Source organism: Hermetia illucens, chromosome 1, assembly GCF_905115235.1.
Source record: "Hermetia illucens chromosome 1, iHerIll2.2.curated.20191125, whole genome shotgun sequence".
In the NCBI taxonomy this organism is placed as follows: Eukaryota; Metazoa; Arthropoda; class Insecta; order Diptera; family Stratiomyidae; genus Hermetia; species Hermetia illucens.
In genome coordinates, this window is record NC_051849.1 from 166,612,402 (window position 1) to 166,684,490 (window position 72,089).

General features: G+C 42.3%; 1 protein-coding gene across 5 annotated transcripts; it reads left to right on the forward strand.

Moving 5' to 3' along the window:
- The first annotated feature begins 277 nt into the window (after positions 1-277).
- On the forward strand, positions 278-60,045 carry LOC119661408 (ATP-binding cassette sub-family G member 1). 5 transcript variants are annotated; one of them, XM_038070742.1, is made up of 12 exons: positions 278-846; positions 1,333-1,512; positions 24,483-24,786; positions 24,848-24,971; positions 44,393-44,582; positions 44,671-44,816; positions 44,876-45,114; positions 45,181-45,300; positions 45,443-45,585; positions 45,674-45,842; positions 52,020-52,276; positions 59,558-60,045. In XM_038070742.1, the coding sequence occupies exons 3-12, from the start codon at positions 24,702-24,704 to the stop codon at positions 59,900-59,902; spliced, it is 1,818 nt and encodes a 605-aa protein (XP_037926670.1). In that variant the 5' UTR covers positions 278-846; positions 1,333-1,512; positions 24,483-24,701; the 3' UTR covers positions 59,903-60,045. The 5 variants fall into 5 exon arrangements, with proteins under 5 accessions (XP_037926670.1, XP_037926666.1, XP_037926668.1 ...); XM_038070738.1 differs by having other exon boundaries at positions 278-941; positions 59,558-59,902; XM_038070740.1 differs by having other exon boundaries at positions 1,338-1,512; positions 59,558-59,902.
- The last annotated feature ends 12,044 nt before the right edge of the window (positions 60,046-72,089 follow it).

Genomic DNA, 72,089 nt, shown 5'->3' on the forward strand with positions numbered 1-72,089 from the left:
TTGAGATTGAATTGACATTTTTTGATAACGTCTGAACTCTACTTTGGGGTGCAGTTATTTAAAATTTAGGTAAACCTTTTGATAGTTTTGTAAGACTATACCTCCACTATTGAGTTTCTGAAATGATGACTATAAGACCTAGCCAATTGCAAGGAGAGCAGATGCTCTTCAAAGTGCCCCCACGCTTGGTAATACTGGCGAGAATGTCTTATATCTATACATGAAGAAAATAGATTAACTCAATTGACCACATACGGATCAAATCTATGAGTAGTATAACATTTTGTAATAAGCTGAGTAGAAGCTAAGTATTCTGTTCAATAGTAATTTGTTGACAGTTCTTGAAACATTTTTCAAAAAAGTTAGTGTTGCCAGGAAAGTCTAGTGATAGGTTTCGCCAAGTCGGCTCCTTTAGTCAAAAATTACGTTGAAAACTTCACTCGCGGCGGAATTATCTCTCTTCGATGGCTTAATGGCGTACTTAATTAAATATTTGCAAAAGTCGCGTTCAAACGAATTATATTGGGCTAGCTGCCTGTTGTATACGCGTTTGGTGACTAGGCCGGAGTGCTCTCCCCGGGGGCGCATTCGCTAGATATTGGGTGTGATATGAATTCTAAGAACCTACTATTAGCAGCAAAAGTGCAGCGATCGTAAATAAACTTCGTATTTTAAATTTTAATCTATTCATTGGTTTCGATACAACTGGTGGACTCTAACGCGATTGTCTGCGTAGATAAGGCTTTGGGGGGTGATTGTTGAACGAAATGGTCGACGTGCTAAACAGTGAATCTGTAGCTGAGCCAGTGTTTGCTTATCAATAGTAATACGAAGAAATGTGCAACGGTTGGTATTTTAGATGATAACGCACGATGTTATAATAGAAAGTGAAAATTCATATTTGCAATTATTTTTATTCTAATGAAACAAAGTTGATTCAGGTACCGGCTGCCTATGTACCCATTTCCATATAAAAACTGATTTCGCTAAATTTTCAAAGCGTACATTGACGCCTTTTTCCTGTCGATCTAGAGCTTACTGCTCTTCTTTTCTGCGGAGCCGTGAATGTAACTATGAAACAATATATCCGCGTTCGTTATAAATCGTTTGGATAGAAAACTGAAAAAAAATCAAAACTAAGGTGAAAACTTTAAATTCCACGGGTTTCTTTACACGGATGATAGTAAAAGTTGAGGGACCCAAGCGTCTGACCCTGTGAATAGCGACGTTTACTTTCTTGTCCATTGTTCCGAAAATATAATAAGATAAAAGATTGTTTTTTATTTAAGGACTGAAATTTATTTAATTGTGTCATATGTCAATATTTTTCAGAACAGTTGCCGGTTGTTGAATAAAAAATTACCCGCACTGACGAACCACTCACAGAAACACGAAACAAGGTGACCGAAAAGTAAAAGATTTGTAGTGAATCTGGGTGCAAGGTGATGAGATCAGTCTACGGTTTCCAATCGTGAGTGTAGAACGACACCTCACATCCGGAATTTGGCGAAAGTAATTGAGCAAGTTCATCCGTTTTACAGTGTATTTATGCAGAAATAAAATATCCTGTATTTTAACCCTATTGCCTCCGAGTTTCGGAATAGAATAGGACCTGAAACTCAATCGAAAATCGAGATAAAAGCGTTAACGGGTTGGCCGGTGAAAACAAGAAGGAAAAATATAAATGGCCTAATCGAGTGTCACGCGATAATTCATAGTACGTGATTACAACGGGAGAAGTAACCACTAACTCCGCGCTCGTCCCATACTCTCGCACGACTAATCGCATTGCCGCTCCATATTTTTCTTACCTCATGTGAAACAAATCTTAATCATTCCGACTTACTTCATATCATCATCATCAACGGCGCAACAACTGGTATTCGGTCTAGCCCTGCTTTAATAAGGAACTCCACACATACCGGTTTTGTGCCGAGGTCCACGAATTCGATATCGGCTGCCAACAACCGTGCGCGAATTTCATTATCGCAGCTCTTATTGGTTGTGATTTTTGACCCTAGATAGGAGAAATTATCAACGGTCTCAGAGTTGTAGTCTCTTATCTTTATTCTTCCCGTTTGACCAGTGCGGTTTGATATTGTTGGTTAGTTGGTTTTTGGTGCTGACATTGTCACCATATACTTCGTCTTGCCTTCATTGATGTGCAGCCCAAGATTTCGCCCAAATCGCCGCCTGCTCGATCTGGATGAAGGCAGTTTGTACGTCTTGGGTGGTTCTCCCCATGATGTCAATATCGTCATCATAGGCCAGTAGTTGGGTGGACTTAAAGAGGATCGTACCTCTTGCATTTACCTCAGCGTCCCGGATCACTTTCTCGAGGGCCAGGTTAAAGAGGACGCATGATATCCCCTTATTGTAGACCGTTGTTGATGTCGAATGGTCTTGAGAGTGATCCTGCTGCTTTTATCTGGCCTCGCACATTGGTCAGGGTCAGCCTAGTCAGTCTTATCAATTTCGTCGGGATACCGAATTCTCTCATGGCCGTGTACAGTTTTATCCTGGCTATGCTCTCATAGGCGGCTTTAAAGTCGATGAATAGATAGTGTAACTGATGTCCACATTCCAATAGTTTTTCCATCGCTTGCCGCACAGAGAAAATCTGATCTGTTGCTGATTTGCCTAGAGCGAAGCCTCTTTGGTATGGGTCAATGATGTTCTGGGCATATATGGCTATCCGGTCTAGCAAGATAGTGGAGAATATCTTATAGATGGTACTCAGCAACGTGATACCTCTATAATTGCTGTACTGTGTGATATCTCCCTTTTTATGTATGAGACAGATAATGCCTCTTTGCCAATCGTCAGGCATTGATCCGCTGTCCCACACCTTGAGCACAAGTTGATGAACCACTTGGTGTACTTGGTCACCTCCATATTTAACCAATTCGGCTGTAATTCCATCGGCTCCTGGCGACTTATGATTTTTAAACCCATGAATTACACGGACTGTTGTTTCTATACTTGGTGGTGACTGTATTTGTCCGTCTTCTTCCGTTGGCGGGACCTCCAACTCGCCGATGTTCTGGTTGTTCAGTAGTTTATCAAAGTACTCAACCCTTCGCTCCAATATGCCCATTCTGTCGGAAATCAGATTTCCCTCTTTGTCTCGGCAGGATGAGCATCGAGGCGTATAAGGCTTCATCCTGTTGACTTCTTGGTAAAACGCGCGCCTGGGGCGGTTGCTACCTGTACTTTTCTAGTTCACAGACTTGTTGCTTCCCCCAGGCTTCCTTTTTCCGTCTATGAAGTCACTTCTCCGATCGATGGAGTTCGTGATAAGTCTCTGGGCGTGTCCGCGTTCTTTGAGAATGCAATGCGGTCTGCAGCATTCTTCCGTTCCGTTGCTAGCTTACATTCATCGTCAAACCACCCATTCCGACCTTTCTTAGGGCTGGAGCCAAGTATCTTTGTGGCAGTATCAATGATAACGTTCTTCAGGTGGTTGTGAAGATCATTTGTTGATGCTTCATCTCCAGGACCTCTGTTGACTGCGGTTATTGCGGCATCCATTTCCCTCTTATAGGTTTCGCGGAGGGCTGTGTTGTGGATGACTTCAGTATTCACTCTCACCTGATTGTCAGAGGGGATTCTGGGTTGTGTTGTTATTCTAGCTAGGAGCACCACGCCAACGAGATAGTGGTCCGAGTCTATATTGGCCGCCCTATATGTTCATCAAGGCTGAGAGGTGGCGGCGTTCGATCAACACGTGGTCAATTTGGTTGAAAGTGGTCCCGTCTGGAGAGGCCCACGTATGTTTGTGGGCCGATTTCCGTAGAAACCAGGTACTTCCAACAACCATTTCGTGTGACACTGCTAATTGAATAATCCGCAGTCCGTTATCATTTGTATTTTGGTGTAAGCAATGGAAGCCAACTTATCGCCTGAATACGGGCTTTTTCCTACTTGGCTGTCAAAATCCCCAAGTATGATTTTGGTATCATATCTGGGATAGGCTTCGAGGGTTCGTTCTACTGCCTCGTAGAAAGTCTCCTTTTTCGACTCTGCAGTCTCCTCTGTAGGGGGTGAACGTTAATGAGGCTTATATTTCTAAATATGCCTCGCAAGCGCAGAGTGCATAGCCGTTCGCTTGTGTTTTCAAAACCGATAACAGCAGGTTTCATTTTTTGGCTGACTAAGAAACCTACTCCGAGCACATGGTTTACTGGATGGCCACTATAATATATGGTATGGCTTCTCCAGAAAAGCGGTCTCTGTCCAATGCGTCTCCTGGAACGCTGTTACATGAGCCCTATATTGGGACAGGGTATCGGCTAGCTGCTCATCAGCTTCATCTCTGTACAGGGAGCGCACATTCTATGAGAAAATGCACAAATTCTTATTCCTTTGTTGTTACCGGGTTCGTCGCTGTGTTATCAGTCCAGTCCGAGGCTGATGTTCTGGCTTCGTAACAAGTTGTTTTGCGTGTAGGGTTGTCAGCTCTACTCAACCCCCATCCTGTAGGACCAGTTGGTACAGTTTGTTCCATTTTTGACGCGGGAGACTCACTTTCATCCTTCTCCGTCTGCAACTTTTCGTTATGAAACAGCTCCCAGCGGTCACCACGTGGAGGTGGAGATAGAGTTTGGCAGTAGAGCTGTTGGTGTTGATTCAGCAGGCGTTTCGCAGGTCTTATGCTCCATTGTGGGAACCAATCCACGTCTCGCCCTGGGACCTATATTACTTTTTGACCAGCCAGACTTACTTCATATGGATGCTGAAAAGGTGTGTACTCTGAAACTGAGTCGTCGCATCTAAAATGATGAAAATATCGAGCGTAAGACGAAAACTTCCTCAAATCTTTTCTTCTGCTATTTTGCCGCATTGTGCGATTTTTATGGCAAGTGTGAATATCTCCTCTGTTTCGGTGTATGTGTAGATCGGGGCAAGGGTTGAGCTTCTCGGCACTCAGACAGTAATGGTCTATTGTCCTCAGCGCCCGATGGAATATCCCGGATTCCTTTATGTATGGCACCCAACATTGGGGTGTCTGTGTGCTTGGAGTGGGGGAGAGACAAAGCATCTGAGCACCCAGACCCTAGTGATCAATTGCACTCAATTCTCCCGTATAACGGAACATCCCGGATTCATTTATGTATCGTAAAATTTCCGTTAGTGGATGTGATGCTACCCGCTGCAGTTGTAGCACATCAGTATCAAAAATCTGATGTCTAATCCATCCATAGGAGAGGCACTTACGTTGAAAATGCTCCGTGGAATTCGCTTCCTTATTGCAGGATGGACACCTATCATCTTGAAGAATTCCTATTCTGAACATATGCCCAGCTAATGAATTATAACCTGTTAGATTGTCCACGATATTTCTGAAATAATAATAATAATAATTGTTGGCGCAACAATCCATGTTGGATCAGGGCCTTGAAGTGCGTTAGAACACTTCATTCAAGACCGTAACGGTACACTAGGAGACAATGTGGTCAGCAATGCGCTCGCCCGAGATTATTACCCCGATTTGACTCAGGTACTCATTCACAGCTGAGTCGACTGGTATCCGACGTCAAATCACGATACAAATTCCACTGCCACCAGTGAGAACCGCGACCTTCCGTACGACAGCCTTGCGCTCTAGCCACTCAGCTATCCGGACACTTTCTGAAAGTCTTATCGTTTTTAGACAAGTCAAACTTTGCCGTATGTCTGTTTGGTTCTGATAAGAGAAGTTTGGTGAAAATATTTTTTATAGAATTGCGGGGTCTTAGGTCCGCATCAACTTGATGCTGGACCGGACCAAACGAGGAGCAACTTACTCCCTCTTTTTTTTGGTCTACGGACCCCTTGTTTACTTTAAAAATATTTACGGTTTCTTACCAGGGCAGAGGCAAATCATCAGACGCTGCCTCACCTCTGCCCTGGGAGCAGCGTGATCGAAACAACTCGCAGATAATAAGTGCTCTGCCCTGGTAAGAAACCATAAAGCCGTCATCGCCTAGCATTTTTAAAGTTTGGTGAGTTTAGCATTTAGTGCGAAACATCCGAGATTTCGTTTCCCTTGAAACACAGTTCAATAGATTTCTACATTCCTGAACTATTTTTGAAGTGATCAAAAGACTTGTCTTGGGACAATATATAATAAAATGGTTGAAGACTTCAGTATATCCTGAAACGCATTCTTCTGGTTCGTCCCAGTTTTCTCTTCGTTTCAAGATAACTTTATATTTTCTACTAAATAGATGTATGGGGATCCGATAATCAGAATGCATTGCAAAAACTGGATCCAGTTCTCTCAATGACTCTTCCAATGTTCTGTGCCCTCCACGTCCATTAGTTCCCCATAGATCTAAACGAATTAGTCTATGAGCTGCTCTCATTGCAGTGCTCTGAATAAACAAATGCAAGGACTGTAAATTGAGTGATGTATTTCGAGCTTGTACGCCCCTATCTCTGGAAGCCCAAAACCATCCAGTTTCCTCCTTTTTGTAAATAATACCATTGTGGTTTTATTTGGATATATTGAAAGTCCACACCTTAGACACTATCAATCAAATCAGCGGCGCATTGTGTAGTTCTACACCTCGTTCCGAGATCCCGACCACAACCACGTCATCCGCATAAAGTTGACTGGGAATTGGTAGATTTTGCAGTTCGCATAGTAGTGTGTCGATCAACATACTCCACGGAAGCGGGGATAGCACACCTCCTTAAGGGCTTTTTCGTTGCTTCTGTTGATGTTAGGTGGCGATCAACACCCATTGCACACACAGGAATCTCTGCGTTAGCATTATGAAGATCCACTTAATTAACATTTTATCGACACCCCACTCTCTGGCGGCATCACACAGCTTTTGGGATGGCGCACAATCAAAAGTCCCTTTAATATGCAGAAACACCACCCATCGCGTACTCACCCTTCAGAGTTGCATCCTCTATCTTTGCAAGTAAAGAGTGGAGAGCAGACTCGCTGGCCTTTCCACGCTGGTAAGCAAGTTGGCTGTAATTTATTGGGTGCAATCTTAGCATCTTCTCGCGAATTTGACGCTAAACCAGTCTCTCCAGACGTCTCAGCGAAAATGATGTTAAGTTGATTTGCCTAAAGTTCTTTCGATTCAAATAGTCATCTTTCCCAGGCTATGAAGGTATGAAGATTACCTTAACTTTCTGCCAAAGGGAAGGCACGTAGCCCCGAACAAGACATATTTCTTAGAAGTTGCTTTAAGTGCTCTATGTCCTCTTTTAGCATCGCTGGATAGATATCATCCATGCCAGGTGCTTTGAAGTCTTTAAATGATGGTATACAAACTCTTGCCTTTTCATTAGTAACAACCGCTCTCGTAGTGTCCCAATTCCCCTTGCAACACCTTCGTGTTGAAAGGTTTGCAGAAACTGCCAATTCTCTTTCCTCCACCTCTGAGACTTGTTCTCTCGGGTGGTATACTTCCAAGAGAGTCTTTATAGACTCCCAATTTGGAATTTTTGAAAGTATAATACCATCGTGTTTTCTAAGAGAGTCCAACTTGGCAGACTCATCCTTATTAAGGACTCTGCACACCGTGAAAGTCTAATTTCACTTTTCAGTACCTCACAGTATGCTCTAAGGGAGCCTCGTTTCGAACCTTTTACGAGTGTCTTATATTCACGCTGCGAGTTTCGGAAATTTAACCAGCCTTCATTTTTATTGCTTTTGCAGGTACGATTTAGAACTTGCCTGGTTAATTTGCTGAGTCTTTCCAGTTTTCGGTTCCACCATAGAACCGTTTTGCCGCATTGTCCTCGGGAAATAGGACAAGCCTTTTTAAAGCACTCTAAAAGTGTCCAAAGTGTCGCCTAGGGAGCTCCACTTTGTTGCCAGGAAGTTCATTGAACATTGGCCAATCCGTTTTCATAAGAGTCCGTGTTTGTATTAGAGACTATTTGCCTGCAATAGTCAGACTAAATTCTAAATAATGGTGATCTGAGAGTGAGACTTCGTCCAGCACTCGCCAGTCTCTAATCGACTCTAGCAATTCTCCTCTAGAATTGAATATTGGGGTACATCGAGATTGAATTCACCATTTTTAAGGTTTCGCTTAAAATATTTATTTTTCACAGGTGGATATTTTCCAAAGACACTGATACTCATGTGCCAGCATATAGGAGTTTTACCCGCTAAAACCACCCCCTAACTCCTGTCCCGTTCCTCGCGGAACCACAGCAAAGTATTATATTTCGTTTCGAGGTGAACATGGCTCAAGCCTCCTCCTTTGCCTATCGATTGCATTACCAACCGCGACTTTCTCGCTTCCTCTGCCTCTCTTAATCTGCACTGAATCCGCTCTACCATGTCGTTCAATATTATTGATGTCGCTATCCCCCATAATAGCAACATTGAACGGAAATATGTAGAGAAGAAGGTGAACTATGTGCCACTCCTCGGGAAATCAAAGAAGTTTGACGTCTCGAGCGGGTGGTTGCATATTGTCAGCTACAGCTGTCCTGGGACTTTCACACAGTCTGGTTCAAACCATGCATAAATATCATTCTGCATACGTGCTCGATGTTGTGGGGAGTTCTCTACAGATTCTCCCATTGACATACCACTATCACCAGCGCTCCTTTAGTTTTTAAGAAGGTAGAATCCAAGCCTAAATACTTGGCACTTAGCGCTAGTATTAGGTAAAATCCGGCATCTACGAGATTGTGACAACTCGGAAAATAATAATCGTTGGCGCAACAATGCAATTGGATCAGGGCCTTAAAGTGTGTTAGAGCACTTCATTCAAGATCGTACGATACACTACGGGATTACAGAATCCTGTAAGAGGCAATGTGGTCAGCATTGCGGTCGCCCGAGATTATTACCCTGATTTGACTCAAGTAATCATTCACAGCTGAGTCGACTGGTATCCGACGTCAAATCACGATACAAATTCCACTGCACCCGTGAAATTTGAACCTTGAGCTTTCGTACGACAGCCTTTTGCTCTAACTACTCAGCATACGTCATCTTCTTGCTGAAGAAGTACAATTCGGCCATCAGGACCGCCAAGAGGCGGTCTTGGCTGGACTATTGTCAGAACATCGAAAGCACTAGTGAATCCGCGAGGCTCAGTAAGATTCTGTCCAAGGAACATAAGAGTCCATCCTTTCTTAAAGAGTCGGAAGGCTCCTGGACGGAATCTTCTAGCGAAACCTTGGAGCTGCTGGTTCAAACGCACTTTCCCTCCAGAGAGGAGGACTGTGAGTCAGAACCTTGCTTGGAGGGTTTGCGGCAACCCCAGCTGTGCGAGACTATCAAATCGGTAATTACCGAGGAAAGGATCGGCTGGGCTATAAACAGCTTCTCCGCATACAAATCTCCAGGCCCAGATGGCATAATGCCAGTCATGCTACAGAAGCAGCAGGAAGGCGTTGTGCCGTGGCTTGTTGAGATTTACCGGAGCTGCATCACTTGTGGATACGTACAGCAGTCCTGGATGCGCGCACGAGTGGTTTTCATACCGAAAGCGGGCAGGCGCGGTCATGAGTCCACGAAGAACTTTCGACCAATCAGCCTGACCTCTTTCGTGCTGAAGACCCTAGAACGCGTCCTGGACATTCACTTAAGGTCGATTATGGAGAGAACGCCTTTCTCTAAGTCCCAGCATGCCTACCTTAAAGGAAAATCTGCAGAAACCGACCTCCACGAGGTAATTGGAACGGTTGGGCGGTTGCTGCAGTACAAGCAGTATACCTTTGCTGCCTTCTTGGATATATAGGGAGCTTTCAACAACGTCAGTACCAACGCCATCAAGGAAGCCTTGACCGGTATTGGATTGGAGGGGTATCTCACGCATTGGATTATATCCATGTTGAGTACCAGGATAATCCAGTCGGATCTGGGAGGCAACCACTTGACCAAAGCTGTGAACAGAGGCACGCCCCAGGGTGGCGCCATCTCACCGGTGCTCTGGTTAATAGTAATGGACAAAATTTTACGTATATTGGACAGCCGCGGGGATCGTTGCGAAAGGTGTGCCTGTAGGCCGCAAGATACGGACTCAGCATAGACCCAACCAAAACGCAACTGATGCTATTCACCACCAAGACAAGGATACCTGACTTCCATCCACCACGGCTGAATGAACAAAGATTGGTTCTTTCCTCTAATGTAAAGTATCTGGGAGTAATCCTGGATCCTAAGCTAAATTGGAGGTTGAACATAGAACTGAGGGTTAAGAAGGCCTGTATAACCTTCTATGCCTGTAAGAGAACCTCCGGCCGAGGATGGTTCTCTGGATGTACACCGCTGTAGTGCATCAGATCCTGACGTACGGCTTTATTGTATGGTGGCAGGCTTTGAAGAAGAAATACAATAGAACGAAGCTTAATAGGATTCAAAGAACCGCGTGTGCAGGTGCTATGGGGGCTCTGCAGTACTGCCCGGCAGATGCTCTCAATGTACTCCTGTATCTCCTCCCCCTAGATCTGCACATCAAATATGTTGCAGCGTGCAGTGCCGTCAGACTACGTGAGTCCGGATGTTGGACAGCGAAGTCCTACGGCCACAGCAACATCCTAGATGAAATACCTCGGGAAATCTGGGCATCCCCCACGGACTATGTCACACGCAAGCTGAACTTCACCAGAAACTTTGCTGTGGAACTTCCAACCAGGGCAAAATGGAACACCGGCGGCGTTTTGCAAGACTATGACACGGTATTCTTTACGGACGGATCAAAGATGGCCTATGGAGTCGGCGCGGGGGTTTTCTCGAATACACACGGTGTATCCAAGTCGTATGGTCTCTCAGGTTTCGCCAGTGTATTCCAGGCGGAAGTACTGGCGATATTGGAAGTCTGTCGATGGCTGGAGCGTGATTTGAACCCCAAGCGTAACATAGCCATTCTGACCGACAGCCAAGCGGCCATCAAGGCCTTGTACTCAACGATGACATCTTCCCGCCTGGTGGGGCAGTGCAGAGCCGCGCTCAACCATCTGGGCGGCGCGCTCAAAGTCACTCTCTTCTGGGTTCCCGGGCATAGGAAAATAGAGGGGAATGAGCGGGCTGACGGATTGGCCAGGAAAGGCTTTGCTCTTGGCAGTCCCTCGGCAAATACAGTCTGTGTTCCGCTGGCGGATATCGGGGGCCTCGCACTACCTAGCAGCCGCGGGTCTAAGATGGCGAAAGCCTACAAGCTGTGCCAAGTCAAGGAGAATTTGGCCCGCTTATAACATAGCCCGATCACGAGAGTCCTGTGCCAGACGCGTGCAAATGCATTCAAGATTACGGCGGTCTGCACGGGGCACTGGCCCATAGGGGACCATGCCGCTAGGCTCGGTATACCCTACAACTCGCATTGTCGAAGCTGCGGAGAAGGAAGGGAAACCCTCATGCACTTTCTCTGCGATTGCCCAGCTCTGGCTCGAGTCAGGCTGCGGACACTGGGTAAAACATTCTTTGGGGACCTCAGAGAGATTTCTAGCTGCAGGGTCGGAGAGCTGCTTTCCTTCGTGAATACAACGGGCTGGCTCTGAAGATCCGAGCCGGCTGGACTTTGCTTCCCTGCTCCCATAACAACAGTCACGGTCTTAGGAGTTTATGGCATCAAAACGGCGCACCAAAGCGTTAATTGGGCTCCTCGGGGCGGCCACTGATACCTACCCTACCCTACCCCATCTTCTTGCGGGTTCGTATTTGTGTTTCTATGGAAGGAACCTTCTTCTTGCTGCTCTAGTATTTTTGTGCGTAGTGCTGCTGGGGGAGGTATTCGCTGCGTTGATCGGGGTTACCAGCTTGTTCTCACCTTCTGCTGAGAGTTTAGCTTTCTTACGTCTGATGGATATTGCCACGCGAGGTCGTGCTACTACGACACACCAATGTTAGGCAAGTTCCATCCACAAGATTCTGACAGACAGGATTTAGCCATTAACCTCGGTACTTATTGGCTCTCTGCGGTGCCTCCGTCTTTTGCTCTTTAGAAAATTTAGGTAATAATACTGCACACCGGCCACCGTAGTAGGGTTTTTAGTTTCTCCCATTATGGAAGTTGCTGTATTCTCCTTTATAACTGACTACGCCGTGGTCGTTAAGCGCAGCTTTTCTATTAAAGAAGACACTATGCCTTCCACAGATTTTTATGTGGGGAAGATTTTTATGTGGGTGAACCTGATAGATTCTTTAAAATCCACACCTGGATTATGGCTTGATTGCTTTCCGCTCAGAAAGTCAATATCCTTAGCATTCATATTCATGTTTTGGTCTCTTTTACTGTGGAGTGAACTGCTATAGACTGCCTAATAATGTCAATATTGTATCCATTGTAACTTCGGATATTTTGTCCCTATTATTGTCGCTATTTATTGCTCAATCTTGTTATCAACCTGCAGCCTTCTATTGTACACCTTAGCGCCTCGAATGCAAAGATATCAATTGGTATCCAGTATTTTCCACCTATATAATGGTTCCTACTCGCAAGGCTTTCCTCTATATCGGCATTGTATATGATAAGATCGATGCATACTCTATTTCTAAAAACAATTTTCTAGGTTTTTTTGGTTCCACGATATTGGGCTGTGTGCCATGTAGTAGGGTATTAATTTTGTAGCTAGCACAATTGATACGTTCGTTGAAAATCGGTCAATAATCTACCATCTAGATAGACTCGATCGTGTGCTTACCCATGCGTTTTGAATTTATTTCGTCCTGCGACTACTAACTATAATAGTACGGCCTCTACCTTATATTTCATCAATTTCATTCAATGGAATACCAGTCAAATTTTAATACGTTTAACTACTGATTCATATATCCACATCCACAGAGCCTAGAGAGAAAATAGTGCCCAGGGTGAAAATGATGCAAGAATGGATACCCCTATTTTCCAATTTGTGTCAATGATAACTGTGCCCCGAAACCCCGAGAAAACTTCGAGCCCGATAGAAATCCCCTGTTTCTATAAAACTGTACCATTTTCGAACATGCCTGAAAGCTGCTTTGTAATCCGGGTTAGTCTGATGCATATAACACGTCATAGTAATTTCTTCCGCTAATCCCATGAATAAATAGGACGGCGCAAAACAGCTCCCTATGCGGTCCACTTCCCTTTGAAGCAAAACCAGGAATTGTTCTATCCAGTATCGCTGGGAAACTCTGTTTTTCTATACGACAACGACAAAAGTGGAAAAAAGCCGAAGTGACCTTACTATAACTGTCTCCTTTATGGTCAGGTTGTCCATTCCTTTTCAACTATATAACTTCTTAACTATTAATTTTGCGTAGGCAACGTCTTATAATTAAACATTCTGTTTGTGAATACAAGGTCCCAATTATCCTGCATAAAAATACTGGCCACTTGGTATGAAGTACTTTGCTTCCCTTTTGCTTTGACGTCACTGCCCTTTATGTTCCTGCTCAAGGTTACTGTCTACCGCTTCACATGGTTACGTAAACCAATATCGTTTACTTCTCCGCATTGCTTTTCGCAACATTTGTAGTCAAGTTTTGTATATAATCTCCCTTAGAACAGAGTCAGCTTCGACGCCTTAACATTGAGATATGTCTGGCCCTACTCATAACCCTGGTAATATACTCACTTTTCTTTCGTTCACTCCCCAAGAACATCGAATCGGCCAACAAGGTGTTGTTTTTCTCAGGTACATAACAATCCTGTTTGTTCACTACGCTTAACAGTACAGCTTAGAATTAATTCTGTTCTGCAGTATGTATCAAGATTTTATTAAGCACTTTTTCCCTTAGGAAAACTGAAGGTTTTTCAGATCCTACTTCTATTTCCCTTATCGGTGACGTTCTTTATGTTGCCTTGGCCGTGGTTGAAAGGACAATAATACTTTTCCTCACACACCTCGACTACGCTAATGACATCAGCTTACTCTCTCCCCTACTTATAGATCTTGGCCAAGTGACTCTGGACATGAGGAAGGAGGAAAGTAGAGTGGGGCTGAAAATCAACCACGGTTTGATCATCGTACTCTTTCTATTTGCATTAATGGATAGAATATCTCATCTAGAAATGTAGGCATCTAAACCTGATCAGAAGACCGAAGTGACAGTGGGTAGGTCATACACCGTAAAAGGCCACAACTCTACTGCTGGTAATGCCATACAATAAAACCCACTATTTTACGATGGTCGAATGTGCCACGTTAGAGCTGTGCAGCACGAAATAATAGAGGAAGTAGGAAACTTCCCAGAATGTCGTGGCGGATTGAAGTCAGGAATCGGCATCAGTGGCGCGTGGGTATGGTTGATTCGCTTTTTCCTACAAGTGGGTTCATGTAAACATGTTTAATGAGACATGGGTTTTTATTGAGGAAGTAGACTTCCAGCTTAATAAAAACCTTGGGAGTTTCATTTATTTCACAATCTCCCAATTAACCAAAATTTCTCGTTTGACATAATTTGCAGTCAATAGGTCGTTATAGTTAAAATTAATTTTTATGAATATCACTTTAGTTACAAGCTCGTAGTTGCGTCAAGTTGCTAATTGTAAATGTAGATTCATAAAAAATTTAAACTGTAGTCATGTTTGTATGTACTTAAATAGGTACTCCAACGCCCGGAATATGCGTCATTAAACCATAGCTTTAGTTTCCAAGAAAAGGTAATTGAAGATGAAATGCTTGGTATTTCGGTTATAGAGGGTTTTGTCACCTACATCTTTGATTGACTTAAAACTCACGATCTTCCTACCGAAAGATCCGACATGCCGTTAGGCCTTGATTATCTAAGTTAACCTGTATGGGTTCATTTTTTTCGGTTACTAGACAGTTAGAAGGAAATGGTTTACACTGAATGCTCTAATTCTGTTAGTAATACTACACCTCTTGTACTCAGGGTTCATAGAATAAACTAAAGGGCATCTCTAAGTTGAGCACATGAAAAAGTACATGTGTACCAGTACAAGTTTCATATGCAAACATAATTTTAGAGTTAGCCAAGCTATGTGGATTATTTTTGAATTGAGCCCTGCTCCTTTCTAAATACAGCACACTTTGACCTTTCATCTTTTTCTTTTGTTATATTTTAACGTAAAAAGTAATCTGCTGACAGATGACTATGATTATATTCGGTAAAATTAAAGCTTACCAGTTTAGGAGATATATAAATAGATAAGAAAGCAATCAGCGAAATAAATTTAAGAAGTTAACGCTTCGTAACATCTACAAAGCCCTAATGGCTGGAATTTGAAGTGTCGCGGTTGCGAGGCATGCAATAGCAATAAAGAGTACAATAACGTATTTATCTGCGAAACATGTCTAGGACTTGGTCCAAAGTCACGGAATTTTTTAGTGTAAGCAGATAAACTTTGTAGCAATGTTGATTTTAATTGCTGTTTATACTAAGGTTCGGGGCACGTTACGTGTTAATTTAGGAAGTTTTATTTTTGTACGTTAGCTACATATGGGTACATATATTTAAACATAACACCAGTACGTTGGACTAATATTAGCGATGGTCTTTACACGTTCCAATATCTACCTGATTGAGAGGTTGAAATAATTCTATAATATGGTGTATTCAAATTGGGAACTGGAAGATGGGCGCTTCATTTATGGAGGGTTTCGTTATAAGTTGATAGAGTCATTTTTAGGCCCGTTCACTTGATGTCGGACCGGTCCAAATGGACAGCACCTGATTGTCTCTTTGGGCTTAGCACCCAAGCTGCAAAAAATAATAACCGAAGATGGCTTCAGGGGTTCGTACCAGGGCAGAGGCAACTCGTCAGATGCTACCTCACCTGTACTCGAGAAGCAGACCGGACCAAATAGGGAACCACTTACACCCCCTTTTCTTCGTTTACGAGTCCCTCGTTTCGAGTTTAGCACAAAAACTTAAAAAAATAATAACCTTTGACCAACCCATTGTAATTCGCAATCATATCGTGTTTTTTCGCCACACACGCTTAACGCCACTTAGGGCATGTTTACTGTCCTCCGATTGCTCTCACAAGCTAGTGGTTCTTCCCAGACCAGTGCTGCGTATAATACAGTAGTGCAAGCCACTGCGGTAACGAGTAATCTATGGATGTATGATGTTGAATATAATCTGTGCAAGCGACAGCCTAGTATTTTCCAATCTCTCACAGGCATAGACCAGCTATCTCTTAATTTTTGCGTCAATCATCACCCCTAGAAGCTTGATAACCGCTTCCAGCCAAAGTGATGGTGCAGCCGGCAGCAACTGAAAATCATCCGACAAACTGAACAAAGTGGATTTCTTCAGCTCGGGAAAGACAAGAGGACTCAACACTATTGTACGTCAGTCGTAATGGTGTACTGTTTAGGTCCCACATCCGTATCGTACTAAAGTGTCTTTTCGGAGAAGCAGCTTCCAGAGAGTTTACCCAAGTAACTGGAGACACTTGTTTTAGCCAAATAACATTCTATTAACGAGGATTACCTGCATCGACATAGCAGCGTAGCATATTTTCTTCATGTTTATAATTCACCTCCTCCAATCCAGCATTTTGCATCTGAAAAAGAACTGGCATTTTCTCGTATCGTGCTATCAGCTCGATTAGTGAAGCAGGTGTATAATAAGCCACCTGTTTATGCCCTAATGAATCTAACTTCCGGGAACTCCATCATTGGTTCGTTGGCTTGATTTCCACACTCCAATGTTACCGCTGAGTCAGTTGTTTCGGCCATAAGGTACACCGATTTTCTTTTCGTGGGTTCTACACTACCTCTCAATAATAGAGAATGATTTCTAACAATCTCATTTTTTCACTCCCTTCAAGGCTCCCCTAAATGCTGCTCTTTGCGTCATGCCGACATCCACTTCCCATTGCAAAGCATACATTCAAGATCAACTTTGAACTTTTTGAATATTGGAGAAGAACTCCACGTTTACTGCACCTTTTGGACCTATCATTACCGACGCATACCGCCACGCTGTGGCCAAATTCTAATCATCTGAAGCAGCACTTGAGGGACTCCTGCTCTCAGAATTGGTAACTGAATCAGCTTATTTAAACTTTACCAAATTTCCAACTTTCAAATTTACCAACCATTGCCTCATTATTGTACCAGAAAAGGTTAAACAATAGAAGTTTGGAAATAAGCAAATTTTCAAAAGAAAAAAAACCCTTAAAAAACAAGCTGCCTTTCCATTGGTTAGGTAAAACTGTCTTGCGCATAATGAACGGCTAGACAAATCTAACCCGTGTGTTTTCGACCCCAACTTTCTCTGTTTTACTGCGAATTCCCCCACTGGTGATTAACCCTGTCTAAGGAAACAGCGTATTCATTACAGGAAACAGCATACTCATTATTTCCTGTATCTAGATCGCATAGCTAATTGGCGACGTTTTTCCCTAAGATTAACCATAACTACCTCTACAGAAGGGATCGATGACTCAGAGCAAATGAATTTGGTCCCATTTACAGCCTTTTTGCAGCTTTCTCTTCGAGATTTTATATGCATCCTGTTGCTTTTGAGGGGCTGTCGTTCTATCGCGGTCCCTCATTGCCCTCTTCGTGTTCAGGTATTCAGCTCTGAGTGAGTCTGTACTCTTCTTCCACAAGTAGATAGGCTCTCTATGCTTCTTACCTACCTCTTTTGTTATAGAGGCATTACAGGATTTGCTTAGGCTTTTTCTCATGTCTGGGCACATTTGTTCTGCGCTTCTAATTAGTCTGCAGTATTCCTTTAAGGGTGTTCATAAAGATTTTGACGCCAAAGGTTTTTGAGTTTCACTATCTTCTTAGCCTTGCACCATTGCGTTTTGTTATACCTTTTACTTTGTTTTTTATGAGCTCGTTCTTTACTTGCCTAAGATGACGGAATCTATTGTGTTTGGAGTGAAATCTCAGTGATGTGGATGCCTCAATTAACCCTTCTCCTCTCAAATTTGTTATTGTTGATCACTTACAAAAATAATTGGTGATCCATTTTTGGGCATTGCTATTCTCTAGCACCACGTCAAATTCCCTATGCTTGTGCTATACCTGGAACATCATAACTAAAAATGCCTTCTTTTGGGGTTACCAGGAAATTATGGAGAGAGTACTTTCATCTTTGCTTTAGGTTTATATGATGCAGATGAGTGGCTTCTTACAATGTATCTTCCTTCCTTCACCTGCTTCTTTACAGAGTATAGAAACTTGCTCTTTCCCGAAATAATCTTTTTCGCGGTATCCTTTGCAGCAGTTTGGATATAACCCGACTGCTTTTACAGGCTTCAGGGAGGTGGCCATACTCGCGGCATTTTAAGTGCCTCCAGTGTTAACTTTTTTCGGGGCGAGGCAACCAACTCTTCCCTTGCAGCATTCCAACTTGCAGCATTTCATTTCCCTATTCCGCAAGCAAACTAATTGTGCCTGTTTGTGTTTCGCTGTACGTCTTTTTAATTTCTCTTATAATAGTTCGTTTAATCATCATCATCAGCTTACTTTTCAAGTTCATGGACTTGTTGTTTCTCCCAGGCTTCCTTTTTCCGTCTGTGAAATCGTTTCTTCGCTCGACGGAGCTCTTGTTAGATGTCTACGTGTACCCGTGTTCTTTGAGAATGCAACTTTACTCGGTATACGGCATTCTTCCATTCCGCTGCTAGCTTACATTCATCGTCAAACCAGCCGTTCCGACTTTTCTTGTGGCTGGGGCCAAGTATTAATGATAACGCTCTTCAGTTGATTGTGAAGATCATTTGTTGATGCTTCATCTCCAGGACATCTGTTAGCTGCGGTTATTGCGGGATCCATTTCTCCCTTCTAGGTGTTACGGAGGGTTGTGCTATGAATGGTTCACCTGATTGTCAGAGGCGATTTTAGCTGGTGTTGTAATTCGAGCTCGCAGCACTATGCCAACGAGATAGTGATGTGAGAATCTATAATGTCCCCCCCCCCCTCCCTATATGTTCTGACATTCATCAAGGCTGGCAGGTGGCGGTGTTCAATCAGCGTGTGGTCAATTTGGCCGAAAGTGGTCCCGTCTGGAGAGGCCCACGTATGTTTGTGTGTTTGTGGACTGCTTTCCGCGCAAACCATGTACTTCCAACAACCATTTCGTGGGGTACAGCTAACTGAATCCACAATCCATTATCATTGGTTATCAGCATTCAGTCTGTACAGGGAGCGTACTTTCCATGAGAAATGCGGAAATCGTTACTCCTTTTTTGTTGCCGGATTATTAGTTCTAAAGCCTATCCTGTCCGAGTCTCCTTTTGTGGCTTCGTAACATAGGTTTTCAGTGTAGAGTTGTCAACTTGGAGTACCAGTTGGTACAATTTGCCCCATTTTTAGGGGCGGGAGACTCGCCTTCATCCTTCTCCGTCTGCAGTTTTTCATTTAGAAAGAACTCCCAGCGATTACCACGTGGAAGTAGGGTTTGGTAGTAGAGCTGTTGGTATTGGTTCAGTAGTTCCTTTACATCGAACTAATTCTCCAGCTTGATATGAAGGTAATCTTTGATAGCGGCCACATCTCTACTACCCTAGTGCCTCTTGAGTATGGTACTTGTGAGTTTCCTTCTTCCTCAGAACATTTTTGATTTGGCTTTTCATGTCCAATGTTCGCTGTTCTGCAAGCTCTTTGAGTTGGAATATGTAGTAGACTGTCTTTCTGGATCCTTATCAGATTGACATCATCCATAACACTAAACATCTTGAGACCTACCGTTCCGAAATACATAGAAGCTGTTTGGTCTAGACCATCGTTTTATTAGGGGCACCTCTAGGCAGGGTATGTCATGTCGTCTTTTTCTACCTGAGATATTGCACCGAGTTTTAACGCCTTTGCCATACGAATCAGGTGACCCGCAGATCGCAACCTATGAATAATAATAATCGTTGGCGCAACAATTCAATTGGATCAGGGCCTTGAACGGTGTTAAAGCACTTCATTTAAGACCGTAACCGTACACTACAGTACACTGTAGGAGGCAACATGGTCAGCACTGTGCTCGCCCGAGATTATTACCCTGATTTGACTCAGGTATTCGTTCACAGCTGAGTCAACTGGTGTCCAACGTCAAATCACGATACAAATTCCACCGCCACCAGTGAGATTTAAACCGCGACCTTCCGTAGGACAGTCTTGTGCTCTAACCACTCAGTTATCCGGACACACCAACCAAACGGAGGTGTAATCGTTCAGAATCATCATCCTCATATAATGACAGTCGCTCCTATATTTCCAAATTGGGCGGCTTAAGTGCATCTTTCACCTTTTCAAGTGTAGCTGATGGGACAGGTGCACTGAGCAGGTCTTGAAATATCGGACCCATCGGCCCCCCCGGCCTCCAATGGGATTTCATATTGTGTTAATGTAAAATATAATCTTGGGCCGGAATCCTACTATGATTCTTGCCTGGTGACCGTTAAAAGCCAACTAAACTACACCAAAGATAAAGAAAAGGCGATAACGCGCAAGTTGACTTAAAGAATTGGGTGTTATGGTTCACATTATGAATCCGTTCATGCCGACGGAATGTCGTTAGAGAGATTCAAGAACGAAGTTAAGATTGTCAGTCTCCTAATTCGGTCTGGCCCTTAAGCGGTTAGCAGTTTCGTTCTGGAGGAAACACTTGTTGCGTTTGATAGGCTAGCATCATCGGATGTATGTTACGCAGTTTAGCTACTGAACTAGATTATACAGCATGCTCCTCGCGTTATTCAGGTGATTAGGATTCGATCATGAGGTGACTGTCTGCAAGGAGAAAGACCATGTGTATGTTCACGGCTCGCCGATTGGCCATGTTGCAACAACGAGGTGTACTGCCAGAATTGGATTTCCGGCAGAGCGTATGCTTCTCTCGGCGTTGTGTCCCATATACTTCGCAACGGTGGTAAAGGCTGATGTTTTGAGAAACCTGGGCCGTCAATGGCGTTGTCAAGACTTGCCTGTGTACATGCGAGTGTTCAATGCTAGTGGGTTGCCCAAGGCAGCTGTTCTAATAAATGATATACATCCATGTAGGTTGGGTTTGAGTCTAGAGTCTCACTAATCAATGGGACGTATGTGTCTTTGGGGTATTTTGCGTAAGCATCGACTGTCCACTTATAGACGGCTTGGAGCAGTATATCGCGCACCTGGATGAGATGTTTCTAAAGGGTCTAAAACTGATATTAGTTTTTTGCCGATGTTGACCAACTTAGGCTCGCTTTCAGGGGTGGTGTAACGTCTTATGAAGATTTTTTGAGGTAGTCTAAGCGAAAAGTCTGGAGACACTTCGTCGGTGAACATATTGGTGACCCTTGGGGAGGATCTGCCAGATATGCCAACCAAAAGAAGTCACTCTTAACATGAATTATTTCCAATATCCGGATATTAGGTACCCCGGGCAATCGCACTGAGGAAGTAGAGCGATTCCTCCCCTTCATTGTTGTGATATCCAGGAGAGTACAAGGATCAGGTCCAGTCTTATGTCCAGTTTGAATTTTGCTCTGTTTTCCATTGTGTTAACAAACACGCCCTTACAATGTTCTTAGATTTCAAAGATGCATTTCATTGCCTTGTCTTCTGTGTTATCGAAATTATGAGTGTGGCTGTCAGGAATTAGTTCCATGGAGGAGCTGCTTCCGTGGTAGGAAAGAATCCATCCAAGGCGTCTAGGCAAATGTGGAGAGCGGCTGCCCACAGCCATCTATCGCAGCTGCTTTTGTATGGAACCTGATGGATGAACTGCTGACTGGGCTTAATACACAGATTGAATGCGTTTCTTACGCGGATGATCTCCGCATTCTGATCGGCGGATACATCCTACTTCAACTTGAACAGGGAGTACCGAATACATGCGTATCGTTAATTTGTGGTCCATTTAAGTCGTTGTCAAGATTTTTATGAAGTTAATCGTCTTAATATATATGCATCTTACGTCTTACGCTATTAATTAAATTGAAATTGCTTGAAATTCGGAGAGAAATTAACATACCAGGGAATTACAATTGCGGAACGTATGTAGTTTTTTCCACACCTGATAGAACGCGCTAAACAAAATTGGTGTATATGTTGGCTTGTGTAAAATGGTATTGGTCAGGTTTAAGGATATGAGAACTGTCAGATTCATATATGTTGGACTCCTTGTTGTGTGTTTTTTTGTACGTTGGGTCAGTTTGTGATGACGGAGGAAGCTACTCTACGCCTGTCAACGAGTAGCGTTGTTCGCGTGTCTTCCTGTACGTTGCACGGTTTCATCTGATACTGTACGTTGCACGGTTTCATCTGATACCATCCAAGTATTATTGGATGTTCCTTCTTTAGATCTAGAGATAGTTCGGTGCATCAAGAACCTCAAGAGGCGCACCTTTAAAGTAAAACGATCTTTTTTGTAGTAATGTAGTGGAGGTGTTAGGACAGGGCAGATTTGATAGAATGGAAGTAGTGAAGTCAGATAATATATGCGTATGTGAAATGTGTGTCTGCCAGAGGGAGCTTTATCGTAGACTTTACGCTCGAAGTGGACTTACCCCACTTGAAAGAAATTCTTTTCTCTTGGAGCTTTGCCTCAAGTTGGGGTTGTGTTCTGTCTGTCCTGGGTACAGTTGATTCCGCAACATGCCAAATGGGTGTTTGATGTTACCTAGTCGTTGCTAGCACTGATAAGCTTCGATGTGCTAATGCATATTTTATAATTTAATTTCGAATGTTGTTAACCCCGCTGCGCCACACATGCCCAGAAGCTGTCCTCCGACCGTAACAGTTGGTTGCATTTGCATGCATATCGTGAGCAGAACTGTTTGTGGGCTCAATAAGTGGAGTTGTACTGTCCAATTTGGAGGCCATACCCCTTAATTGGGCAAAGGTGTTGGATAGGTTTAACATCCACTGGTATGGGTGCTTGCTTGCCTTCAGTATAAACCAGCACCGCTCTTCTATTGACGGCAGGGCACTGATCGCCAAACCAAATCAGTTAGTTAATTATATTATAGAGAATATAGCCCCCAGCTCTTTTTCAATCTGTGAGTCTCTTCATATGCAATGAGTAGGATGATTTTATGACATATTTTATAACCAATGGAAGAGTGGTGTAGATTTTTTGTTGGAATATGGTCATGTGTCATGTGTGTTCGGATAGCTGAGTGGTTAGAGCACAAGGCTGTCGTACGGAAGGTCGCGGTTCAAATCTCGCTGGTGGCAGAGGGATTTGTATCGTGATTTGACGTCGGATACCAGTCGACTCAGCTGTGAATGAGTACCTGAGTCAAATCAGGGTAATAATCTCGGTCGAGCGCAATGCTGACCACATTGTTTCCTACAGTCTACTGTAGTGTACCGTTACGGTCTTGAATGAAGTGCTCTAACACACTTCAAGACCCTGATCTAATATGGATTGTTGCGTCAACGATTATTATTATTATTATGGTCATGTGGGGTATGAACTGAAAGGTCCTAATCAGTATTTTTCAGGACTACCCTAACTTTCGCTATCAACTGGCATTCAAGGCAACTATGACCCCGAATGTAGGTACCATAACCAGTGCAACAGATCTCGTTCTCAGAACCTATATAACCGAAAAATGTAAAAAAAAGTGACAGTGGTACACATATACGAAATCTAGCACTCAAAACACAATCCATTGCAATATTTGCTCAAATAATAGCATATAATCGTATTTTAGAAATTTACCCGAAAACTCATAAAGTTTATTCCAGAAGTACAAAATCTGGCATCATCAGTAATAGTTATATTATAAGACATAATTCTGGAAAGTTTGAGGGCAACCTAAAAGTTATTAACGCACGCAAAACTCCTGTATTTCGACTTGAATCGTTGTTTTTATAGCGCCAATTCATTTATTGATTGATTTGAAGTCTGTTACGGACGCAATTCTTGTGGATGACAAATTCTATATCCCATTCTCGCTTTCCTGAGTTTTTAGTTTTTACAGTGTAGTTCTTAAGCTGTAGCGGCATAAATAATTTATCTGGCGAAATTTGCGTGGGACAATAATCTACTTGCGGCCATTTGGCTTGAAAATTTTGTTTCTGGACTGATAACTTTGCGTGCGAGATGGTCCCATAGTATCATATTGGAACCATCTTTAGCTACGTCGCGATCCTATTGTTTAAAGTTAATTTAACATAGATTATAATTTCCCTCGATCCATTCCCTTCGGAGGCATGGCTTTAAATTTGGTAATAAGGACGTAGTGCCCAAAAAGGTTGATAGTCGCTTCAACACCGGAGGAGAATATAGCGTATATCAAGTGCCTACAAGGAGTGGTTCCAATCTTCAAATACAATCTCTTTTTGTCCGATTATTTGTAGTTAATTTCCGAGATACGTAGCTTTGAGGGTACATGTGCACAGAACAAGAATCAGTTTTCGATTACATCGCTAAGCTAAATGATGCATGTAGTTCGTACAAAAAAGAGGACCTTTCTGCCTTAGTTCGTGTGGGCCTATCACACTATATTTATTTGTAAGATAAGCTTAAACGCATCTAGCTCGGGCCTAACCAGACCATACGACTACCAAGTTGTTGTTAAAGATTTAAAAGAAGTAATGCTTCGCGGCCCCTCACATATATCTCACAGAGATCAGGTTTTGTAGGTCTTTTATAAATTATCTTCTTTCCGACGTTTCAGATACGAGCCCAGTGTGCAAGTGAACACAGCGAAGAAATGGTGAATTAGAAGTAACAAGTAACCAGTGAGAGAAAGTAACGGCCATGTTGTGATACCACATAGTGCAATAAACTATCGCCAACGTACAGTCACTTTCGTGAAGTAATGTGCATTGGATACCACAGATTCTTGGAGTAAATATTAAAAATTATAAAGCAAAATTAATAATCGAATTTGATAATGAGTGATTCGGCGACCGATCTACTACTAACCAACCAACAGATCACGTTGGAGTGTAGAAATGTGACTTACCGGCCCAAATCAAGTGAGGCTTTTTGTTTGAAAGTGGCTTTTGTTTATAATAAAAACTTGACTACTTTCCATAGAAAGTCTCAAAGAAGACATACTGAAAGATGTTTGTGGAAAATTTATACCAGGTCGACTTACGGCTATCCTTGGACCATCTGGCGCCGGAAAAACGACATTTTTGAATGTTTTATCTGGTTTCAAGTAAGTATTCTTCTATATTTCAGATTGAGATAAAACAAAAGCAACGTGTAAATTTGGTACATGTTTTTATTAATCTTTTGTGCAACATCTGAGTTAATAATTATCAGCGGATTAAATTCCGTGTCGGAGAAATTCATAAATTTAAATTTCCTTTTTATCTTGCTTTCGGCGTACTTTACAGGTGTTCAGATAAGTAACCAGATTTGAAAATAAAGTTTGTTTTATCTCGCTTGATAAAGGCATACTAGACTAATTATCAATATTCCAAGTATTCATTGAGGATTGAATACAATTTATGTACACTTGGGTAAATGGAAACTGCAATAAATAAAGTCTTGCGATTATAAATCATTAACTACTAATAATTAAACCTATGAACCACAGAATATATAATTTAAATGAAGGCTGTGAAAAATGTGTTCATGGAATACAAAAGCCTTCTATTATATTCGGAATATTTGCTGAGGAATATTCGTAAACGCAATAAATAAATTAAATGTGTGAGGTTAGCCGCCGTATATTTACATAACAAGCTGGTCCCAAACTCAAATAAAGGGTCTGAGGCGGGTGCTGAGTATCCTCAGTAAAATAAAAATAAACTGATGACATCAGGAAAAGAGATAAATGGAATTTAGTTGCTAAGTCCTATCCGATCTCACTTGGCGGCAGGTTCCACGTTAAGCGAACTAAAAAAAAACACATTCAATGTCGCTAAAAAAGTATGATACTGTTCATTAAAGACTCTTGGAAAAATTCTAGGAGGTCCACCTGGGTCGATGCAAAAGGTTGGCTCCAAGACTGTCAAAAAATGAGCCAGGGTTCTTGACGAATCTCATAAGGACGTACGCATAGCCTCCCTGAGAACGCTTTTATCCTGATTCCTTTCTAGACTGCGTAGGCACCACAAACAGGTCGATTCGAGAAAGATGTCTTCTGTCAACTACAGCATCGACTACACAAAGATCTGTAATGTCCCTGCCTATGATTAGTCATGTTGGGGAAAAGGCACACGGCAACTGATGCCATGGGAGAAAAGAGTTTAAAACGTGCAATGAGAATGACGAACGTAACTCAATTTGGCAGCCACTTTTATTTGTGAACGCGGTTTTTAAGCGATTGTCTCAACTTCCTCTTTTTTAATAGGGGGAAAAATAAACACAATTTCGCTATAATCTCAAAAATGCTGCCGTTTTCTAACCGCGTGATGTCACCAAAGCTGTTCCCTATGAGACCATCTCAGCAAACGTCGGTCGTTGGTTGCCGCGTTGCAAATGAAGTCTCCATTGAAACAAGACGAGGAACGCACTGCTCCACCGCGAATCGTATAGTGGCAATTTCCCGAAAAAAAGAAAGAATGGTCTCCTTGAGCGACTGCTGTCCATTACATGGCATCAAGCTGAAACTGTGATCTACAAAGCGGTTTATACAACCCTGAAAATTGAAGGTTGGTGAAAATGAACCCCTCTATTTAAATTTGTCGTTGATAAAACGCGTACCAGCCCGCATAAAAGTTGAAGAGGCAATTGAAAGCATTTATCGTTCAAGAAATCGTTAACCCAGCCGGTTTGCAAGAACTGCAGAACTGCTAACGCAATATGCGCTACGCCGTAAGTCATGGAAAAACAGGGTTCCATTGCCTCTGTCGATGTTCTTCAAGTAAGCGACCATTCCGCATTTCTTTTTATTATTCTCATTGATACTGCGACAAGGGATATCCAACAAAACAGGGTTTCTGATGATCGGCTCCAAATTAAACTGCATTATGTCGAGAACTGAGTGACTTGAACATCCTGGATCAATGTCATCAGCCATTGGTACGTCGCATTATGAAATTGCTTCATGCACGAACGCAACTTGGACAAAATGGCGTCCCATAACTGACGTTCTTTATGATAAGCGCAACAACGAATGTCTCAAGTTCAAAATTTACCCTAGTGTCCCTCGTTGGTCCTGAGTGCTAGTTGACTACCAAAGGCAATGAATGGAACTTCACAGAAGTGCTGAATCAGTGGCATAAGACGTCGTAATCACATTTGAAATGAGGACATTCGGAGACGGGAAAAGACGTGTCTTCGATGCCATGGACATGTAATTCGCGCTAACCAGAATTCACTAGCTAAGATTGATCTGAACATTGAAGCTGATGGGAAACGATGAAAACACCGATCATAATAACGATAGCTATGAGGAATTCCGAAGCAAAAATATGGCACCAAGATGCAATAACTGCAAACGGGTACAGGGGGTAAATACTGGATATGCAGCAAACAGTGGAGATTGTCCACAATACAAAGCGTCCATAGAATGGAGGATCTCACGAACTAATTACAAATGCTGAGAATCCATCAGCTTAATATGCACAGGTCGAGAACTGTGTCGAACGAGGTGGCAAATTTGGTACGAGGGAACAAAATCGATATGATACTGACCCAAGAGCCATATGAATATGGGGGGAAAGTTTGCTGCTCAAGCAGCACCACCGCGGTTTTTGCAATCGAAAGCAAGAATAGCAAGCCCCGAACTACGATTCTGTTAAAAAAAGATCGCATAACGGCTCTCAAATTGAGCCACATAAGTGACTCACACTGTATGGTGGTGCAGGCCACTGTGAGTGTGAGCATGCTTTTAATATAGCAGGAGATATTAGGTAAAGCTTGAGAATGCATTAGGTATGATTGGCCAGTTATTATCGGCATGGATGCCAATGCAAGCTCACCTATGTGGGACCCGATTTAGGCCAGGAAAACGCAAAACGACCGGACAGCGGCTAGATGAAGGCAAAAGGAAGAAGTTATTACGAACTGAGGCTTGATTTTTCTCAATCAAATGATTGAGCTTCCAACCTACAGGGGGAATATACCGGGAAATAAATCATATATTGATATCACGCTGGCTACACCAGCTTCAAGGCTGGTGAAAAATTGGAGGATGGTAGATAGCCTCACATCCAGCGGTCATAGGCTGATTAAAATCGCTCTTCGCTGGAGTGAAACCGAACTTGGAAAACTCAAAGGAAACCCTCGGTTTAATACCAAAAAAGCAAACAGGGAAAAGTTCAAGTGAATTGAGGAGTGCGGAGGATCGTGTTCGCAATGAAAACTTTGCAACGAGCACTGAAGAGCTTGCAGCCACGCATAATAAACGCAAGTGAAAAGCCATCAATTGGAAGCAAACGTGAGATGGCAAAACACCAGGCTTAAATGAGAAAATCGCAAGATTAAAGAGAAAGTTCAATAGGACAAGGAGAAAGCAGCAAAACGGTAGAAATGTAGCCAATTGGAATGAGAAACTGAGAGACTTTGTTAGTGCTCTTAGGTACTCAATCAGGAGCAAGATAGAAGACCCCGGTGGAAATAAAGCGAAAGCTGAGAGACCGTTCGGAATGGTAAGGCGTCAGGGGCCAACCAACTCGAGGTGGAAATCGTAAAGAGGTCGGCAATTCATAAGGGTATTCTTCCCAGACGTTGCGAGGAGACTGAAAATGAAGTGGCCAATCATTTTACAAGCCAATTCCTTATAGGACACGCTGACTTCAAATGGAAGTTAACGCAATTCCAGCTCAGCACAAACAGGCGTTGTCACTTCGAAACACAGGAAACGGGACTTCACATGCTATATGAATGTCCGGTACACGAGGATGAAAGGCAGAGGCTGGTAAATGCAAGCATGGTTCAACTTGAAACATGGCTAGTGCAGCCGGAGGACCTTGTTGGGCAGAAGCTCTTTCCTGCATTTGAGAATTTTTTCAGGGAGGTGGTGAAAACCAAAAAAGCTTCTAGTGCTTTTACCCTAGGATACGACGAAAGAACATAGAGAAACATTTGGAGGATTGGGCATCAGAAACGATCACCTTGCGCACCGAGGGCACCGATAAATAAAATCGGGAACGTAACTCAACTCCCGGAATATTTTAATCACAACGTTTTCCTTGTGATTACAATATTCAACTTGCCATAAGCATCTTAATTAAACTTGAGAAATTGAAAGTTTTAATCATGTAACTTCTCTCTCTCTCTGGAGAGTGTAATTAGGTTAGGACTAGAAGTCAAACTTTTAAGGAGATTTGGATAAATCGAACTTGGATTTTACAAGGAGCCATAACAGAAAATGCATATATAGCTTGGAAATATAGAAATTACCAGGCAATCACCGTCATTGGCGACAGGACAAATTGTAACACGTGGTGCATAGGTCAACTTTTAAGAAACGCTTGGGCTAATATCTTGGGGAAAGCCTTTGGTATAAGCTAAACATTTAAGACGATTTGCGGGGAATCCAAATGCAGGGCAATAGTTTGATCTTAATTTTAAAATGGGAAAAACACAGGACACAAACCCAATTTTAGGGAACCGAAAATCATTAGGTTTTCTATCTAACGAGGAATAGCTGAACTCGCAATTAAAATATTAGGTTAAGGCAACTAAGCGGGTTTCCGTGCCATTAATCTGCGGCAACGTTCCCGTTGTGCTGCGAATTGTATGCGGTTGGCCGCTGGTGTTTGAATTTTAGGAGCTCCTAGAAGAGAGTAGATTCGAACTTCGCCCGGGCCACCATCAAAGGTACCCTTTTTCGAGATTAAGTGAAGATGTCGAAGCTTAAAAGCGGATCTACGAATGTTGGGCAATGAAAACTCGTATCGTCGCTGCATTTAGTTTGAACTTCGATACCGCAATAAATCTCTGAAAGTGCAGCATCGCGTGCGCCTTGACAAAATGTAATTTATTACTATGCTGGTCAGGAAGGCGGAAGCTAATACAAATAATAATTTTACTGCTATGTAAAGCACCTTGAAGGAAATTGCAAGTGATCAAAAGTTTCCCGATAATCCGATCTGCAACAATAACTAGGATCACGAAGAGCTTAAAACGTAGCAAGACCATTTCACCAACCTTCTCAATCGTATAACTTCCGCTGTAGTTTCACTTCTTCTGGATGAAATCACTATTCGTCTTAACAAACGGGTACGCACTGCTTCCCCAAACAATAGTGCAATCATCTGCCCCGTCAATATAAGGATAGACCTAGAAGTATGTGGCATAGAACATTGGAAGAGGAATGCATGCTTCTCGGAGAAGGAGAGGAGGGAATTGTAGCAGCTTGTACTCGTATAGTTGGCATGCTAGCGCAGCAATTTAAGAATCCCCTAAAGTAAAGTAAAGTCGCTGAGCATGCCGCTTTCTAGGTGGAGTTACTATCCGGAGCTCCTGCAGTTTCCACAGAGCAGCTACCACACGATTGGGGATAAAAGCGGAGGATCTTTAAGATACCGAAAAAGGCAAGTTGGACAAATATAGAGGTTTTTGCATGTTCCCTCCTGTTACAAGGATTGTTTTTGTCTGCAGAAGATGGGAAACAATTGATCACGATATCTGCATGATCTCTCTCCGAGTCAGGAACTTTAACCTTGAAGAAAGAGGCAAGAATAGTCGGATTGAAGGTAAATACCAACAAAAATAAGGTTCTCAGTCTGACTGGTTACCGAATCCTTCGTAGTTGTAAAACATCGGACATGTTGAACAATTTGTAAATGTGTGTAGCGTTGTTTCTTCAGGCGGATGTTACACGACGTATTAAGAGTCCTAGATCCGCCTTCGTTGTTTTGTCTAAGACTTGGAAACATACTTTAACACCACGGAGTTTTTATGATAGGATATGAATTCTCCACAATTACTTAAAGAGTCCAAGCCTTCGACAGTAGACGTTTTGATTAAAAATAGAAAGTAGCTGTGGGTAGGTCACACGTTGAGAAAGGGAGATAACTTCAATGCTGGCTATACCCTGCAGTGAAGTCTGTGTATTGGCAATTCGATATCCATTATGCACGACCTGACGGTCACGGTATCGCTCATAGATTTCGTCGATATGTAGTCTACGGAATCGTCCATCCTCATGTAGGGGGCCAAAAATTCTTGCCACCATATATTTTGTCTTGTTTTTATTGATGTGCAACCCAAGATCTCGCGCCAATTGCCGCCTGTTCGATCTGGATGAAGACAGTTTGTACGTCTCGGGTCGTTCTTCCCATGATGTGGATTTCGTCAGCATAGGCCAATAGTTGGGTGGAGTTAAAGGGGATCGTACCCCTCGCATTTACCTTAACATCACGGATCACTTTCTCCAGGACCAGGTTAAAGAGGACGCATGATAGCGCATCCCGTTGTCGTAGACCGTTGTTGACGTCGAATGGTCTTGAGAGTGATTCTGCTGCTTTTATCTGGCCTCGCACATTGGTCAGGGCCAGCCTAGTCAGTCTTATCAATTTCGTCGGGATACCGAATTCTCTCAAGGCTGTGTACAATTGTACTCTGGCTATGCTGTTATAGGCGGCTTTAAATTCGATGAATAGATGGTGCAACTGATGTCCATATTCCAACAGTTTTTCCATCGCTTGCCACAGAGAGGAAATCTGATTTGCCTTGAGTGAAGCCTCTTTGTTATGGGTCAATGATGTTCTGAGCGGATGGGGCTATCCGGCCTAGCAACATACCGGAGAATATCTTATAGATGATACTCAGCAACGTGATACCTCTATAGCTGCTACACTTCATGATATCTCCCTTTTTATGTATGAGATAGATAATCCCTCTTTGCCAGTCGTCAGACATTGATTCGCTGTCCCACGCCTTGAGCATAAGTTGATAAACCACTCGGTGTAATTGGTTGCCTCCATATTTAACCAATTCGGCCGTAATTCCATCGACTGTTTCTTCTATACTTTATGGTGGCAGTATATGTCCGTCGTCTTCAATTGGCGGGACCTCCAACTCGCCAATGTTCTGGTTGTTCATCAAAGTACTCAACCCATCGCTCCAATATGCCCATTCTATCGGAAATCAGATTTCCCTCTTTGTCTCGGCAGGATGAACATCGAGATGTATAAGGCTTCATCCTGCTGACTTGTTGGTAAAACTTCCGCGCCTGGTGCGTTCTTTTCTAGTTCATAGACTTGTTGATTCTCCCAGGCTTCCTTTTTCCGTCTGTGAAGTCGCTTCTCCGCTCGACGGAGTTCGTGATAATTCTCTTCGCGTGCCCGCGTTCTTTGAGAATGCAATATTACTCGGTATGCAGCATTCTTCCGTTCCATTGCTAGCTTACATTCATCGGCAAACCAGCCGTTCCGACTCCTCTTGCGGCTGGGGCTAAGTATGTTTGTGGCCGTATCAATGCAACGCTCTTCAGGTGGTTGTGAAGATCATTTGTTGATGCTTCATCTCCAGGCCCTCAGTAGACTGCGGTTATTGCGGCATGCGCGGAGGGCTGTGTTGTGGATGGCTTTAGTGTTAACTCTCATCTGATTGTCAGAGGAGATTCTGGGTGGTGTTGTTATTCGAGCTCGGAGCACCATTCCAACTAGATAGTGATCCGAGTATATATTGGCCCCCCTATATGTTCTGACATTCATCATGTATGTTTGTGGACCACTTTCCACGCAAACCAGGTACTTCGAACAACCATTTCGATGCTGTTAACTGAATAACCCGCAGTCCGTTATCATTGGGAGTGGAAGCCGACATATCGCCTGAATACGGGCTCCGTCCCTACTTGATTGTTAAAATCCCCCAGGGACAGGCTTCGAGGGTTCATTCTACTGCCTCATAGAAGGTACCCTTCTCCGACTCTGCAGTCTCTTCTGTAGGGGCGTGAACATTAATGTACTACTAATACTAAATTTGCCTCGCAAGCGCAGAGTGCATAGCCGTTCGCTTATGTTTTCAAAGTCGATAACAGCAGGTTTCATTAGCTGACTAAGAAACGCACTCCGAGCACATGGTTTATTGGATGGCCGCTATAATATATGGTGTAGCGACTCTTCTCCAGGAAACCGATCCTTGTCCAACCCATCTCCTGCAACGCTGTTACATCAGCCATATATTGTGATGTGTATCTGTTTGGCAGTTCCATCCGTGCACAGGAAGCGCACATTCCATGAGAAAATGCGGAAATCGTTATTCAGTTGTCGTTGTCGAGTTTGTCGTTGTGTTATCCGTCCAGCCCAAGCCTCCTGTTGTTGCTTCGTAACAAGTCGTTTTCCATGTAGGGTTGTCAGCTCTATCCAACCCCCAAACTGGAAGACTAGTTGATACAATTTGTCCCGTTTTTAGGCGTGGGAGACTCACCTTCATCCTTCTCCGTCTGCAGCTTTTCGTTAAGAAGGAGCTCCCAGCGTTCACCACGTGGAGGTGGAGATAGGATTTGGTAGTAGAGCTGTTGGTATTGGTTCAGCAGACGTTTACCGGGTTTTATCCTCCATCGTGAGTACCAATCCCCGTTTCGCCCTGGGATCTATACTACGCTTTGACCACCAGGCATGTCAATTGCAAAACAATGAGTGTAGTGATTATGAAACTGAAGCACAGTCTCATTGAGACCTGAGACTGTATTGATGCCCTATGCTCCAGAAAAACGTGAATATTAGGAATGCTACTCATTTCCCTTGAGAATTCTGGATGTATCCTTGTTACTAGTCTCGACAGTTTTTCTGGAATACGAAAGACAAAGTCCTAAGGGCTAAATCTTTCAGTTGAGCATGGCTCAACCAGACTCTGGGGGAACGCGAGTCGCAGAAATGACCGTCAGGGTGAAAATCATTCTCGCGAATATTTGTTGCATTCTGATATTCCAACGCGCTGGTTGCGAAAATGTTATTCCTGATGTGACCTTTTCTATAGAGTCCTTAGTGTCAGCAATGCAACGGTATAGGATCAGAGGTATAAGCCCTGTTAACACCCACATGCGGACCGGAATACCTTTTTGCTAATTTAAACAGACCCAAAGGACGGGGTCTCCATACACACAATGGAGAGGTGTGTTTTCTTCACCGAATATAAGCATATGGACTGTCAGATGAAAGTACTTTTCGAAGCAACTGCGGCGTAGAATCTTCTTGCTTTTAAATATACTTACAAAAGGAATACACCAAATTTCTTATTCCTGAAGCGCTGGGCTTTCAGTTTTCCACCTATTTATAAATACAACTCCAGAATGGAATGAAAGAGGTGAAAATTTGGGATAAAGAGATCACAAGAAAAAGGGTTTATTGCAAGAAGGAAGAAGATTCAAACAATTAGGTATGCTATGTAGAAGGATTTTCCAAGCTCCCGAACCTGGAAAGATACTTTCAGGTGGATGTGCTTGTTGTGCATTTTTAAGGTTTTGTGTGAAACAAAACCTTATTAGAATCGAGTCGATGTCTGTCTGTCTGTCACACCCGATTTATTCGGAAACGGCTGAACCGATTGTCGCGAAAATTGGTAGGATCGTGTTTACATGCAGCAAGTGGCGCCATTTTGTGTTAAGTTTAAGGGGTGTGAATGGAGGATGCAAATTTTTTTTATAAAATGTCGCCATGTGGGGTATCAAACGAAAGGGAGTGGGGCTCAAAATATGACCCTTGGCAATACCACAACGAAGTAAGTTCATATGAATGGGGTGGAAAAGAATTATTTTGTTTTATTTTTCTAGTCATTTGTATATGAATATCAATTACTCCAAACAGACATGTTTGTATGGAGATATATAGTATATCCGTGCTAATGAAATTTGAGGGCAGTGTCTAATTCAGATAGATATATTTGTACATTAAACCACCAGCATTCAATATACGTACTATATATGTACATATGTATGCTTTTGAACACGAAGTAAATCGGAAATATGGGTACGATCAATTTATATAGCATACGTGCATATGTATGTACAGTATTCGGAAATAGCCAGTTTGTTTGTTTACGACGAACATAATATCTATGGCTGTAATATGTACGTATGCCTCGTAGTTTGGAAAAATATAAAGGAATATGTTGGATTTGTAACTATCATATATACAGACAGAAAAATGTGCGTTTAAGTTTCTTACATAAGATGAACACAAAACCTTTATATCCGAAGCGCGAGCTTCCGGTATTCTGACTTGTTTAAATTTTACACGAGAAGGTTGTCATTATGCCAGTACTAAGATTTTTTATTCTTGCATTAATTCTGCTTGCCTGGAGTTGCATAAATTAACATTATTTGGTTGTATTGATAGTAACCTGGCTTCTAAACAGAAGCTTATAGATAAATCTGATGGGACATTTTTCGGAGCTAGTCTTTGAAATTCGTACATGTAATGCACACGCGGCATGCACTTCCGTGAATATATGTATATGTACGGATCATCAACTCTCAAGTGTGTCTCAGACAGCCTAATTGCATCAAGGTGACTTTGATCGTTGATCTACCATGAACCCATGGCTAACGTAGTTACCATGTAAATAAAAGTTTTGTAAAACGTCGGTTGTACTTACAGTTTTTAAACAAGCCGTAAAACTTTGTTGCCTTTTCGTACGAATAAAATTACTCCGACTTTATTGCTGTTTCCTACTTAAAATAATTATGAGCTACGTTTTTGCTGTTTATTAGAGTTCACTTACAGAATGGAAAAGTTGTTTAACCTTGGAATAGGAAATTAATACCAATGTAAAATGGAAGAGAGCAATAGTCAAAAATGAAGAATTTCCGGTAAGAGCTGAATTTTCAATTAAAAATTTACACTAATATGAGAAAAGAAAATATAATTTCATCTATGACAAACTGCATACCTTTTGCATATTGGCGCTTTTCTTAAGACTTTTCGATTTACTCATATCAGCGGAAAAACTTTAAAAATGAAAGAGAAGTATGCTAGTTTCATTTATTTTTATTATTACAAAATTTGCTAATACTTATTATCATCATCAATGGTGTCACAATTTCCTTTTGGAAAGGTCTCCTTCGTTCATTCAAATTAAATTACCCGCCCACCGCAGCCCGTTGAGACTGATTTTATTCATGACTAAACATTCATAACATCCTCAAAGATCTTTCATTATATAAGAGCCGGTATCGTCAAGGTTTATGTAGCGGCCAGAAATTCTGTGGAGGATTACTCTCTCGATCGCGCATCAGAATTGCCTGAGAACTTTTGCCTCCTCTATGCAATTTTGGTAACGCTTTTCTCTCGATCAGAATGATCATGACACGCTTGGGGCCCGGACAACGCCCCAGCTATCGAGAGGCTTCTAGTATCGTCAATACCTCCGCTTGAAATACACTGACGAATTCTAGAAGACCGTACAACTTTGCGACACCGACCGTATCCGACTACACAGACACATCTTTGGTCCGTCGGTGAAAAGCACTGTGTTATGATAGTTATGAAACTGTGTTATGTTATGAAACTATGTAATGCATCGGCGGTTTTCCCTTTTGCTCTAATTGGAAAATTGACAGCAAATTCTTCTTACCTGTTTCTTACCTGTGGCATACTCCATTGAAAATGCTCAAAGCTCCCGAAAAACTTCGTACAAGATATTACTATGGCCGCAGGGCTTCGATTTCCAATATCCGGACAACTATAATGTGACAGCATTGCTGGCGGAGCAGGAGTAGTTCAGGTCATATATCCGGCAGAATTATAGAGAACCAGTAGGGCATCCTCGGACACCGACAACGGCTATAAAGGCCGTAGAAGGCTATAAAATTCTACTGAATCCTCAGTTCTCCTGAGTCTCCAATTTAACTTGGAATTCAGGATCACAACCACACATTGTTTGAAAATGTTAACCTTTGCCAATTTAGAAGCGGAACGTGGAATTCGAGTATCCTTGCCTTGATCGCAAATACCACCTGCTCCATTTTGGTTGGATTTATGTCGAGTCCGCATTTTGCAGCTTACAGGCACACCTTTTCCAAATGCTATCCATGATTTCACTCACAACAGAAGGGAATATCTCTAATATCAAATCACCAAGTCGTCAGCTCACCCCGCTCGTGTCCACTATCCGTAGAAATTGATCCACCACTATTAACCAGAGCATCGAATAGATGGCGCCATCCTGGGGAATGCTTCTGCTCACAGTTCTAGCCAAGCGGCTACCCTCTAGATGCTCTAGACTCTCCAGCTCTATTCTGGTTAGAGCCTCTTTGATGGCTTTGGCACTAACGTTGTTGAGTGCTATTTGCAGGATATATTGCCTGATTCCTTCGCGGACTCATAGCCACGTGTCACCAGTTTCGAGTAAATGCAGCTGCGGTTGTTTATAGCCCAGCTGATTATAAACATCGGCAATTACAAATTCGGTAATCTCACAAGATTAGGGTTGCATAGGGTAGGTAGGTTAGTAGGTATCAGTGGCCGCTCCGAGGAGTACAATTAGTGCTGTGGTGCGCCGTTTTGATACCCGCAAACTCCTAAGAACATAACTGTTGTTATGAGAGCAAGGATGCTGAGTCCAGCTGACTCACATCTTTACAGCCAGCCCGTTGTATTCCTGAAGAAAAGCAGCTCTCGCACCCTGCAGTGTTTATAGCTCAGACAACTTTATCCTCGATAATTTCTGATTTGGTAGTCTCACACGGCTGGGGGGTTCGCATACCCTTTAAGCAAGTCTGGAATATTTTCACCTTTGTGGTCCTGATTCCGAACCGCACTTTATTGTCTACCTTTTCCAGTACCTTCAGGGACTCTCCGTTTATACGGAGCAGGAAGGGTTGGCTGTTCCTCTGGGGCTCCTCCTTCTTGATAACTACCTAGTCGTCCATGGGAATTTTGGGGTTTTGAAGACAGGGGAATTAGACGAGCTTGTTCTTATCCATGCGAATCTTCGGCAACCAGATGGGAGCGACCGGTATTTTGGGGATCTCGTCGTAGAGGATTACTTTAAACGCACGAACTGAGAAAGTCCCTGAAGAATTGGTCCTCGCAAGCTATAACATGGAGCCCATCGGTCACCTGAGAGGCATCAGAGTAGGGGATGGATCCCGTGTGTTCGCCTTTGGAGTCTAGGAGATGTTCAGTGACCATCTTCGATAGCTTGGCCTCAATGCTCGCACATCGCCGGCGCTAGTTTTCCGGTAGTGGAACTGCCATCTGCTAGTGCCACACGTAAGCGGCTTCTGACCACGTCGCTAAAGGATTTCGCAGTTCGCGGTTCGTCGGCTAGCTGTTGTAGCTTACTTTTCTACAGAGATTGCTTAGCGTCCGCGCTCTTCCACACTCTCGCTTCTGCTCTTGTTCGATCTAGTATTGAGGTCGATTGCATTTGAGAGTGGTGAGCTTCGCCTTCTGATTGCCTACCAGGCGTTTGCTGTTGTATTCCTCAAAAATCGCCTGGTATTTAGCGAGGTCCTTTTCATTCCGCTTGTCGGCTGTACCGGCCTCTTTATGCTTAGCAATCTTGCTGTTGTTGGGTGGCAATAGAGCCTATTTCAGTTTACAAAAACTGCTCCGTTCGAAACGTCTCACCATAGAATCAAAGCTCTTACTGTACAAGATTATGATCTTGCCAATCCTTACGTATTTCTCGGAAACTTGAGTTCTTAGCAAGAAAATTGCGAATTCTTGGCCGCGTTCGAGAGGAGAATCCTCCGAAGAATTTTTGACCCCCTACATGAGGATGGACGATTCCGTAGCCTACATAGCGACGGAATCTGTGCGAGATACCACGACAGTCTGTTTGTGGATAAAATCCAGACGTTGCAGCCCGCAAAGTTGATAAGAGTAGTAGGAAAAGAAGACGAGGCAGACCCTGCCTGAGATGGGACGGTGGCGTAGGTCAGGACGCCCGACAACTTTTAGGGATATCGAATCGCAAAGCTGGGGTGTCTGGAGTTCCTTGTTAAGGCAGACCTAGACCGGATACCGGCTGTTGGGCCGCTGATGATGATGAATCTTGCTGAGAATATACATGGCCTCCTGGTGCTGGCTCTTGAACGAAACACCAATGGACCTTCGCTTCTTAGCCGGTTGCCGGTAATAGACGTTTTTGCCAGTCTTTGCTTTTGAGCGATCCCCCAACGTCGACGATTTCGGGTTAGGAGCACTACGGCTGGTACTCACTACACCGAGCTTGACGGCAGTGGATTCCAGGCTGAAAACCATTAGTCTTCATGTTGAAAAATATTTCAAATTTATATGCAACTGGAAAATTACGTTTTTCATTAAATCTATTTTTTCCAGCTCTACTTTAGGCATTTCATCCATCAAATTTAGATAGATCCTCTTTGTTAAGATTTCTTTACCAATTGCATTATCCTTACGGGGTTTACGGGGTCAAGAAGTCCATAGATTTTGTCGGTCTTCAATAATATCATTAAGAATTGTTTAAACAGTGTGAATTGAATCGATTTACGGGGACGGGAATATTTATCAGTGCCAATTGAGATGCTTCCGAATTTTATTCGATTTTCAACCTCTAAAAACCATCAAGGACGTTCCATGTAATGTGTAACTTTTAACAAATTTTGAATCTGGTCTCCTCGTAATTAATTTTAACAAAAAACAATGTGTAGACCTTTGATTTTTGGCTGATGAGACAAAACACAAATGATTTCATTATAAACAGCAGACAAATAACCATTAACAATTTGAAAATGATAAAAATTTTTTTATATTTTTGTTTTGAATGAAATGATATACAAGGGCAAAGCAATGTAACATTAAATCATTCTACACCGTATGCAACGAACTTGCTTCATTTTTTATTTATTTTTGGCCAGAACTTCTGGGAAGTGAAAGCCCTACTAATCGACACAGAGTATACTGAGGTTCTTGGTTCTGATACTATACTTTTTACTACTAAACAATTTGTCCTTAAACCAAGAGTCATTTGATTATTTTCGTAAGGATTTTTATCAAGTATATCGAAGCCTATGTAGGGCACAGCGCGGCAAAGAAAGCTACAGGTCATTGACTTCAGGAATTTCTGAAAAGCTTGAAATCTTGCTCCACTGCTTCTCGCCATGAAACTCTAGGCGCCCCAAGATAGTAGATTCCAATAATCTTCAAAGCCATTGGGGTTATTTGCGTTCAGGTTGACATGTTTATATTCCACCTTCAATTGCAGGTAATTATCTAGTGGCAAACCGCAATTGAAGCGAACCGCGTGTTAAGCTTCCACACAGCTGTACACCTTTAATATCGAGAACAATCCAGGGGCCCTGTAAAATTTTTCCATGTCTTCTGGCATAAGTTTCGAGGGATTTATATAGAACCAAACCCCGACTCCTCGAAACTGGTACTGTATAGAGCAAGGTCGAGATCACACTCTAGCTACAAGCAGCCTACAAGTGTACCATAGTCCTCCCACTTTTGGTTTTATCCTGACCAGAGTTATACTTTCCGCAGGAGCCCTGTGGCAATCACACTGCACGTGCTGTTTATAAATGAGATTCGCGTCTATTATTATTCTCAAGTACTTGGTGGTTGCCTTCGAAGGAATGTTATGATTCCCAGTTTCCCCCTCCGCAAGTGCTAGACCAGAGCCCTTCAGCTAAGCTTCAAAAGCACCGATTGCATCTCATGAGTATAACTCAGTATTTTCTAGATATTTTGCGGCCACAACCACTTCTAAATCATTGGCATAACCCGGGGTGGTTTCCTCCAGAGCGGGAAGATGAACTACATTGTTGTATATACATGATGTTTAAGATCAATGAGTTCAGTATGGAGGCTTTTTGAGATGTCCATCGAGACAACATACTCCTGGGATCCGTTATCAGTGTCATACCAGAGCCTTCATTCTTGTTATCGACAATAGCAACGTAATAGGTGGGAGCAACAAGCTTCTGTTGCTTCCTGAGTAGAGAAAATGAGAGTTCTCGATCATGCACGCTTCAAATGCTTATATAAAGATCTGCGGTCTGCAATTCACGGTGAGCTTAAAGGTCTTATTCGGTATGCCATCCAGACTCGCTTCTTTATTGTCGACTATTCTTGAGGAGATCGTCGTCCTTGGGTATTGTGGAAATTGCCGTCCCATCCAGAGGACGCTTGAAGTTGTCAGTCTCGTCTTGCTGAGCTAATGACCCTTGGATGATTTTCAACGCTTTCGGGTAAAATACAGAATCTGTGGAGATGAATGAACATCCTCTGAATCATCCTATCACGTATAAAATCGTGATGAGATGATTCAGTGTTTAGAGTTCTTTAAATGATTTTCAACTTGCCGAGGTCCGCCAATTTGATATCCCTAAAAGTTGTCTGGCGTCCTGACCTACGCCATCGCTCCATCTCAGCCAGGGTCTGCCTCGTCTCCTTTTCTCCCATAGATATTGCCCTTATAGACTGCGCGGGCTGGATCCTCCTCCTCCATACAGAGTAAGTGCCCCGCCCACCTTAACCTATTGAGCTCATAGATTTCGTCGTTATGTAAGCCACGGGCTCGTCCATCCTCATATAGGGGGCCAAAATTTCTTCTGAGGATTCTTCTCTCGAACGTAGCCAAGAGTTCGCAATTTTTCTTGTTAAGAATCCAAACCTTCGAGGAATACATGAGGACTGGCAAGACCATTGCCTTGTAGTAAGAGCTTTGACCCTATGGTGAGACGTTTCGAGCGTCCTTTGAGAATGCAACATTCCTTAGTATGCGGCATTCTTCCGATCCGTTGCTAGCTTACATTCATCGTCAAAACAGCCGTTCCGATTCTTTTTGCAGCGGGGGCCAAGTATGCTTATGGCCGTATTTATGATAACGTTCGTCAGGTGATTATGAGGATCATTTATTGATGCTTCATCTCCATGATCTCTGTCGACTGCGGTTATTGCGGCATCCATTTCCCTCTTATAGGTATTACGGGGGGCAGTGTTGTGGATGGCTTCAGTGTTAACTCTCACCTGATTGTCAGAGGGGATTCTGGGTAGTGTTGTTATTCAAGCTCGGAACACCATGCCAACGACATAGTGATCCGAGTCTATATTGGCCCCCTATATATTCTGACATTCATCAAGGCTGAGAGGTGGCGGCGTTCGATCAACACGTGGTCAATCGGTTGAAAGTGGTCTCATCTGGAGAGCCCCACGTATGTTTGTGGACCGCTTTCCGCGCAAACCAGGTTCTTCCAGCAACCGTTTCGTGTGACACTGCTAATTGAATAATCCGCAGTCCGTTATCGTTTGTATTTTTATGTAAGCTATGAGAGCCAACGTATCACCTGAATACGGGCTCCGTCCCTACTTGCCAGGCACCGAGAGTTTCTTCCACTGCCTCGTAGAAGGTATCCTTCTCCGACTCTGCAGTCTCCTATGTAGAGGCGTGAACGCTAATGAGGCTTATATTTCTAATTTTGCCGCGCAAGCCCAGAGTGCATAGCTGTTCGATTTTGTCTTCAAAGCCGATAACAGCAGGTATCATTTTTTGGCTGACTAAGAAACCTACTCCGAACACATAGTTTACTGGATGGCCGCTATAACATATAATGTAGCAACTCTTCTCCAGGAAACCGGTCCCTGTCCAACGCATCTCCTTTAACGCTATTACATCAGCCGTATATTGGGACAGGGTATCGACTAGCTGCTCATCAGCTTCATCTCTGTACAGGGAGCGCATGTTCCATGAAAAAATGCGCAAATAATTATTCCTTTGTCGTTGCTGGGTTTGCCGTTGTGTTATCCGTTCAGTCCGAGGCTCCTGTTGTAGCTTCGTAACAAGTTGTTTTCCGTGTGGGGTTGTCAGCCCTACCCAATCGCCAATCTGGAGGACCAGTTGGTACAATTTGTCCCGTTTTTAGGCGCGGGAACTCGCCTTCATCCTTCCCCGTCTGCAGCTTTTCGTTAAGAAATAAGCGGTCACCACGTGGAGGTGGAGGTAGGGTTTGGTAGCTGTCGGTATTGGTTCAGCAAGCGTTTTCTAGGTTTTATGCTCCATCCTGGGTAATGCATGTTTCGCCCTAGGACCTATACTACCCTTTGATCACCAGAAGACCTTTGGCTATCGCAAATGGGAGCGAGCGGGACTTCCAATAATATAAGCTGGACACGAAGTAAGATGATGAAACTCAGGAGAGTACTCCTCCCCCTTTGACCACATTTATGGCAATGTGCTTTTGTACTTTAGAAAGCCGAGTGGTGGCAAACGCGAATCCGATGTCGGGTTGTTTTTGACGGCTGCCGCAAGGAGCGTTCTTTTGTCTTGGGAGTCGATTTATGACAGACTTCTGACTGCAAAATTCCAGTCCAAGCATCACAATTGTAGAATGCTATGCACCAACGGAAACTTTCGATATAGTAGGGAAGGATGCTTTTTATGAGCAATCACACACAGTTCTGGGGTGGCTCCCTATAGGTAACAAGAGAAAGCTGACGTTGGCCTTGAAAGGAATTACCTGATGGTCTCTAACGTTCACTTATACGCTGCATCCGCCAGTTCTTGCAGGGTTAATTAACGTTTGGATCTTTAAAAATAATCATAGCATTCATGGTACTTTGTTTGTATAAACAACATGAACGGTGGGGCTACCGAAAAGTTTAAAATAAGTAACCCGCGTCATCAGGGAGGAAACGGGCATTTAAACTTTGCATTACATCCCCAATTATCCACTTCACTTCAAGTTTATGCAACTGTGAAGACCAGTACATGACATCCACATGTCGGCTGTCGAGCAGTATCGAGTACAGCAGCAATCGTAAATCCATCACCAAAATTATCCATCAAAACCTTACGTAGAATTATGGCTTAGGAGCAAACTACCATCCGTATTATAAGTTCACTCCGCAGAGACTTCTGGAGAGTTTGGGACAACACTGTTGCTGTCGATCACAGTCTCGATTGCAAAGGACTCGATTAGTTCGCTCCTGCAGGAAGAACCAACGAAATTTAACAGAAGATGCGGCAGTCCCAATTATAATTTTAGCGAGAGTATTAGTCTTAAATCTTGATCTTGCTGTAGTCCGAAAAATCTTGTGCGGTAATAGTCTAGACTAGCGGGCTATACTATCTGGAATTGACCACCTACCTGTCTCTGCAATTTAAAACCACCATCCCATAACTACCGAAAAAGTCGCAACAATCGGGGATCCAGCAATACATTTCGGCTTGGCGGCGCATATTTTACTTTTCTTGGTCACTCGAAACTTGTTATTTTCACAAAAGTGAGCGTGAACCAAAAATTTGTGTTTGTGTTATTTGTTTAGCTTTTCAATGTTTTGCTAAGTTTCCTTGGCAACCTCAAAGATACTAAAAGAAGATACATTTAGACCTAGTATTTATAGAATTAATTGGGTCAGGTACCTTTATTAAGCTACATTTCTGTGGATTATCAGTTCATCCAGATTGTGCCCTTCTCTGTGTCTAAAGTAGACTAGAATGCTGCAATATATGTTGTCGATACCCTCCTGGTTTTTATTCACCGTGTTGTTGGATAGGGAGATATGAGGGGCCTCAAAGATCTTCCTTGTTTTGAAGTGGGATTCCTTGGCTAGTTTTTTAGTCCCATCAAAAAAATGGTCCATAGTTCTGGTTTAGACAGTGATGAGCCATGCTCTTTTTTACCTTTTCATGTTCCTAAAGTCTGACTTGTGCCCATTTCCTATTCTGTATTTTATAGTTGTTCTCGCACATCAGAACGGTTCATTAACTAATATACAATATATATATTTGCTAACGAAATATATTTTCACATTTTAGAGATACTGGGGTGGGCGGATCAATCTTGACAAATGGCACTTCACGAAGACTGACGGAGTTTCGCAAGATATCATCATATATCCCACAACAGTTTGCGATGTTAGATAAATTAACTGTTGTCGAAACTCTGGAAGCTTCAGCAGATTTCAAATTAGGGTTAAGGACAAAGAAAAGTTTCAAAGAAAAAATTGTAAGTACAATATATTCATATCATCTTTTCATCGCACAATTTCCATTTTAACCGTGTTCATTAATCAGTTTTGCATGACACTTTTAAGATATCCGAGATTATAAATCTATTGAATTTGGAGAAATGCACTCATACTCTTGTGGAGGGACTGTCTGGTGGTGAAAAGAAGCGCCTCTCGATCGGTATCGAACTCGTTACTAATCCACCGATTATGTTTTTTGATGAACCAACTAGGTAGGGTTACGAATTCAATATTCACCGCCAGGTAACATATCAAGAGTATTTGATTCCAGTGGCTTAGATAGTGTATCCTCACTACAAGTTATTACGTATCTTCAGAGCCTTGCACATTCCGGAAGGACCATTGTCTGTGTAGTCCATCAACCAAGCTCACGACTGCTCAATTTATTTGATGACCTCTTGGTGCTTTCTGCCGGTGAGGTCATTTACAATGGATCTCAGCATGATATGGTGAAATGTTTCCAAAATGATGGGTTCTCATGTCCAAACTATTACAATCCAGCCGATTATGGTAAGGTTTTCATTCAAGATTTTCTGCTTATTCAGGCCAATTTCACAGCCATTTTCTTTTTTGCAGCTATTGAAGTAGCCAGTAGAGAGCATGGTTCAGACCTCAGCTCCCTAATTGCATCGAACAAATCGAAATTCTGTGATGACTCAAATATTCAACTAGACGTAAAGGTCGAAGAAAACTCAAGTAAATTTTTATTAAATATTCCTTGTTGTAAGATAAGATTTCTTTTTATAAGTTGGAGTATAGATTCATTTTGATTAATTATTAAAAACCGCTTTATCAGAACAAAAGTCTGTGTGGCTAATGAAACTTTTTTTCATTACAGTTGTTCTAAATGGCTTCACTAAAACAGAAAAATGCAAAAATTATAAAGATAAGGGTGGTTACGCTAAAGCTTACCCGGCTACATTTGCTGAACAGTTTGCGATAATCACGAGAAGGTCAATGCGCTCAATGGTCAGAGATATGGTAACAGTGATTGATAATCTTTGATTGCATTTTCTACCTGTAAGCAGGTATCCAGATAAGAATTCTAGTAATAAAACTTCACTTGCAGCTAACTGTCCAAATGCGGGTTATAGCACACGTCTTCATCGCCGTTCTTCTGGGGGTGGTTTTCTATAATGTTGGCAATGATGCGGCGAAAGTTTTGAGCAATGTGTCCTGTTTGTTTTTCATGCTGATGTTTATATATTTTGCCAACTCCATGCCAATTGTGTTGACGTGTAAGTAAGAGTCATATTTTATGATTATCAAATTACCTGGGTAGGTCATCTAAAAGCTATGGGTCAAAGATATAAGGAAAAAATTGATCATTATATGGGAACAAATTACAAAAAATTATTTCGTTTACATTGCTATCGAGGTTAGCTCGCCAAATCTTTTATTCAATTATCTGTAATAAATACTTTGCAGTATTAGGTCCGATTTCACAGATAGGTTGAGGAATATGCTTAACTCTGGATGAAAATTTATCGCTACTCAATACTGATGAATCTTTGAGACTTGTGCTTAGTTAATAATAATAAAGATGATAAGGATCGTAAGCAATAAATTCTCGAGCCAGAAAATTGAAGACAATGTAGCAATCTATGAAAGCTTCGGAGCCTCAATGGTTAAACACTGCGAGAAAAAGAACGAAACATTCATGTAAATTTTCGCGGTTGATTGTCAGTTTTTTAAAGTTGTGTGTGAAACCAAACTTTATTAAAATTGGCCTACAGTCTCTCTGTCGGTTTGCCCACTTATCTTTTTTTTTCGGTGTAAATCTTCAAAGGATACTGATAAATATGTTCCAGCGTGTGAGATTTGTACTCATCAAAACTGCTTCTTAACTCCTGTTTTTTTTCTCCCGGAACCGTGTTATCTGTATCAACATCTTGATGCTGGGAATCAATTTGTATGGGCCCATCAACCATATTCCGCATTTTTCCAACGTTGTTGCCACTTACTCAACGATGCCTCCCTTTCGGCGTTTTCACGTGCTGATCAGAGGAAGAACCGGGCCCATCTTAGATGCGCGTCATCTCGTCGGCCTCTTCCTCTGAGATGGTTTTAGAACCACAACACATTGTTAAGACAGTTCTCATATAAATTGCGCTCAACTTTCGACGCTCTAGCTATAAGCAGGCTACGGTGCATCCCCGGCCCTCAACATTTGTCATCATCCTGGCCAAGACCATGCTGAATTCAAGCTCGCATCTATCATCACTTCAAAGTATTTCATTGCTGCTTTTGAAGTGATGGAACAATGGAAACCCACCATTCTGGCGCGGGCAGTCGTTTCCTTTTGCCACTTCGTGATAATCTGAGCCTCTGTTTTATTCACCGCGAGGGCAAGATCAATATCTTTCAGCCACTTCTTTATAGCAGTGATTGTTACGGATGAAGACAACTCTACATCTTCAAGATGTTTTGTAAGAACAATCACCTCTGTGTCGTCGGCATAACCCACTATTGTAACCCTGCTAACAATTGGAATGCCATTATACATGATGTTTTACAATATTGGTCCCAGCACAGGGTCTTTTGGAACACACGAGGAAGCAATGTATTCCCTAGGTTCATTGTCTGCGTCAGCAAGCGCAATTATGTAACTGGGTACATCAATTGCCGTAAAAGCCTTTTTATAAGGTTCAAATTCATTTTGCTCATCAAGGGCAGTCACTAGGCAGCACTTGCTGCTACTACTACTACTACCTTTCCATGCAACTCAGTTTCAGCTAAGTCAGTGGCCAGTTTGTTTGCGTGGATGGTTGATCTGGCCGTATCAAAGCTCAATTTTTAGCCCGATTAGCCTTCCAGACTCTATACAGCCAAGAGCAATCGGTTATACATTATTCGTCTTTGGCGTTTCCATATCTCAGAAGAGACACCCATTACCAATTCTATCTTTCGTCTGCCTATCGTTTATTTGTCTGCCACAAGCACTTTTCTCAGATACGACAAATTATGGGAAGGTGGCAATCGTAAACCTCCATACATGCTGTGAACAAGAAGATATGATAAGCATCAAAAATCACAACGTGGGACATCACACTTTTAGTGGGACAACCCACTAAAATCACCTCTGCTCACCCGCTACACTGTGCGGAACTACCTATGGGCATTACACCGTGCGGTTGAAGACCTACCGTGTTACTTCTATGTTGACAATTTTCGTCTCAGACATTGAGTAGAAAAGAGAGAATGGTCATATCCAAAGCGGTGTAAATACCGGCGATTTCAACCATGCTCTTGGGTCTAGTGATATTGGACATTTCCTTAGTTGTGCATAGTCCAAAGCTAGGTTACGAGCAGTATGTGGGTCCACTCGTCTCTGTAAGAATAATAGCAACATTCCTACCCCCTCTAATTGGACATGTTCTCCCCTGTTGCCGTCACTCTACGACATTATGGTCACAGCGTCCTTTTCTCTTTCGCATCTCCTCAGCCAAAGTGTCAATAGGTACCATTCCCACAACTACGAATGCTACTTCGTCTATCGTTATGAAAGGTGATGATGGCAGAATATTTTCTGGTCGGGTCGCAGATGGTTCGCCACTTTTTGATAGCAGTACCAGCATCTGATTTTCAATCACTCGGCAGATGTCCTCTTCAAAACAGGTATTTAAAGTGGAAATCTTGTCTGACTTTCATCCACTGCTTTTAAAGCCACGTTTGGTATCTCGTTCAACCCTTTTCGCATGCATATTCTGATTTGTATAGACTTTTCATAAGCGTACACCAACCCAGGATTTCGAACAACCCTATTGCGTTAATGAAAAGACCGATAGTTTGCGGGAATATTTCGAGTGGATTGCAACGAAAAAGCTGAATGTTCAAATTACCATCCGATCTGATTGACATCGTTCATATAACCGGAAACCCAGCCAGGTTTTCAAGAACTGCGGAACTTCAGAACCTATACAAGCTGCACAGTTAGTCATGTATAATAGAAACACTGCGAGAAGAATTGCCATCTGTGCATTGCATTTATGGATCTAAAGAAGACGTCTGACTGTATGCAAAGCGAACTCATCTGATATGCTCTGTGGCAATACCTGGTACTAGAGGAACTCGTGCGCTGCGTTAACTTGCTCTACGGGAAATTCAGAAATTAAAGTTCGGAGTGTAGCAAAAACAGCTTCTTGTATCTGTCGATGTTTATCAAGGAAGCGCCTGCTCGCATTCCTCCTTATTCTTGTCGTGGACACTGACATATGGACAACCAGCGTGTAGGTCTCTACACACTGCTCTATGCCGATGATATTTTCCTAGGAAACACATGTGAACATATAATTAGCTCTGAGGAAAACCTACTTACCAAGATTGTTTTAAATATCGAAATCCATAGGAAACGAGCAAAAGGCCAACCGAAAAAACGTTGGTTTGGTTCGCTGGAAGATGATCAGAGAGCTTCTTGCTTCCATCATGTTAAGGTGCATGGCCGAGCAAAATGGCGCCACCGTTCAAGACGAGTCAACTCCATTTCTAAATGGCACAAAGACTGAAAAAGAGCTCTTGTTCGAACGCAATAATGCATTTATCTTGCACTGGAAACAGAGGGGTAATTATCTGTCGTAATAAAACTGGATACTGTTTGCCTTCAGCTTAGCCATTACCGCTCTCTGGATCCTTCCCCGCGGCTTGTTCTGTTCGGTCTCACAAGTTAGTTCCCACAACTCTCGCTTGCAACCAGCGGCAGTGGCGTGATTTCGTCATTTAATCAGGGTTCCTGTAGTTATTAAGCATTATTTCCGGGCCTTGGCATGAAGGCATCGCAGGCTGCAATCACGTTGCTAACAACTAGGCCAGATATCTCTTCCGCTGGCGTGGAATTTTCCTTAAATACGTGGACATTTCCACTTCAAACATCTTCGAACACTACTGCTTCGTCTGACATTACCTTATGTCTCTTGGATACTCGATTCTCATACTATTCATTATATCAAAGGCTGTAGCTTAAGGGTCGCTATGTGTGTAGTGTTTATTAATTCACCAGGTCACTTTTCCCATCAATACACTGCTTATGTAAGTAATATCCACCCCTGAGCCTATCTTTCTTTTGCGGAAGGTGTAAATACTTCCGATATTAGCAACTGCAATGTCCAGCGAAGAAAAGGCTTCCAGCAATATTAATCTTCTCTTATTTGCAACTTTCTTTCTCATATCGGCAAACCATCCATTGTAGTCGCCGCAACGACAATGAGGGATCGTGTGCTTGCTTTTAATACTGGTTTATGCAATATTTACCCTTATTCCACGCTTGTCGCGCTCAGCGAAGCAAAGCAACTACATATCTGCTCCATTAATTTTAGCTCTTACAAATCCACTAACTGTTGTTGCAGTTATTTTTTCGAATGGGTATTTTCCTGCGATTCAGATCGTGTACTTCCCACTTCTGTCGATGGCCCATACCGCGTTGTCTTTTGGTCGCTCACGCTAATAACCGCTACCTTCACATCAAGCTCTTGAAGTGACTGGCAAAAAATTAATATGTGGCCTGACAGTGGTTAAGGCAGTGTATATTTTCTACTTTCTGCAACGTGGCCCTTATCATCAAATGCGACATCGTGCTTGCTTCTGCAAAATTTAGCTATATGACTGCATTGCTGGCATCGAAAACAGCAGGAGATATATACTCTTGAATCCTCCAAACGGAACATCGGATCTTGACTTCCACTTCCCAGCAACTTCCTCTCGGTAGCAATCGCGTCTGGGCGCAGCATCTTTCGTTTTACCTGTCCCTTCAGTTTCTTAATTGTTTAAACATTTGCTCCAATTTTTGGGACTCCACTTGAATTGAAATCCGGACACTGTGTTTGCTTTGCTGAGTTGCGTTGCTGCGTTTCTGCTCGTTTTTGGTGTTGGAACCTTTTCGCAATTTCTTCGTCGCAACTTTGCTCCTCCCTATCCCCTGTACAGCTTTCCGTTTTGGGCTTGTGCAAGTGGCTCGTTCTATACTTATGGTATAGGTACCTGGTGTGATGCGGTAACATTAGGAATTTCTAACAATCGAGCTTGAGTCGCTTATAACTTTTTTACAACAGTGTTTGACGTTTCGGGCCACTGACTTCATGCAATGGAGGATGTTGTGTTTCGATCTGACGAAGTATTCAGGATATTATCCATCCCCTTCAAGCAGTTTTCCACCTTGAGTATTTTCATTAGCACTGCATCAATTCTCATGTTTGGCATGCATTACTTCTTTCTATGCACGGCACAGCAGGTCTTTCAGCACGGACCTTGATGAAGAGCTTTGCATTTTACCACTTCGCCTAAAGAAATCTAAGTTCATCATATTTTGCTTATCACAGTTCGGTGGATGATCAACTAGAGCAACTTTAATATCCTCTCCGCCCTCTAATGTAAGTGGTTATTCGTACGTTACATCCACATTTATCATTTGCCCCAAATACAGACATAGGGTCGCATTTACCGTCCACAGCCGTGATCCATAGGAACTCTTATTCCTCCAGGCGCCTTTTCCTTTCTTTAAAATGCCTGTCTCCCTAGCAAGTGGAAAAAGGTCGCTAAAAGTTCCGTAGATTTTCAGAAATAGTTCCACTTGAATGTCTGTTGAGTAATCTGAACTAACTCAGGTGTTTCTTCTGATTTAAATTTCAAGAAAGAGGCGCGTTGTATTCTGAAGCTCGCATGAAACGTCCAATTACGACTAACTACAACTACCTGCTGGTGAATAGGAACATCACTGATGGGAGAGTTGGAAACTCCTCACAGATCTCTGTCTATCTGTCTGGCTGCCTTCCCATCTGTCTAGTTATATCTATGTATTGGCACAAAATTGGTAGAACCCTTTTCAGTGAATAGAAATTCCAAAAAGTGTGTAAATTTCTTTTCACCATATATATATATATGTATGTAGTTATGTCGGGTAGTAAACGAAGGCTCTCGGTTAGTAATTTCCAAATCCTTAATTTTGATGTCAAAAATAAATGTACATGGGGAATGTGGGGGCTGGAAACTGATCATTCGTTTCACGAGCACATTATCAGAAATGTCAGTGTGGTCCCCCTGTTAAGTACATCCTTTCATACCTGGAGCGATTCATTTCCGGGCTTTGGCTTGTTTTTAGTTATTGCGACTTATAAGAAATTGATCTTTATGGTTATACTGACATAGTTTCAAGAATAGTGGAAGAATCCTATGCAAAGTGTGTAGAATAAACGTAAGAAAACAGTTTATGGATTTTTCTTCCTAACTTGTATTCGTCCAATCGTATTTACTTGGAAAATTAAATTTCATTATGTTTGGGTGTGGTAAAGTCTATTTATTATACATATTAAAGATATGTTTCATCTAGCTATCACTGTAAGTATAGTCACTCCCTTGAAAGATGGCCTACCTTGTAATTTAGAGGTGTTTTCGCAGCTGGCTTTTGATTAAATATTTCGTTTCAGGTCCTTTGGAAACACAAGTATTTCTTCGTGAGCATTTAAACAACTGGTATTCCCTAAGAGCATACTTTCTAGCAAAATGTGCGGCTGACATACCTTTGCAGTTTTTATGCCCCACCTTATTTGTGGCGATTGCTTATTATCTTACAGGGCAGCCTAATGAAGTGAGCAGATTCCTGATGTTTTGGGCAATCTGCTTGTTGATGGGGGCAGTTGGACAAGGAGTCGGATTATTTTGTGGATGCTCCTTTGGAATGAACGTAAGTAAAAACAGTATCAATTGGTAGTTGACTTCTCTGTAAACCACACAACACTGAACTGGAAACTGTTCCTTTAACGAATGTCATTATATGCTGTGTAAAATAATATCCATTAAAAGAGTTCTCAAAATTTTGATCAAAGAATCAAGGAGTCTGAAATCGATATCCCAATTATCCGATTGGAAACTTATTAGCTTGAGCATGCCCTAGTGTGGTTGTGACCCGAATGAGTTTTGTCGAAAGAGTAGAATATGACTAATTCGGACCGAAGTCGCAAAAAAGAAAGAGAGAAAGAGAGAAAGTCATTTTGAAAAGTTTTGAGTGAAACAGAGAAAAATCCATTGTGGTAGCCCGAAACAATAAAACAACGTGCATCATTGATACTGACATATTCGTGGGATGCAGGGACCGAACAGAGAAGCGTTTTTCTCGCTTGGCAAGCGGGTTAATGAGCTGAATTTACAAGGGAATGGCGGTTTTCGGTTCCCAAAAATTGTCCTTGATTGAGACACTGGAAAGACAAAATTCCCAAGCAACAAGTAAGAAGGAAACAAGGACGGCAACAAGATGAGGTTTCGATATTGTACGTATTAGTAACAACAGAACTTGCAAGCGGGTTCTCTCTGTACATTTCATTTGCGAAAGGAGCATTATCCCCCTTCCACCGGAAAAAAACATAGGGTTTATTACCAAAACCTCAAAAATGATGTGACGTATACGCTGCAGATTACCGTGTTTGTCTTTTAGACACTATGGGAAATGTAGTCTAGACATTATTCTCCCTTTCATCATTAAACAAGTCGGAATACCGGAAGCTAGCGCTTCGGGTATAAAGGTTTTGTGTTCATCTTATGTAAGATCCAACATAATCCTTCATAATTTTCCAAACTACGAAGCATACGTACATATTACAGGCATAGATATTACGCTCATCCTAAACAAACAAACTGCCTATTTCCGAATACTGTACACATATATGCACGTAGATAAATTGATCGTACCCATATTTCCCATTTACTTCTTATATCTATTTGAATTAGGCACTACCCGCAAAGTTCATTAGCACGCATATATTATATACCTACAGACAGACATGTCTGGTTGACAAATAATTAAAAAACTAAAACAAAATAATTCTCTGAGACCCAGTTCTTAAGAATTCATTTCGTTGTGGTATTGACGAATTGATATGTGATGATGACGTCATGCAGGTTGTTGAGTGCACGAAATTCACAAAAAAATTGTAAAGTTTCATCCCCTATAACTTTGTTAATAATAATTGGATTTTCTTCAAACTTGATCAAACTATGCATTATATTTTTCATTACACGCGTGCCAAATTTTATACTTCTGGGATGAACATAAGGGGGGTGCCGGGTAAATTTCTAAAATATGGAAATATACTATTATTAACTTTATTTGTGCAGATGTCGGAACCGGATATATTTTGAGGCCTAGATTTCGTAGAGATACACCACTGTGATTTTTTTCAAATTTTTCGGTTGGATAGGTTCTGAGAACGAGATCTGTTACACTTTTTGGGGGTCATATTTTGGGCCCTCACTCCCCTATTTTTCACCTAATATCAAATATTAAACCAGTTTCGGAAAGTACTAATTGAGATCTTTCATTTGATACCCCACATGGCTACATTCTGTGAAAAAAAATTTACACCCTCCATTCACATGTATGGGGAGCCCCCCTTAACATAAGGTGGCGCTACTTACTACATGTAAAGGGAACACCAGATTACATACTCTCACCAATTTTTGTAACAATCGGTCCAGCCGTTTCCGAATAAATCGGGTGTGACAGACAGACAGACAGACAGACAGACAGACGGACAGACGGACAGACAGACACCGTCTCGATTCTAATAAGGTTTTGTTTCACACAAAACCTTAAAAAGTCCTTGGTCTAACGCAGCAGATGTAAGTTTGGGGCGAGCTCCTTCTTTTATTGACTTGATCGTAAAGGTCATGGAGTTCGGGATGCGATAGTTCCGCGCTGTGGAAATGCTTGTTGTCAAAAGCATATTCAATAAATTGAAACTTATTTGAGGAATATTGCTTTCCCCTAGGTATTAAGCTCGACTAATCCCCTTTTAGGAAATTAATTCACGACAGAAAGGGTTTATTGTATATGGATATCTCTCAAGATCCGTAGGGGTCTAACTTTAATGGAGTCAAATGTAGAACGAAGTGCGGGGCCTACGTCATCCGCATAAGGCAGTGACTATCGGTTTCGTAAATGTCTGACGGTATTTGTAGTTGCGGAGTACAAATTATGACTACAATGTTCAAATTTTATCTGGCGTGGAAAATGACTCAGAACTACTTTTTCGTTTCGTTGTTTCCGAGTCAATTGCCGAGCAAGACGCACTTTTTCGCCATAACGCCCAATTGCGCTGAGAGTGTCCAGTGCATTTGCGCCATTGTATGGATGACCTCCATAGATTTTTTAGTGAGATACATTCTACTTACGAGAGGAGGAACGAATTGATTGGATATAACTTCGAACTTTCGAAAAGTCCCTTCCAGGAAATGCAATGGTAAGGCGCCTCTGAAAAGGACCGCACAAATATACCTACACAATATACTGATACCTTGTGGTTAAACAAAAGGAGAATGAGTGTAATGAAAGTTGGAAGAAGTAAAATTCCACTTGATACCATTCTTCAAGGGGACATGCTTGTTACAAAAATTATTTATGTTTTTGGTGCATTGCGTCCTTAAAGAACTATTGTGCCCCTTTACTCGCTACTGTAACCGACAGAAACTTTATTATGTTCCCTATGTTTTCCCAGAGGCCCTAACTTACTTTGCACAAGTGCGGGACATTGTCCCAGAACATGTCTGGAGGATTCATCCGTAGATATCCCTAGTTCTTCCGAACGCTTCGGTTCGTATCCCCCCATGTGTATCCTGCACTATTCATTTCCTGGTAAATTCGCATAGTCAAGTTCCCTCAGCTGTTCCTCTTAATTCTTCAATATCATAGCCATGAACTCGTTTCCGACTGCATAGTATCGCTCTGGTCCCTATATTCGCTTCGCTGCCCCTTTCGTGGCCTTCAAGATATGGGTTCGGAACTTGTATGGTATTTAATTCAACTCTTGACTTAAACTCAGGGTAAGACCCGTTTTCGAAATCATTCAAAACCTTATATTTTATATATGCACTGGAAACCGAGCTAATCAATGAATTTACGTTTTATTAAAAATATTGTTCATCGCTTGCGATCACTTTTCGCCACATTTCTGGTAGCAAATGAATTCTGTCCGAATAGCTCAATGGTTCGAACACTGGATTGTCATACGGGTTCAAATCTCGTTGGTGGCAATCGGATTTGTATCGTGACTTGACGTCGGATACCAGTCGACTCAGCTGTGAATGGTACCTGAGTCAAATCAGGGTAATAATCTCGGGCGAGCGCAATGCTGACCACATTGCCTCCTGCAGTGTACTGTAGTGTACCGTTTCGGTCTTGAATGAAGTGGATCAAGGCCCTGATCCAATATGGATTGCTGCACCAACGATTATTATTATTAAATGAATTCTTCGTGGAAAAAAAGCTACGTCCTTTGGGGCCAAGAAAGAATCAAGCCAATTTTTGATACCTTGCGTAGAGCGTGTTCCAGCGAGTGCGTTTTGCATCGAACGAAAAAATGGTAGTCGGTTGGCACCAAGTCAGGTGAATACGGTGCGTGAAGTAGGACTCTCCATGTAATTTTTGATCGGTATAGCAACGTGTAGCTAAGCATTGTCATGATGGAAAATTACATACTCATGCCTGGTCGTATATTCAACCCGTTTTTCTGTCAATGCTCGCTTCAAACAAATTAGTTGTTGTCAGTACAGCTCTCCCGTAATGGTTTTACCTGAATTCAGCAATTCATAGCGGATCGGTCTCTTCTGATCCCAAATTTTTTATCATCAAATATAGTCATATGGGGCACCAAATTAAAGTTCTCGGTTAGTACTTCTGGAAGCCGGTCTTAGTTTTGACATTTATTGAAAAGGTGGGGAGTGCGGGGGGCTCAAATTGATCATTTCTTTAAGGGGGCCATTCTCAGAAACTACCAAACCGAAAAATCTGAAAAAAAAATCAGGAGGCTGTCACTATATGGTACCTGGGCTCCGAAATACCTTCCATACCGATACCTGTTCAAATAAAGTTAACAATAGTATATTACTATAATTTTTATAATTATGTCAAAATCGTTGCTTCTTTGCAAATTGAAGACTATGAATGTCAATATCACCCGAAAGTGGATACTCTCACATAATATATGGATATATTACGTGCTACGTACTAAGAAATACACAAAACCTTTCGTACCTGAAGCGTTCAGCTTCCAATTTCTCGATTTGTTTAGTATGCTTTCTTGGGCTTCATTTTCTTTTGCGTACGTGTTTGCAGATATATCGCTTGTATCATTTGGTTTACCTTATCCTTTATCTCTCTAATAAATTCATTGAACTGTTATGCCTCTAAGCTCGAAGAATGCCGCTTCTCAGAGCTAGAAATGCTCTTACGAAACCCATTCTTAATCATCATCATCATCAACGGCGCAACAACCGGTATCCGGTTTAGGCCTGCCTTAATAAGGAACTCCAGACATCCCGGTTTTGCACCGAGGTTCACCAATTCGATATCGCCATCGCTCCATCTTAGGCAGGGTCTGCCTCGTCTTCTTTTTCTACCATAAATATCGCCCTTATAAACATTCCGGGTGGGATTATCCTCATCCATGCGGATTAAGTGACCCGCCCACCATAACCTATTGAGCCGGATTTTATCCACAACCAGACGGTCATGGTATCGCTCATTGATTTCGTCATTGCGCGGGCTACTGAATCGTCCATCCTCATGTAGGGGGCGAAAAAATTTTCGGAGGATTCTTCTCTCGAACGCGGCCAAGAGTTCGCAATTTTTCTTGCTAAGAACCCAAGTTTCCGAGCAATACATGAGGACTGGCAAGATCATAGTCTTGTACAGTAAGAGCTTTGACCCTATCGGGAGAAGTTTCGAGCGGAACAGTTTTTGCAAGCTGAAATAAGTTCTGCTGGCTGACAACAACCGTGCGCGGATTTCATCATCGTAGCTGTTATCGGTTGTGATTTTCGACCATAGATAGGAGAAATTATCAACGCTCTCAAAGTTGTATTCTCCCATCCTTATTCTTCCTGTTTGACCAGTGCGGTTTGATGTTGTTGGTTGGTTCGTCTTCGGTCCAAGATCTCGCGCCGCCTGCTCCATCTGGATGAAGGCAGTTTGAACGTCTCGGGTGGTTCTTCCCATGATGTCGATATCGTCAGATAGGCCAGCAGTTGGGTGGACTTAAGGAGGATCTCTTGCATTTACATCAGCAACACTGATCACTTTCTCGAGGGTCAGGTTAAAGAGGACGCATGATAGGGCATCCCCTTGTCGTAGACCGGTGTTAATGTCGAATGGTCTTGAGAGTGATCCTGCTGCTTTTATCTGACCTCGCACATTGGTCAGGGTCAGTCTTATTAATTTCGTCGCGATACCGAATTCTCTCATGGCCGCGTACAGTTTTACCCTGCCTATGCTATCATAGGCGGCTTTAAAGTCGATGAATAGATGGTGCAACTGTTGTCCATATTCCAACAGTTTTTCCTTCGCTTGCCCCAGAGAGAAATCTGATCTGTTGCTGATTTGCCTAGAGTGAAGCCTCTTTGGTATGGGCCAATGCTGTTCTGGGCGTATGGGGCTATCCGGCCTAGCAAGATAGCGGAGAATATCTTATAGATGGTACTCAGCAACGTGATACCTCTATAATTGCTACACTGTGTGATAACTCCCTTTGTATGTATGAGACAGATAGTGCCTCGTTGTCAATCATCAGGCATTGATTGGCTGTCCCATTCCATGAGCACAAGTTGATGAACCACTTGGTAATTGGTCGCCTCCATATTTAACCAATTCGGCTGTAATTCCATCGGATCTTGGCGACTTATGATTTTTCAGCCGATGAATTGCACGGACTGTTTCTCCTAACCTTGGTGGAAGCAGTATTTGTCCGTCGTCTTCAGTTGGCGGGACCTCCAACTCGCCGATGTTCTGGTTGTTCAGTAGCTCATCAAAGTAATCAACCCATCGCCATCGAGGTGTGTAAGGCTTCATCCTGCTGACTTGTTGGTAAAACTTGCGCGCCTGGTGCAGTTCCTCCCTGTACTTTTCTAATTCACAGACTTGTTGGTTCTCCCAAGCTTCCTTTTTCCATCTGTGAAGTCGCTTCTCCGTTTGACGGAGTTCGTGATAAGTCTCTGCACGTGCCCGCCTTCTTTGAGAATGCAATACAATTTGACTTGAAAAGTATCGAATTAAAATGCAACTCTTTTCGATGACCAGGACTTCAATTGTCCATTATCATAATTATAATACTATAATAATTTTCGAAACCGCTTGCCTCTAAAGCTTGCTCCCTTACTAGTATTCAAGTCCCTTACCGTAATCACTCTGAAGCTTGAAGCCTCCTAAACAGTCTTAGCAAACATATCTCTCCATTTCAGCAAAGGAGTTTGATAACCCTATTCAAGGAGCTGATACCAATCTTTCAATTGAAAGAGCCTTCAATATGTTCTCAGCTGCTTGTAACATATCCCTGCTGGATTATTTACCTAGTCCAAGCATTTCATATCCCAGTAGTCTTATGTTACAATTTTAAGTAAACTTCTATTAATGGAATGTCCGGATGGCTCAGCGGTTAAAGCTTTAGGCTGTCATACGGAAGGTCGCAGTTCAAATCTCGCTGATGCTTTGTATCGTGACTCTATATCGTATACTACTCCACTCAACTGTGAATGCGTACCTGAGTCAAATCAGGGTAGGGGGTGAGCGCAATGCTTGACCACACCGTTGGGATCTTGTATGAAGGACTCGAATACATTTCAAGGTCCAGATCCAATTATAGTGTTACGCCAGCGGGTTTTATTATTTTCTACTACTCTTAAAGGACTTCTATACAAAAAGTCGTCAATATATTGAGAACAGCTTCCATGGATTAATGCATATATGCAAATTGATCAGCGCATTCAATGTTCTGCCCATTAATACTGATGAGGAGAGGGCGATGGCCCATCAGGCTGAGAACCTTGATTTTGATGGTATTTGTTTTCAGTCCGACGCTAGTTCAAGTCAAGTTCCGTAACTCAGTGAGGGAGCAAACAGGTGTCGATTCTCAGTATATGTCTATTAATAAATTTACCCTTAATATTTATGAAATAATAATCCTGATCCTAAATATTTCAGCTTTCCGTGTTCCTAGTTCCAGTATCAAGCATACCAATGATGATTTTCTGTGGTTTCTTCATTCGATTCAATGAGCTTCCGGAGTGCCTGCAACCATTGACCTATGTCTCCTATTTTCGATACGCCTTCGAAGGATCAATCCAAGCCATTTTCGGATACAATCGACCAGACCTAGAATGCAATATTGCTTTCTGCTATTATAAGACAACAACAAAGTTTTTGCAAGAACTGGACATGACCGGTGACCTGTTTGAATGGGATGTGATAGTGTTGGCTAGTTGGATTGTGGTTTTGCAGATCGCGCTATTCATTAGTCTGATTGTGAAGGTAAAATTATCGCAATAGGATATTATGGAAAAGAGGTTTTATAGCATTTTTAATGAATTATATTAATTTGTATTTTTGTACTTTTATATATTGTTATGTTAGTTTTAATGGAGAAACTATTGTACTTTAATATACATGGATACAACGGTACACCAGTGGTATCTTATGGCTTTTATTCTCATCATTCCTTGGCTGAGAAAAGTGAAAACCTTGATGGTAGCACCAATTAGGTTTGCTGAATGTCAAGTAGCAAATCCAGAAACTATAGACAAAGGAAAATAGAATAGAATTACATTTTGGTATATTATATATATTGTAGAAAATTACAATGAATGCGTTAAATTGGTTTTTTTGGCATGACGGTGTAGAGTACTTAATAAAATGATGAATTATTTTCAGCGTGGGCGCTTATAGAAAGCATTTAGACTAGAATGAGCACTTACGGGATTCTCACCCTCTAAAGCCCACCCCCATCGAGACATGTTCCGCAATGATAGAGTACAGATCAGGTAAAAGGAGAATCCGCAACGCAATAAACAAAAGTAAAACACGCTGCTGGCAGGACCTGGTCGACGAAGCGAATGGGGACCCGTAGGGACTTCGTTATAAAATGGAAACCCGAAAAATCGTGGCTCGGGTCTATGAAAACAAGAAGACTCGTGAGCCCGATGGTATCCCGGCAGAGGTATACAAACTGGTGCTCCAACATCGGGCAGACCTACTGCTCGGTGCACTCAACGCTTCCCTCAAAGAGGGCATTTCCTCTTCCTGATGGATGGTGGCGAGGCATGTTCTGATCAGCAAAGGGGGAGGCCACCCTGAGCTGGCGTCTGCATACCAACCACTTTGTATACTTAACACTGCCGGGAAAGGGCTCAAAAAATCATCGGAAGCTGAGTCGTTAAAGCGGTTCATCGAGCAGAGGCACATAGCCGACGAGTTTGACGTGTGGTGCTCCTCGTAGCGCTTGATGTCAGAAATTCCTTTATTTCTATAAGATGGAAAGATATTCTAGGTACACTAGACAATACTTTTGACGTACCATGCTATCTCTTACGGAGATGGAGGGATAATCTGGGGAACCGCTCCCTGTTCTATGACACGCTAAAGGGTCAAACGCGAATGAAGGTCACATCGGAAGTAGCTCAGATATCCAGCCTAGCGTCAAACCCCTGGACCGCTCCTACGATAGTCTGGTAAGACTCCATAAGCCAGAATAGTTGCGCCTGTTCGGTTATGAAGATGATATTGTGGCGTTTGTTGCCGGATATACTCTTGAACAGACGCAAAACAAACTTGGCCTGTTTATACAACTGGTAGTCGGCCCTAATTTGGCTAATGACAAACATTTTGGGGTTGGAGATCCTCTGATGAGTAGAACGCTCAAGGGCGCAGAGATAAAGGCTGACACTCTTGGTAAGAAGATATATCGTAAGTGCCTTGCGCAAATACAGAAACGGAGGAGGTTATGGACGACGCCCATCATACCTTTTTTTTCTTTAAAAGGTAGGATGAGATTCGCCAGCAACTCTATTTAAACACAGGGGGATCTCCCTTCAGACAATATTGTCGGGGGGATGCTGACGAGCGCTGACAGGTGGAGCCGTGTTGCGCATTACGTTCTCCTCGCTCCAAAGAAGACACAGCTCGACCGGTGGAGGGGCAGAATGAAAGGGCGTGCCTTAAACTAACAGCTTCATTTCTCCTCTTACCACCCGTTTGAGAAAGGAATTTCCTGATTTGAAGCCTCCCACAGGCGGGAGATTTGGAGAGTTAGCCCGAAGTAATGTGTCACCCGGTACCAACAAACTTTCCGACGATGGGAAGGAATTCAGTTGATAGTTCAATGGAGGGAATCCAACATTCTGTGCGTAAACACATTCATCTATCCTACTCCATCAAAAAACCCTATAGCCGAGATGATCATCTGTGTTATCAACCACAAGAGCAGAGCTAGTTCAAAGGCAGATAAAGTAGGAAAAGCTGGCCATGCGAACATTTACGTGAAACTTATCGGCATCGCTGTAACTTTTTTCAGACTTTTCGGTTTGATAGGTTCTGAGAGAGAGACCTGTTACGCTTTTTAGCGACCATATTTTGAGCCATCACTTCCCTACATTTCACCCGATATCAAATATGGGACCAGTTTCGAAAAGTACTAATTGATCCCTTTCATTTGATAAACCACATGGCCATATTCTGTGAAGAAAAATGTTGCACCCTCCATTCACATGTATGGGGAGCCTACTTGCTATATGTAAAGAGAATAACAGACCACATGCTTCCACCAATTTTCCTGACTATCAGTCCAGCCGTTTCCGCATGAACAGGCGGACAGGCAGAGGTCAACTCGATTGTCACAAAACCTTAAAAAGAAGATTTCGCTCGACTCTTTTAGGTCATCGGAAGCTCTTTCATTTTAAGGGGTGAGTTTAACCCAAAAAATTGATTCTGGGAATCTTGGTTCACAACATTCATGGGCAGAGCATTTTTTGAAGCAGTTAGGGCAAGAAAGGGCAATTTTCACTCCAGCGATAAGCATACATACTGACCGGCTGACAAAACAAAAACACCGGATGTCATTGATTTCGTCATAACTAACAGGATTTCACACAAATGCATCCATGTTTTCAATAGTGAAAATATAATGGCCGATCACTCGCCTGTTATGATGCTGGTCCGCGAAAAAGTGGGGAGAAAAGGCTATCCTTCCAGGCTGACCAATAGACAAACAAAGTGGGCAGTATTCAGAAAGCACATCCAAGAAAACGTTAGTATAAATGACCAAATCAACACTACTTATTAACTCGAGGAGAAGATCGATCTGCTAACAAAGAAGATACATAACAGCCGGCTTAAAAAAGCATTCCACTCGAGTTCTCAAAGTATGGGAAAGAAACCGCACAACGGAAAGGAAAAAAATCCTAAACTTTCTGACAAACAAGCTAATATAGAAACGAGTCCTTCAGCAGACATAGGCTCCTCTCAGGGGAAGGCCGCGAAAGATCTAAAAAGACCCAGATAACAAATTCCACCTAGTAAACAGGAAAATAAGCAAATTGTTTGTGCTTCACAGGATAAAGTAGATCTGTTCGCTAAGCATCTAGAAAGTACCTTCCAACCTCTAGATACACAAGCGTCTACATGCTTAACCACGGTCGGAAAAGTGGACCTATTACGCAATATGCCATGTGAAACTAACTGAGTTAAGGACAGAAATTAAAACAAATGGTCCTCTTAACAAGGCTTGGGTATGAACTTTTTACAAGGGAGAATAATAAAAGAATTGCCAGAAAAAGGTCTAGTCAAATTATTACAAATAATTAATGCAGCTTTTAGATTAAAATAGGTGGCCAAAGTTTTAATGGTGCCTAAACCAGGCCACGAGCCAAGTAGAGTGGAATCGTTTTGACCAATATCGCTACTCCCTACTACAGCCAAGCTATTTGAAAGGCTTCAACTTAAGAGAATGAAGCAAATCATTGTGCACAGTATCATGAATCTGATCGAAAATGCATTGGGAAAAAGCCAGGTGTGCTCAGCCATTTTTCTCAATATCGCCTAGGGGTTTGATAATGGGTGGCCTCTCAGCCTTGATGAATGTCAGAATATATAGAGGGGCTGATATAGACTCGGACCACTATCTCGTTGGCATGGTGCTCCGAGCTCGAATTGCGACACCACCTACAATCCCCTCTGACAATCAGGTGAGAGTGAATACTGAAGCCAACCACAACACAGCCCTATGCGACACCTATAAGAGGGAAATGGATGCCGCAATAACCGCAGTCAACAGAGGTCTTCGAGATAAAACTTTAACAAATGATCTTCACAACCACCTGAAGAACGTTATCATTGATACGACCACAAACATACTTGCTAGGCCAGATAGCCCCATACGCCCAGAACATCATTGGCCCATACCAAAGAGGCTTCACTCCTGGCAAATCAGCAACAGATCAGATTTTCTCTCTGCGGCATGTGATGGAAAAGCTGATGGAATATGGGCAACAGTTGCACCATCTACTTATCGAATTTTAAGCCGCCTATGATAGCATAGCCAGGGTAAAACTGTAAACGGCCATGAGAAAATTCAGTATCCCGACGAAATTGATAAGACTGACTAGGCTGATCGTGACCAATGTGCGAGGCCAGATAAAAACAGCAGGATCACTCTCAAGACCATTCGACATCAATAACGGTGGATAAAGGGGATGCCCTATCATGCGAGATCTTGAGCTCCACATCAATGAAGGCAAGACAAAGTATATGGTGGCAACGTCAGCACCAAAACCAACCAACCAACAACATCAAATCGCACTGGTCAAAAAGGAAGAATAGGGACAGGAGAATAAAACTTTGACACCGTTCATAATTTCTCCTATCTAGGGTCGAAAATGACAACCGACAACAGCTACAATGATGAAATCCGCGCACGGTTGTTGTCAGCCAACAGAGCCTATTTCAGCTTACAAAAACTGTTTCGCTCGAAACGTCTCACCCTAGGGTCAAAGCTCTTACTTTACAAGACAATGATCTTGTCAGTCCGCATGTATTCCTCGGAGACTTGGGTTCTTAACAAGAAAAATTGCGAACTCTTGGCCAAAGAATCCTCCGAAGAATTTTTGGCCCCCTACATGAGGATGGACGATTCCGTAGCCTACATAATGATGAAATCTTTGAGCGATACCATGACCGTCAGGTTGTGGATAAAATCCCGCTCAATAGGTCACGGTGGGCGGGTCACTTAATCCGTATGGATGAGCTTGATTCAGCCCGGAAAGTCTATAAGGTTAATATCTATGGTAGAAAAAGAAGACGAGGCAGACCCTGCCTAAGATGGAGCGATAGCGTAGGTCAGGACGCCAGACAGCTTTTAGGGATATCGAATTGGTGGACCTCGGCGCAAAACCGGGATGTCTGGAGTTCCTTATTAAGGCTGGCCTAGACCGAATACCGGTTGTTGCGCCGCTGATGATGACGATGAATCACCACCTATCGTTGCTTTCGGTTACGCTGCTCCCAGCACAGAGGTGAGGCAGCGTCTGATGAGTTGCCTCTGCCCTGAACGAAACCATCAGTCAATTTTTGCTTTTTTGAAAACTTGGGTTCAACTCAAAAAAGAGGAGTCCGTGAACTACAAAAGAGAGAGTAAGTTGCTCCGCAAGTGGTTCGGTCCGTCACTAAGTGGGTGCGGACTCAGGACTCCCAGCATGCTCAACAAAAAAATGTTAGTTACTTTCATGTTCTGCCCGGAAAAAAAAGTTGATGATGGACGAGGATTTACCCATAGGTCTTGATTATTTGCGTCTTTCAATTTAAGAGGTACCAAGGCAACCACAAACAAAAACTTGTCGTCTTTGTACAAGAATTGACGAATTTTTGTTTATACGTGCTATGATCTGAGCTTCCGTCAAACCCCCACTTACAAATAAGATTTAAATTGGGATGAATGAACTCGGGAGTGTAAACCATTTTAAGAATACTAATTGTAGTAAAGTGTAGTAAATCCTGCAAGGGTACTTCTGCAGTTGTTTCAGTCACATTTATGGGAGGTAGAAATGTACTTTTCATTTGTCTTAAGACCTTCACAGAAGGGAAGCAGTTTTCATGAACTGAGTTCAAAAATGAACGAAGAATTGTATATTTTCTTTCACTGAGGTCTAAGTCAAAATACAAAGCAAGGATATCAGCAGGTAACCGCCATATTTCTGAATGTGGTTGAGTTATTGAGATAGATTGTTGATATTTTTGTAATATTTCCGCCGCAAATAGAACTTCTTCTGGACATCTAGAAGGCACTAAGTCCTGAACACGGCGTCTTTTAGTTCTCAACGATGCTGCAGAAAATGCCACCTCCGGCCTGCCTCGACTACAGGCTGGTTGAGGTTCGCCGAGAATGAGGCTTAAAATTTCTTCTGAAACATAGATATATTCATCAAGCCACTCAGAATGACGTTGAACAAGATATTTTTGTATCGGAAACAATCATTCCATGTTTTGCCCAAAGCTAATCAATAATTGTCGGAAATTTTAGCAATTTCTTCTTCCAGAATATCCTTTAATTTTGAGGTAATTAGCGATTATTTTTTTTACTTGTCGCTGGAAATCCCAATTTCCAACAAATTGCAATTTTTGATGAAACGATCTTTAAAAAAAAGACAAAAAAATTATTGTTGCAATTAATTGCAGATAATTTTTGCACAATAACAAACTAGAATAAGGGACGTATCCAAATCAATTGAAACTATAGGATGTTTTGTGTTGAAATTAAAATATTTGAATTTAAACATTAATATCGATACTTACTTCTGCAAGACATTTTTAGCAAAATAAACACTTTCACACCATTGAATTAAACGTACTACAACTCGCAAAGATGTTTTTGAAACAAATTTCAATACGCAACTGACAAAAATTGCGATTCTATAATTCATGTGTTTACCTTTCGAGTCATACATGCATAAAAATTCCCTCTTCATATGTTTATAAAGATTCATAAATTTACCGTTATACATATCTGAAATAAACTGTGTAGTTCTAAACCACCAATGAAATATATAAATTTTCGATTTTTGTCCACTGAGGGTCGCACTGTGCGATGGAGAGACTCATGGAAGGCCAAACGTGTACACGAGTAGAGCGCTGTCTCTGCGGATTCTACTATCATCAAACTACAAACGAAAGGAGCGGTAACCTGTCGGTTCACAGGTTAACAGGCCTTTCGGAAGTAAGTTTTACTCTGTTGGTAAAGATACCGAATTAATGGGTTGAGGTGATCCTCCGTCTTTTCGAAGAACTTTTCCTGTAGTGTGAGAACGTATTCTCGAAGTGGTTTGACTCTGGCTCGCATATACACTTTGGCGTTTTTGGCGATCATTTTGGTCTTCCAATTGTATGACAAGCCTGTGTAGTGTCTAAGGATTTGGCGTTCGGATGCCTCACATTTTGCCATGGCATTGTTGGAGCACGAGATCCAAGTTGGTGCTCCGTAGCAGATAACGGGTCTTATCAGAGTCTTGTACAGAGTCAGTTTGGCTTTGGTGCTGAGACCTACTGTCTTGCGAAGAAGATAGTACATGCCACTGAATGCACCGATAGAACTAGATCTGCTCACTGTGGTGTTCCCGCTTCTCATTTTCAAGCGCTTAGCTTTCCTGTGGATGCCTCTAGAACCTAAGTATCTGGATTTTCTCATAAAAGTGCAGATTTGCGTTTTACCTCGCTTATCTTGATTCCCCAACTACGGCAGTACCTGCGGAGATCTACAATGAAGTTCTCAACCGCTTTGGTTGCCCTTGTTGGGGTGGAGGTTCAATGCGAAGATAAGCGTGTCATTGATGAATTGGATCAGTTCAACGCCATCGTCGGGGATCGGAACGTCAGCCGTGAAGATATTATAGAAGGTTGGCCCAGAAATGGATCCTTGCGGTACTGCCGACGTTACCGGTAAGAGATCGGAGAATTCATTCGCCACGCTGACGAAAAAGTGCCTATCTTCAAAGAAACTTAACGCAATTCTAATTATCGGGACTGGGAATTCATTGTCGATTAATTTATATGTAAGTCCGTTTACCCACACGGAGTCAAAGGCCTTTCCTAATCTAACGCACATGCTACTGTCGGTTTGTTATTGACGTTAAGTGTAGGTAGCTCAGTGCGTGCTGGGTTCCGTGTTTAGAGCGTGGAATCCGAACTGGTGGTCAGGGATAATGTTGTCGAGGTTACAATGCTGGACTAGCCCAATTGTCCATGCTTTCTCAAACAGTTTGCCAAGGCTAGATAATAGGAAAATGGGCCTGAAATTGTTTGGCTCGTTGGAGGTGCCTTTTTTCCGGATCGCAATAATTTTTGCAACTTTCCACGTAGATGGAAAGTAGCTATTATTAATGCAGTTGTTGAAAACTGCTAATAAAAATTTCAAGGAGGCTCTGGGTAAGTTCTTAATTACGAAGTTCGGTATTTCATCAGGCCCGGCTGACCTTTTACCGTTAAGGTTTTTCGTTAAGTCGGTGAGTTGAGGTAAACTCAGCAAATGTTGTGTCCGATGGCTTGACTGAGCTGTTGGTTGTGGTGAATTTTGTAAGCTTCTTGGAGTTCTCAGAGACAAAGGCCTTGATTGTTGAATCAACAATTGATGATATAGCCGGGTTGTTTTGAGGCGGAGGGGAATTGAGCTGAGTCTCAAAAGATTCCGCGAGACTTGCGCTTTCATGGCGTCACTGCAGATATGTTCCCCGTTCTTAGAAAGAGAAAGAGCGATGTTACGGGATTTATGTTTGCCGGTTAGCCTATTGATATGCTGAAATATATGTGGCCTGGGCTTAATATCTGCCAGTTTCCTTGTGAGTTCTTTGTTGCGTAAAATTGCCACTCTTTGTTGAATTATTGCTGTAAACTCAGCATTAACTTTATTTCCGTATTTGTGGAAAACCCGGTTGAGTTTCTTACGTCAAATTTGCCTGACGTAGAGCATGGTATCGTGGGGGACTGAGTTATGTTGTAACTCGTCGACTTTGATAAGCCTTGTGTTAGTGCGTGTAACAGTTTTAATGGCATCCCTGGCCAAGGTGATGGCTTCGTCGATCTCCATGCCTGATAGATGGCGGTCAGTTGCAAGTTTTTTCAATTTCAGCCTTGGTGCAAGGTCTGACTTGAATTTGTCCCAGTCAGTGTGGGCGAAGGACCTTACGGTGGTCATCACTCACTTTCGCAGTTTGGAGGACGAGAAAAGTTTGAGTTTTACTGCGAAATGGTCAGCCATTGATAGAGTGTTGCAAGATATCACTTGAAAGTTCAGGGAAGTTCAGGAAGTAGTGAATGGTTGATTGACTACTGGGTCTTGTCGGAGAATCTGGCAAGATCAAATCGGCATAGGCTGGCGAGTAGGGGTCTGGGATCCATTTAAGCAGGGTTTCCCCATTTCTGTTGACTGTCGTATCGACCCACGAGGTGTGCCTCAAGTTGAAGTCGCCACCGAAAATGAGGTACTTTTATTTTAACTGGAGATTGCCCAAGATCTTAAGGTGTTTTCCCGGTTGCTCAGTTAGGGAGTTGCATTTGATGTAGACGGAAACTACCAAAATCCGTCTACCATCAGTGGTTCTTACTATTGCCGCCGCGGCGGAAGAGGTCAACAGGTTTTCTATAGCGACTTCCTCAAATTGATAGTCTTTTCTGAGTACAAGGGCAGCGCCAGTATTGTTGTCATTCCGGATAATATTATACCCGGTGAATTGCACGTTATGCTTGCTATTTAGCTTGGTTTCTGGAACGCAGTAGAAGTCTACTTTTAGACTGTCGATCAACACTTGGGCAGTGGCATGTTGGGCGTGTCAGATCAGGGACGCGGAGTTAAAGGTTCATAATGAGTTTGATTGCGGCGAATTGCCGCTGCTCATTAGTGGCGGCATGCAAATGCTTCGCTTGCCACAGCGGCTAGCGAAGGAGGCAACCAAGCCTGAAACAACCGACGAAACATTGGGATGCGCACAGTCATGTAAAGAAAAAGACGCGGGACGGGGCATTACAGACATCAACATGCAGTGCTGTTGTTCCAGAAAGAAGCATAGTGGAAACCGTAGAAACTAATCAGATAGCTTCGAACATAAGCTGGGTGAGAGCGCAGTCCACTGTTCTTGCGAAAGCCAGAAAGGAAAGGTTCATCAAGGAATGTGCTGCAGTCGTGAAATGCATGCGGTCTGCAACGTCCCTCTAGAAAAGCGTCAGCGAAGGCGTGAAAAAGGAAAGTGGAATTTCTGGATCGTTTTTCTACTGCAGGCACTTTTTCTGTTCCTACCAGCTCTCGCCGTGGAAGTCAGGTTGATTTGGCTTCTTATGGAAAGTTCTGATAAAGAGCTTTTGAAAAACTTGCATTAGCTGTTCCTTTGATCCATAAATTAAATTTCTATAATTTCATTTAATTAAAGGTGAAGCATGTGAAACTGAAAAGGAATGACGAAGACTATTTTGGAAATTTATAGTAACCGGTCTTGCGCTCTTATCTTCCGATACTTCTACTCGAGCCCTGTGTGTATCTTTCGATACCTCTATGCCCTCTTACCCTGAATTTGTGTGAATACAAAATAGACAGTCCAGTTAATGTGGATACTTGGTATTTCGAATGTACTTTGTGTGGTTCGAATATATGCTAAATTTCGTTAAAGTTTGAAAAACAGTAAAGGCATATACCCTAGGCATGAAGTGAACGTTTTAAGGGCTGCGATTGGAAAGCTCCAAGTAGTTTATTGGAATATTTACATGGAAAAGTTACATTGAGGAAAATATGTTCCTGAGGGGACGAAAATATCTGTCTAGCAAGTAATGTAATTAAGTATTGGATATTTTCCAAAATATTAAACTTTAAGTGGGGTCAGATTTAGTTTTTACCTGGCTATTTCATAGCCGATAATTCAATCTGAAGAAAATTTTTAAAAATTAGAAAAATGGCTTCTCCAAACCTGCAAAACTAGATCAATTTGAGGAGCTGACAAAATGTCGGAATGAATGCGTGGAGCATTAACATTAGAAACTAAAATAAACATTTAATTTGTGGTGGTGTCGAACTTTTTGGTTGTCGTGGGTGTTTGAATAACCAGGTCAGAAGCTGGCGCTTCCGGCATGAAGGTTTTGTGCTCATTTTATATTAGAACATTTCCACGCGCATTTTTGCACTCGTATATTGCTAAAAACTCAAAATATTCCGTCATATTTTTTCAAACTACAAGTTATACCTACATATTACAGACGTAGGTATTAACTCCGCCATGCTATTAACATAGTATGCTGATCCCAAGCCCAGGTAAAGGAGGAGGGTTTGAGGCAACATACTCTGTATTATCCTCAGTAAAACAAAAATAAAATGCTGAGATCAGAGAAAGAGAAAAATAGAGTATAATTGGAGTTATTCCACTATGATAAATCCTACCTGATCTCTCTTGGCGACAGGTCCCGCGACAGGTCGACCAAGAAAATGCATACAATGTCGTTAAAAACATGATGACCGGATTGGGTCACGAGCCTCGGAGAAATGCTAGGGCATCCAATTCAATCGACGCGGCAGGACGGGCCTCGGTCCTGTCGAGAAATAGGCAAGGGTTCTTCACGCAGGGACCTCGTCAGGACGTAAGCAAGTTAGTCCGAATAAACCGAACAAAAGAAATACGTGTCTGCACGCTAAATGTTGGTACCCTAAATGGAAAGACCGAGGAACTCGTAAGAGCTCTTCGGAAAAAGCGCATTGATATCTACGTTCTGCAAGAAATCCGATGGTCTGGTGCCAAAAGCTGCGGTATTGAACGTAAACGCCGTGGCTATAAACTTCTTTATTTTGGTAGCCCACACACTCAATACGGTGCTGGCATTTCCATTTCAGAGGGTTTTCGTGATGCCGCTGATCGCTGTATTCACTTCTTCACCGCGTACGCACCACAGACAGGCCGACCTGATGCCGAGATAGATGCCTTCTGGCAACTTCTCGATGAAAAGACTTGTCAGGTGCTTGCTGACGACTATATCATCATTGCCGGCGACCTTAATGGTCATGTGGGTGAAAAGGCAGACGGTAACAGGTGTCATGGGGAAAGAGGTGGAGCGCGCAATGAGGGTGGCGAGCGTTTAATCGATTTTGCGGACACCCATGACCTTGTACTTATGAATATAAGGTTCATCTAACGATTGTCTCATCTTCCTACATTTTACAGTGGGAACAGTAAAACGCTAATCGACTATATTCTCAAAACACGACGACATGTTACCCCGCGGCGCAATAAATAGTGGCGATTTGGTGAGAAGAAAGAACAAGTCGGGAAACCGGAAGCTAGACGCTTCAGGTATGAAAGGTTTTGTGTATTTCTTTATAAAGGGATTTGAGTGTGCATTTGTCCCATTAGTATGTAGCACGTAATATATGCATATATTATGTAAAAATATCCACTTTAAGTGATATTGGCATTCATAGTCTTGAATGTGCACAGAAGCGACAGTTTTGATCTAGTATAACTTTGTAAGTAATAGTGCGATTTTCACCAAATTTAGCAAGATCATGCTCTATGCTATAGCCTACATTTTGCGATGGGTGAACTTAAGAGGGGTTTTCCTGTGAATTACTAAAAATTATAGTAATGTACTATTATCAACTCCATTTGAACAGAGACCTAGACCTATAATTTGATACCCCATATGACTATATTTAATGATAAAAAAA

Coding starts and splice junctions, on each gene's coding strand:
- LOC119661408 (XM_038070742.1), top strand. CDS start 24,702: ATGAGTGATTCGGCGACCGATCTACTACTAACCAACCAACAGATCACG. Junction 44,817..44,875: donor TTTTTTGATGAACCAACTAG/GTAGGGTTACGA, acceptor ATTTGATTCCAG/TGGCTTAGATAGTGTATCCT. Junction 45,115..45,180: donor TTACAATCCAGCCGATTATG/GTAAGGTTTTCA, acceptor TCTTTTTTGCAG/CTATTGAAGTAGCCAGTAGA.